The 72089-nt window shown below is 40.5% G+C and overlaps 3 protein-coding genes, 1 long non-coding RNA gene and 3 pseudogenes across 5 annotated transcripts; all 7 read right to left on the reverse strand.

The window, feature by feature from the left end:
* Nucleotides 1–6728: 6728 nt before the first annotated feature.
* LOC120296366 (probable WRKY transcription factor 62) lies at nt 6729–8774 on the reverse strand. Of its 2 annotated transcripts, none has more exons than XM_039318268.1 (4): nt 8324–8774; nt 7878–8204; nt 7201–7308; nt 6729–6899 (listed from the first exon to the last, which is right to left on the reverse strand). In XM_039318268.1, exons 1-4 carry the CDS (start codon nt 8629–8631, stop codon nt 6764–6766), a joined length of 879 nt encoding a protein of 292 aa, XP_039174202.1. In that variant the 5' UTR covers nt 8632–8774; the 3' UTR covers nt 6729–6763. The 2 variants fall into 2 exon arrangements, with proteins under 2 accessions (XP_039174202.1, XP_039174203.1); XM_039318269.1 differs by having other exon boundaries at nt 6729–6887; nt 8324–8773.
* A 21378-nt stretch (nt 8775–30152) lies between these two features.
* On the reverse strand, nt 30153–31301 carry LOC120295366. Its single transcript, XR_005552719.1, has 2 exons — nt 31212–31301; nt 30153–30902 (listed from the first exon to the last, which is right to left on the reverse strand). It is a non-coding gene; the product is annotated as an uncharacterized LOC120295366 (long non-coding RNA).
* A 2824-nt stretch (nt 31302–34125) lies between these two features.
* LOC120295348 lies at nt 34126–36291 on the reverse strand (annotated as a pseudogene).
* A 3340-nt stretch (nt 36292–39631) lies between these two features.
* LOC120295347 (scarecrow-like protein 8) lies at nt 39632–41526 on the reverse strand. The gene has a single exon (XM_039316385.1). It carries the CDS (start codon nt 41472–41474, stop codon nt 40008–40010), a length of 1467 nt encoding a protein of 488 aa, XP_039172319.1. The 5' UTR covers nt 41475–41526; the 3' UTR covers nt 39632–40007.
* Nucleotides 41527–43140: 1614 nt separating this feature from the next.
* On the reverse strand, nt 43141–43740 carry LOC108957590. The gene is made up of 2 exons (XM_039316386.1): nt 43406–43740; nt 43141–43283 (listed from the first exon to the last, which is right to left on the reverse strand). The coding sequence occupies exons 1-2, from the start codon at nt 43666–43668 to the stop codon at nt 43169–43171; spliced, it is 378 nt and encodes a 125-aa protein (XP_039172320.1). The 5' UTR covers nt 43669–43740; the 3' UTR covers nt 43141–43168.
* Nucleotides 43741–49931: 6191 nt separating this feature from the next.
* Nucleotides 49932–53741, reverse strand: LOC120296124 (annotated as a pseudogene).
* A 344-nt stretch (nt 53742–54085) lies between these two features.
* On the reverse strand, nt 54086–55734 carry LOC120295271 (annotated as a pseudogene).
* Nucleotides 55735–72089: the final 16355 nt, after the last annotated feature.

Genomic DNA, 72089 nt, shown 5'->3' on the forward strand with positions numbered 1-72089 from the left:
CAAATCTATCATCTTCTGTTTGGCTCATCGTTTCAAGCTCACATTCGTGTCTGGTACTGTGGTCATCGAAACAAGTCGATCAAGGTTTGTTAATGCGATTGATGATTGAGATTCTCTTAGCATTTTGTTTTTCCTGAAATTTTCCCCCTTTTGATTTTTTTTTTTTTGGTTTTTCTTCAAAGAATATGAGAACATATAGATTGGAGTTGATGAGAGATAAATGAGAAAATCACACAATTGGTCCATAAACTTTGATCTAATATGTAATATGGCCCTTAAATTTATAATTTGTTTAATGCAATCAATGACATTTAATATAATTTGCAATGTAATCCCTAAACTTTTAAATCATTCAATTTGATTAATTAACTTTTCACGTGGTTTAAAAACCAAATTGAATTTCAACCAAAAAAACAGAAATCAAATCGAACATTTATCAAAAAATTAAATTTTCAATAATTTTGTATTTGGTCAAAATCTTGGCTAATTTGTCGAAGTGGGGTAGCTCGAGGAAACCATAGATCATGGGACAAAGAGTTTCTACCTCACTTTGAAAGTATTACGACTTTCAAAAAAAAAAAAATACAGGAAAATGTATCTTTGTTTCATTCAAAGATTTCAAAGTGCTGGTTTTCGAGTCTAGAGACTCCGAGGTTTCACATAGCATTTAACAATCAAACCAAAAATAAAAACACGCCTCATCTTCATCCGCGACTAATGGGGACGGGCATTCAAAATACTCCCCACTCCTTTCCTCGCGAGTTCTCTCCTTGGTCTCTCTCCGTTTTTTTTTTTTTTTTTTTTTTTTTCTGTTTTTGTTCTTCTGGCTTCCCACTAGTTCCCCGTCCACACTCAACTACTCCCTGTTTTCTTTTTTAATTCTTTTCATTTCCCACTGATGGTTTTATTAGTGATGGGCTTAAGGCCCGTCCGCCCAAGTTGGGCCCAAAAAGCCCGGCCCACGGGAATACGGCCCGTGTATGGAGGGACATATAAAAGGGGAGGAGAGAGAGAGAGAGAACGTACCTGTTGAAAATAGAAAACGTACGTACGCATCCCTCCTTTTTTTTTCTCTCTCTCTCTCTCTCTCTCTCACTTTCTCTCCCCAAAGGAAAACAGTGAAGCGCGAAGGCGAAGTTGCTTCACCGGATCAAACAGGACCAAGTTTCTCTTCCTCTATCGGCGTCGGTGTTTAATCTGTGGCTTAAAAGGTACGCTCGAATCCATGGTGTGCTTTAGGATTGGTGATACGTGTTGTTTTCCCGGGCTTGTCTTCCGCATTGATTTAGGGGTTCGATTTATTGTCGAATCCGCTTTTCGGGGATCCGTTATCCCCAACACCCACTTTTTCTTTTACCAATCCAATGTTCTCCTGATGCAAATGACATCACATGCAGAGAAACAGAGGAGAAACATCGCTTGGCAGGGGAAGGGGACAAGAATGCATAAAAAGCACACTCCACTTACTTGAGAATAACAAAATAATTGACTGGACAGCAATGAAATCATCTTTGTGATTAAAGAAATGAAATATTTGTATATTTAAATGGAAGTAGCCGGTCGCCTAGGTGGAAGGAAACTGAAGGGGAAAAGATGAGAGACTACGCGCACTTCAGCCGGCCAAAACTGGATGGAGACACTCTACTTGCTTCCAATTTATGGGTTAAGATGGGAAAAGTCCTCCAGTCCTAGCCTGAAGCAAGTATCTTTGCCAATGAACGACAAAAATATTCGGATGGTAGAGTTCTCTCAACAACAGGAACGAACACTAATCACCAAAATTGCTCATAACATTGCATTGGCAACAGCAAAGAGTAAGCGAGACAACAAAGTGAGCCTGACCGAGCATTAATGAGTGAGGACCCCGCTGAGCACATCGTAAAATTCCATATCAAGGCAGATGAAAAAGCCGAAGCAAGCGTATGCATGAGCAAGCAATAAAGTGAACCCAGTTTAGTATCCATGGCATGGGAACGCACTTGCCAGGCTAATGCGGTGATGAACCTAAACTCTGACACGAGCGAGAGCGTGGTAAATATCTTGACACGACACTTAAAAGTTCTCGGCCTAGTAAGGAAAAGTTCATTCCAAAACAAGAGGTTAGCCTCATTGAGCAAATATGTATAGCATCAAAGGCATACCAATCATTGTAATAGGCTTGAGTGAACCAATGAGCCAGAGTATCGAATTCACAAGGCTCGGAAGGGTGAGACAAACTTGTGAACTGCGACTTTAAACGCCAGCTCCATCCTCGGTTGCACAATGGAGGAGTAAAAAAAGTTGATAAATGAAGCACAAGTCCTATCCTTTTCTTTTTGTCACTATAAGTCCTATCTTGAATGAGGCAAAATTGTCCAAAAAGTCCTAAAGTTATTGCACTTTCGCTAATTGAATCATAAACTTTTTAATTTTGATAATTGAGTCATAAATCTTTTTACATTTTGCTAATTTAGTCATACGACCAATTTTGGCTAGAAATCACTCACATGAATGCTAGTCATCCTATATGACACTGCTAGTGATGACATTAAATTTTTTAATGTTATTTTAATTTTTGAAATTTTTATTATTTTTCTTTTCTTCTTTTTCCTTTTTCTCTCAACCATCGTCAGGCCTTGTCAATGGTCTGTGTAGGTCACCAGACTTAGGCGAGGGCAGCCCTTGCTTGGGTTGGCAAGGGTAGTCGGCAATGGCCAATGAAGGGGAAAAGGTAAAAAGGAAAAAAAAAAAAAAAAAGAAGAGAAAAGAATGAGAAAAAATTAAAATTAAAAATTAAAAAAACATTGTAATATTATTAAAAATTATCAAAGTCACTCCCGACAATGCCTGATGAAAGACTTCCCTTGAGCTCATCATAATATTATGAGCTGTTGAAGAAAGTGGGATTGTAGACCTGGGAGTGTAGAGGTCTTCCCTGCCGCCATGGAAGAAGAAGGCAATTGAACATGAGGTGAAGGCTTTGTTGAAGTAGAGTCGTGGATGGAAGCATCTATTGTGATTATTGGATTGCACAAACAAACCAAAGCTACAAAGAAGAAGAGCCCTAACTGACGCTTAGCTCTACATGATTCTCTCACTTCCATTTCCTTCTCCCTCTCTCTATTTATGAGCAAAAAGAACTTTGCAGGTGAACTAACCTCGAAATTGAGATGCTTCCATTTTCTATTTTAATTTCTAAAAAAATAGGGAATTTCTACTTTTCCAATAAGTGCCTTTATGTAGCCGGTCTACATTCTATGTTGGATTTTTGGATAACAATTAGGAAAAAAGCCACTAAAAATAATGAACTATACTTACAAGTAACATATTTACTTTGAAATTTTTTTGTGACATTAATAATCTCAAGTTATGCCCACAATGACACATTTATCTTATTTGTTTCTCGTGATATAAAATTCCAAACTTATATTTATGTGACACATTTACCTTTTATCGATGTTCCATCAGATGAAGTCAAAACAATGTTACTTTTGTTTCACTTAAGTCACGTGGACACCATGTCAACGTTGTTTGCTTTTCGACGTACATGTAGGCAAATTTTTAACGATTCTCATTGACAAAACCTTGATAGAGGGTAAATGTAACACACATGTATAAGTTTGGAATTTTTTATGTTATAGAAAAATTTATGATAGATATGTCGTGATGGGCATAGTTTGGGGTTTTTGATAATTTTTCCCTAAAAAAATGGTTATTAATTGAGGCAGATTACGAATTTTCATGGTAAATTACTCCTTCTAAAGAAAGTTGTAGAAGAATATTTTACAGCTAAATTTACTATTAATGAGATCAACTATGGGTGTCAAATGAAATTTACCATTGTTTAGATAATTTACTGGTAATAGGAAAAGAAAAATATTGTTAACTTCATTAGATGACTTTCTTATTATTATTTTTTTGTGGACTATTACGAATTATCGGGTCTATAGAACTTACGATGACAAAAAGAAAATTACGTTCTGATAAATAAAAGTTACAAAATGATATGTGATAGGTTAATTGATATTAATTTAAAAATCACAAAGTTCATGGAAAGCCTAGGCCACCATCAATTAGGAGGAGTCGTTACCCTTTTTCTCTTACCCAACTGTGCAGAAGTATCCTTCAAATGATATCTCTGATTCCGCATTTATGAAAGTAGATCTTTTGACAAAGCCTAATTTCGATAAGAAAAATATGAATTTAAAAAACACATCATTGTTCAGCTGACTTTTAATATAGAAAAAAACTTAATGTCTTACTATGATGAATATGAACTTGACATGGGTTTACGATTTGAAGTTGACACGTGAGAGTATATTTTAAGCCCAGTTAATATGATGCATTCAGCGATTTTCACCTATAATATGCGGAAATTTGTCACTCAACTAATGAGGGATTTACTAGAATGTGAAATCCTATTATTAATTCGATAATCGCATAATTGGGATTTTGGTACATCGATATAGACACTCTTGTCACCAACTACTTAGGTATCGCTAAACTTGCACATTCCTTCAATTTAACATTTGTGAGGTTGGAATTAGCACTATAATAGGAATTAGTTGTATGATTCTATCATGTTCGATTTAGTCAAATCTGAAGCAGCAACATTTGATTTTAGCATCTATGTTTGCACTGAGTTCGGTGAGAACATTCGCATTAATTTTTTACTGCAAAATCAACCTAGCTAGCGTGAGACATTGGAGACAGGGCAAGCATTGTGATTTCTGACCTTTCTTTCTACAGTGCAAATCCAACCATGTGCATTCTTCAGGTGAGTCGACCCACCAAAACCTGATCGGTCAAGCATTGTGATTCCAGGTATTTTTCGTCAAATTAAATGGACTGGAGCTGGAATCTTAGAAGCAGAAAGAACGATAAATTGCTTTGTAGGAGGTTGTTCATTTCCTGGCTTGCAGTTTTGTGATGATCATAGTGAATCCAAATCTCACCTATTTTAAAGTGCGGTTGTTCTCATTGGATTTGGTTTCGCATTTTGCAAATTCATTCATTCATTGAAGCATTGGTAATTGATATGTTGAACTATCTTGGTTGAAGCAGACCCCTAAGAGAAGGGATTTTCGTTGGTTTTTCTTGAAGCTACTTTGGAGGCATCGCATTAATCAGTGGAGGGCCAGAACTCCAAGCTACTTTCAGTCTCTGCCTCTCGTTGATGCTGTGATTCAAACTGCGAGATTCACAGTCAAAGGATGTTGGGACCATCAAAGGAGAATCACCTTTGAGTTGCATTTGAAATTACGTGCTATGGAGAAGTCACTTATGAACCTCTAGATCAATGTTGTCCATTATGCAGCAGCAATTGTTGATGATTTAGATTTTAAGAGGGTGTGCATTTGTTGGATATGTAACATTCTAGTATATTTTGATCATAGAATTTGAACTTTTTGCTTCTTGGTCCTTGATGTAATCAGTTCGTGTTGATCAATATAAAGTCAATTTACTACGGAATAAATTTTCATTTGCAGATAATTAGTGATGTTTACCATGTAAATCTGAGTTGATTGCAATGATACGTATTTGCACCTTCTTTTCTGGAAATGAAGTGTATTTGGTGTCCCTCAAATTGAGAGAATCTTTACAGGATATAAAAAAGCCCGTAATTACAAAATATTTTTCGACAAAAGAAGGCTGGCTCACAAGAATAGGAATCGTTTTCATTACACTAGCAATTATATGGCTCCTTTTGCTCCTAAATAAACCGCGGCAAAGGATTAGTAGTTTCAAGGAAATTCATTCTACCAAAACACCTCCCATTTTAATCAAGAAACCTCCACCAAATTCAACATAGAAATTCATAATCTAACAGATCATGAAACTCAGACCCCACAACCATATCAAAGCTATGAGACCCTAAGCATCACATCCCCTTGATCTGAGGACACAGTTTAGATCTCAACAGAAGCATAATAATTAGATGATGCGGAGCGTAATAATCCAATGATGTGGATTGATTGTTGTTCTTTCTACTGTCATCATGGCCATGGCCATGGCCGTGGGGATTCAGATCATGCCCACTGGGCAACTTTTGCTCATGATTCACTAATAGAAAGTTGAAGAAGGTAGGGTTGGTGTTGTCGTCGTCTTGTTCAATGAGGCTAGTGTTGAAACTTTGGGGGACGGAGGAGCCCCTAGGCTTGGTGAGTTCAGGATGAGTGAGGGGGATTTGAGGATGAAGTTCTCATAGATAGGGTAAACGGTTCCAGTTTTCGTATAAGTTCCATTCAGAATATGGAACTTACCCGTCGGAACAAGTTTATCATATTTTGGAACTTAGAATGTACCTTACATATCCTGTAACTTGGAATCTATCTTGTCACAGATTCCATGATTGGTCTAAGGTCTACTAGGTTCCATGTGTATTATCAATTAAATGATTGGAGTATTACTACTTGTTGCTACAATCAATTGACCACAAATTATATTTAGATAGATGAAAACTATAAAACATTAATAGAATAAAAGTCTCAGTTGTAAAATGAAAGCTCAAACTAGTGATTTTAGATTACACACTCATCATTGGATGCTATGAAATATGGTAGGATCGCGCAAAGACATTAATAAAGAAAAATACAAAAACTTATTCAAGGTTTCACTTATTTAGAATCTGGAACCTATCCATCGAAACAGGTTTTCCAAGTTCTCTAATTTTTAGAATTTGAAACCTACCGTACATACCTTAGAATCTAAAACAGGATAGGTTCCCACTGGTTCGATTTTTAGGTTCCAAGTTTCAAGTTCTACCCTAATACCATGTTTACCCCTACTTGCAAGTGTGGTGGCCTTGGCATATAGTTCTGTAGATGGGTGGGTCATCCTTTATCTTTTGGACCTGCTTGGTCGCTTGACACCCCTGGTCGAATTTGTGAGAGCATCCGTAGTAGTTCCTACAAACACAGCTTTAATCACAAGCAATAACACATTTTCCTTAATTGTTCATCATGAGAGAAGCATAAATAATTTAGCCAGGTCGATAGATGGATGTGTTTCTTATTGTGAGATTTTGTGGACCACTACTAACTATTTCAAAAGCTTAAGTTATTAAATGTATGATTGATTTGAAGCCATGATTTTTGTAAAGATTCCCACATATTATTTGTTTTAGACATCAAGCAATAATAGAGTTCTTTCTACTTCATAAATTATTTTTCTCCTATATATGAGAGACTAATGAAAATGGATAAATTATTTGTGAAGTACCTTGGGAACTCCGACTTGAGAATCGCTTCTTGAGCATATTTCCTCCATGAGTACCCGTCGTAGACAAATTCATGGTCATCCAATCTTGTCCATGTATTCGAAGTCCCTCTACGGAAAAAAATGGGTAATTCCCAATTCATGTTAGAATTATTAAGATTTATGTATAAATCTGAACAAAAAACAGAACAAATAAAATATATATGAAAAATTAATGAAAATGGATGCATCATTTGTAAGGTACCTAGGTAACTCGAACTTGAAAATCAAATTCTAGTCCAGTCTTGTCTATCTATCTAAAGTCAATCTGAGCAAAAATGAGTAATTTTACTTCTTTTTTTTTGTTAGAATTACTTAGACGAATATAGATAATTTAGCTCCATGTAAAACCTCTTTCATCCTATGCTCTGTGTAAAATTTATTTTATCTGGGTTATCCGTTTTATATCCAACTTTATTATATTTTAAGGAGACAGCAAACACAAAATAGGATAAATTTTGATTTTATCAAACTACTAAACGTTGAAGGGAGATCTTCACACTGTCATTTTCAAACATGCGATTTCTTCCCAAAAAGAAGCTTTATAATTATTTTTTTTTAATTGCGTGAAACACTAGTTAAATTGATAAATTACTTTCAGACAAAGTCAGAAGTAAAAAATAGAAAAAATATAAATAGACCTTAATTGCCTCGGGACCGGGGTACTAGTGCTCTCCTCATCAGAGTCCTCCAACCTGACACAGGATTTGGTTGGGACCTGCGAGACCTCGTCGGACTCGGCCATCCCCAATAAGGATAGGCTGTTGGCGAACGACTCCTTGAGGTCTTCGAGCAGATCTTCTGCAGACGAGGGCAGCTGTATGTTATTGCCAGCTTGGGACTGAGCGCTGAACAGATCTAGGAGCGTCGTTACGGACTTCTGGGCTCGGAGGATCTCCTCGATCATGCGCTTGCGGCTTGTGGAAAGGTTCTGAGGCCAAGCGAAACGCTCCATTGATGTAAATACACTTGCCAAAAAAGAAACTTACATATGTTATTATAATTGCGGGAAACTTCATTTAAATAGATAAATTACTTTTCAGACAAAGTCAAAAGTAAAAAGACGCGAATTTTGGCCCTTGCGTACCTTGGGATCGGAGGCTTGATGCTTTCACTTCCCTCCGAGATCTCGGACCTGACACAGGCGTTGGTCGGGAGCTGCAAGACCTCGTCGGACTCGGCGCTCATCGATTCAGATATGGAGTTGCCGAACGACCTGAGGACGTTGAAGAACAGATCTTCAGCGAACAGGGGCTGCCCTGTGTTATTGCCAGTTTGAGAGTGAGCGTCGAAAAGATCTCTGAGCTTCTTCGTGGGATTCTGGTCATGGAGGAGATCCTGGATCGCGTGCTTGCGGCTTGAGGAGAGGTTCTCAGGCCAAGCGAAACGCTCCATCGATGAGACAGGTGTTGGGCTTTGCTGGGCGACGAGGGAGAAAAACGAAGAGAGAGAGCGAGAGAGGCTTTTTGACGAGGACAAAAGTGCTCCGGGCCGTGCGGAAAAGAGGCAAGGAAAATTGGGGGGAGGGTTGTGCGAAAATTCCGTGTCTCCTGGGATCTAGAAAACAATGAATATCTTGTCTTATCAGTACTATCATATATCGATGGGAGCGGATGGTTTAATTTTCTCAAATGTCATTATGTATGTGACTCAAAATTATAATTATGAAGCCTAATGAGATCGTTACATAATATTTGTTACTTTGCTTTATTAATGTTGTTAGAAATAATTGCAAAATAATTAAGCGACTTCCCAATTTATTTGATCAAGTCCCAAATCTTCCTTAGAACGTGCAATCGAATCTTAAATTTCTAATTAACTCTTAATCTTTTATTGAAAAATTACAATTAAGTCCAAAAATTTAAATTGAAAGGTAAAAAATTCCTTAATGACACGTGGGCAATTTTGAGTATTTCATTTTAAGGACTTCGATGGCATTCTCGTGTGTGTGTGCGTGTGCGTGTGTAAATCACATAGAACCTAAGAAATCAAACGTGTTCACCATTTCAGCATAACTTCCCAGAAACCAACAAAGACGGTTCATCCATTGGGACACCAGCAAACTTCCAAGGCAACAAGACGAGACCACCAAAATCTCTTGGAGCTGAATCGCAGCCAGAGTAGAGAATGGAAAAATCCGTACCTGATGAAGGACTTCCCCTTGGGGCTGGTCGTGGAATTAGGAGCTATCAAAAGAAGGTGGGATCGCAGACCTCGGAGCACGGAGGCCTTCGCTGCCGGCATGGAAGAAGAAGGCGTTGGAGCGGGAGGTGAAAGCTTTGCTGAAGTAGTCGTGGACGGAAGAATCGACGGTGACGATTGAATCGCAGAAGCAAACTAGAGCTACCGAGAAAAAGGAGAAAAAGCCCTAACCGGCGCTCGGCTCTGCAGGATTCTCTCTCTCTCTCTCTCTCTCTCTCTCTCTCTATGTGAGCAAAATGCCTTGACAAGTGAACTAACCACGGAACTGAGATGCTTCGTTTTTCTTATTTTAATTTCTGAAAAAGAAGGGAGTTTCTACTTTCCCAATGAGTAAAGAATATTTTACTACTAGTAGCATAAAAATTTGTTATCTTAGGTAGATTTTTCATTTTCATGGAAAATTACGAACCATGTGATTGAAAAAACTTACGACTATCTAAGGAAAACTATGCCAATGTCAAATAAAAGTTACGATCCATTAGATAATTTATTAATTAATTGAAAAAGAGACATACTTCTAACTCAGGTAGCTTGTTAGTTTTTCTGGACAATTACAAATCATAGAATCTATATTATCTGCAACGACAAAAGAAAATTTATATTCTATAAAGAAGGTTACAAAATGATACATGACGGATAAGTTGCTGTTATGAACAAAAATTATGAATTTTAAAGGAAGATTACTATCAATTAGCCAAAAACATTCTCCTCAGTTTCTTATGTCACTATATAGTAGGACCTCGAAAACATATTTGTAGTTCTGCACTAAGATTAAAAATAATCATGTTAGGTTACAAAGTTATTGCTCCAAATGATATCAGTCTTTTCTAGCATGTTTATGCAAATAGATTTTAATGTTTTAATACAATATGAGTCTAAGAAACATTTTTTCTGGCTTGATTTAATGATAATTATAATTTTTGGAGATGATGATCCGACATGGATTTATAATTTGAATTTGACATAGGAAAGTAAATTCTAACCCTTGTTAATATGATGCTTTCAGATATTTTAACACTCATAATATGTCAAAACTAATGGGGAATACAAAGAATATGACATACTTCTTATTGGTTTGATAATTGCATAACAGGGACTTCTGTACATTGACATAGACACTCTTCTGATCTTGTTTTTACCTTTGCGTTGAATGGAAGCCCACGAGATGAGTCAACGATGGGCTTTGACTAGAGATCCACGTCCGACAAGCAAACATAGCTTAGCCCGTGGATTTTTAACTTCTAATCTTGATATTATAACTTCTAATTTTGGATGCTACTAAAAGAAGTTGCTAGGCCGAAATGCGCGCCCAAACCACCGTCCCAATTTGAAAGCAACCTTGGAGAGACAGCACAAGCTTGGTGGACAAATAGCACCAATTATGCAGATGTCATTATTTTCACAGTTCTTCACTTAGAGAACATTTCCTTTTTTTTCCCTTTCCCTTTTAATGAATCAGCCACTTAGTGATGATTCTTAAACCAAAATTATACTCGCACGCGAAAATCACCATACCATGATGGCTCAAAATCTGAGACAAATAACAAGTTTTCTCCTACTTAACAACTTAAAAACAACACAAAATCCACTTGGCAAAAAGTCAGAATGACACACAAAACCATATGCAAAATTATAAGCGAGAGAGAAAGCCAATTGGAATCCAAAAAAAGAAAAGAAAAAGAAGAAAACGCCAAATACCAATATCCGAATCCGCCGTCAAATTCGATCTCGAAGAAGAACTCTCGATCATCGTGCTGTCTCAAACTCACGATTCGCTCAGCTCGCTCAGGTCAGAGAGAATAAAAAATTTAAAAGAGATGAAAGTGGATTGGGGAGTAAACCCCATTAATTATTTCTAATTTAAGTTCGGTAAATATCGTATTTTAAGTACTTTCCTATTTTAACTTTTAAAAGAAAATCCCAGAAAATGTTGACATTGCATCAATTCCATGTCTTGTCACCACTTGCCACATCATCTTTAGAATAGTTCATATTAATTTTACTTGTCATTAAAATCAAGTCATCTCAAACTAAAATCAAGTCATCTCAAACGTCATTAATTCAATAATTCGTGCATATTAAACTTGGGTTAAAATTGCATATAGAAAAACATAAAAAATATTTAGTTTGAGATTGCATGATTATTTAGAACTTAATGTTTAGTTTAAGCTATGCATGCTACTCTTTTTTTTTTTTTTTTTTTCTTTTAATCAACATCTTTTGTATATTGGGAAATTCATCATAGTAAAGTTGTGCTTTGTTCTTGGCAATTTTTATTTGTTGCTTTGGTTTATCAAGTGCTAGATCCTTGATTGTGCACCCTAGTGGTTAGCCTTAAAATTAATCAAGATTGCCTACAAAATATTTTTGAAAATAACAGGATAAAGGTACTATACCAAAAATGGAGTTAGATTAATCTAATGTAATTAAGTTTCCCAAACCCATTGTATCTCTAGTTCATACATAGGGGTCTAATCAACCTACCAATAATTTATTAGTGCTGACTCCTAATTAAATTAATTCACATGTTAAATTGATTAAATTAAAACCCAAAAGTTTCCATATTACGTCCTTGCGCTTGGCAACCCATTAACTTTCCTATTGGTGACTTATCTCTTGGAAGGTCCTCCTAAGTCTAATATACATTGATAGTATGTTAAACGAATGTTGCCAAAATAAGAAAATAATATATTCCCCTTCTCTATAAGTCGAAACGACATTGTAACCTAGATAATCAGGATAATGCATCAATGACTCTTGATTATTCGTGTAGCATGTGCATTTAATCAATTATCAATAAAAACTTATTATCCACTATCATGCGTTTTTATTCTTTCAAGAGAAAGTTTGCCCATGAAATTTCATTTGTTACTCTTTAATACAGTTCGGCCCAAGCAATCATAGGAATCGTAGGTAATGCCAATTATACTAAAAATTAGTTTACAAAATTAGTTTAATACTCTAAGTGAGAGATTGGAGAGCAAAGTCTCTTTCTAAATGTCATTTCTCTATAATATAGTTACGGGTTTGGTGATTGTTAACGGAGGTTAAAAATAGATAACTACAGTAGAAATTGTGTGAAATGAGACTTAGATATATTTAACATGTATTATTTAATACATGGGTAATTTAGAAATACATCTATTTTCTTTCTTTATTAAAGTAATATTAGAATAAGTGGAGAAATAAATGTATAGATATGATTTTCTTTTCCTGTTTTCCTCCAAAAATTTCTGGAAAAAGAAAAATAGCGTTGTTTAAAATTTGAAAAATACATAATTATTGCACTTTTAAAGATTTTTTATCGACACTTTTAAAGGTTTCATGCATGTGATTTTAACTAAATAAAAAGTTTTCAATCTACAAATCTTAGGAAAAAGTAAAATACGTGTAACGAACAACATATGGGGGATGACTATTGGAGTCTTGATTTTTGGTAATATTAATAAAAGGAAAAAAAGAAAGAAGAAGAAAAAAAAAACTAGGGTTAATATCTTAAAAAACCCCAAACTGGTACACTTGTGACAAATTTACCCCAAACTATTTTTTTGACCATGAAAAACCCCAAACTGGTACACTTGTGACAAATTTACCCCGACTAACTATAAAAAAACCCTAAACTGGTACATTTATGACAAATTTACCCCAAATTAATTTATTCAACCACAAAAACCCAAAACTGGTAAATTTGTGACTAATATACCATCCGAAAAATTAGATTAATACCACAAAAAAATCACAAAAATTATAAACTATGACAAACAGAGTGTAAAATCTCAAATTGATATACCGGTCAATTGTCACGTGTTATTTAACTTTATAATTTAACAAGAAAATTTAACTAAAACTAATAGAGGGTAAATTGTCACAAGTGTACTAGTTTAGGATAAATTTGTCAAATGCATACCAGTTTGGGGTTTTTGGTGGTCAAAAAAATAGTTTGGGGTAAATTTGTCACAGATGTACCGGTTTAGGGTTTTTCAAGGTATTAACCCAAAAAACTAAAACACCCTTTTTACATGTATTTTGACTAAATTTGGTCCATGATATATTGTTTCCCCATTTGCAGCTCTGCGTCCCTCCAATGGACCGTGGCTGCGAGGAGCGATGGCAAGGGGGAAAGGCGGCGGCTTTCCTTGATGGGCCGGCACAGCCGCCTCCGTCGGTGGCCTCGCTGGATGGGAAAGTAATGGGGAATGTTGGGTTGAAGGACAATGGGGGGCACTAGAGGCGGTTTGGAGAGGCGGGTCGAAGCAGAGATGGACCGAAAGGACTGCTAGGAAGCTCGAAAACTGAGGTAAATTTGATAGATATGGTTGATTAACTTTATAACCATTTTCTAAGGCTTGGATATCAGTTGTGCTAGAATGGTTAGCTTTGTTGTGTTTGACCGAATGCAGCACCTTGTGTCCATAGTTGAGTTCAGAGGAAGGGAGGTAAGGAGGGAGGGTAGTAGTGTTTGAGGAATAGGATAAACATTTTTCAAGATAAATCGGGCATACTATGTTTTGACACCATGCTTATTCCTTAGAGTGTATATAGCTGTTCTAGGTTGGTTGTTGCTTCTTGCAATTGTATAATAATGTTCTACGCACCTGTTTGTAGGATGGAAATTTTGTCATGTGTAATTACCTACCCAAGTAAACACAGCATGAGATGTAGTTTGGAATAGGCAGGCTCATTTACTTGTGTAACTTCCGATTCATCGACCAGTCAAACCCTCTTAGGGGAGATATTATGCTCCTCTGTATGCAGCGAGACTTTCAAACGCTAATAGATGATGTGAAAAGTGTGAAAAGTGAGATGTCACGGGATCTCCTCTTTGTTTTGCTACAATTCAAGAAGCATCTTGTCCAATCGAGGTGTTTATTAGTCTTTTAAATGGACTTGGCAATTTAGCAATTATGAGACTTATCAAGCTACTTCAGGGAACACTATCCTCAAATCCTCTTATAGAAATTAGCAAGTTAGTAGGAATCCCAAAAGTATTTGAGGAGAATTATGGGGTTCTTTGGAATTTGTCAAAGTGTGGGGGCAAGATAAGCATCTCAAATGCAGCTCAAATGGCAACTACGATCCGTGGCTCAATCTGTTGAGATGAACATGCAATGTGTTGCTTAATACTCGACATTTCTCATTTGATTATTTATTATGATTTTTGTTTGCATTAATAGTTGGAAGAATCGTGTATGTTATTTTGGATGATGATGTTGTTTTAGGTGAGGTTCACAAAGTGGAAGTGTACTTTTTCCAACTTTTGGATGTGCAATTGCCACAAAATCTCATGTCTATCTATATATGTAGTGTTGTATTAGGTTAAGCATTTGACATTTAGGAATTAAATTCCCTGAAATTCTTATATACTGAGATCTAGCAATTGTTGTTAACCTAAATAGAAGTCTTTTGGTAGCTATTTGATCATCAATATAATGTGGGGCTGCTTCTGTTCGACAAAAAGCAGTGGAACCTGAAGTTTGAAGAGTTAGGTCAAGCATTATCAGAAGCACAACAGCTTATCCAACGAGAACAATCAGCACATCTGATTGCAATGTTTGAAGCTAAGAAGAAAGAGGAAAATCTGAGGAAAGCTTTGGCTTTTGAAAGGTAGTGCGTGGCAAAGGTATGTTACTTCTTGCCGATGTCGCGACCTCTCTTTTTTTTTCGGCGCCCGTAATCGGGTATAGGCGCCTAAGGAGGCTAATGGCTCGGCTAAAATTAGTTATGCCCGGACTCTCCCAAGTCCACCAATTCACGACTTTAATAGTCTAATTTTTTAACTTGTAAATCAATTTTTAAAATGGAGTCGCCACTAATCGATTTGGGTTGGGTTGATTAGAAACCCAAGTGAAGTATTGGGAGAAATACTCACTCTTGCGCAACCAGAGAAATTAGGATCGGTGACTTGATTACACTAGTTAATCACTAATGCCCTTTCGGTACCTAATCTTGTTTAAACCCTAAGGCTTTTTAGATTTTTGGGGAATTTTCCATGCATTTTGGGAGGAAAAACATTTAAGTCTTTTTCTTTTTTTTTTTTTACATAAAAGGGATTTTTTGGATTTTTTTGGTATTTTGGAAAAATACAAGTCTTTTTGGTTTTTTCTGGATTTTTTTGGATTTTTCATGAATTTTTGGCTTTTTTTGGATTTTTGCCATTTTTTGGAAAATATGGAATATTTTGATTTTTTTATTTTTTTTTTTCGAAAAATAGAAAATATTTTTTTGGAAAATAAAATATTTTTTACTGTTTTTTTTAATATTTTTCGAAAATAAAACATTTTTTGATTTTTTTTAATAAATTATTTATTTATTTATTTAAAATATTATTTAAAATAAAAATTAAAAAAAACCTACCAGGTCGGATCCGCGGATTGGGTCCGATTTGGGCAAGGCGACTCGAACGCGGACGCGGGCCCGACTTAGATTTTTTCCTTTTTTTTTTTTTAAAATTTGAAACGGCGTTGTGGCCGGGCGTTCGAGGACACCCGGCCCGGCCCGACGACCCGGCTCCACGACCCGGCTTCCCGGCGAAAACCCTACTCGGATCCGACCCGAATCGCAACCCGGCCTTCCGCCGCCCCCGCAATTTGCGGAATGCCTACCCGGTTCCCGATTCGGGTCCGACCCGACAACCCAGGGTCGCGACCCGGAAAATCGGGAACCCTAGGGTTTCCGAATCACGGCATCGAGGAGGGAGAGGACCGAGACGCAGCGGCGACGGCGGCGGCGGCGGCGACGATGGTAGCGATGACTGGACTATGGAGAGGGAGATGGCGATGACGACGACGATAGCACGATACCTGTTCGTGGCAACGGTGCGACGGGGGCGGCGACGACGGCGAGACCCACTCGAATCCCTTCCCCTCCAGCTTCTCTCTCTCTCTCTCTACTTCCCCCTCCGGCAAGGCTCGGATCCACGAATTGCGAGTCCTTGGATCCCCAGAAGTCTCTTAGTGGAGTGTCCAAGGATATAGCCCTAAATCCGGCTCTCTCTCTCTCCTTCCCCCTCCGGTGAGGCTCGAATCCACGGGTTGCGAGTCCTCGGACCCCCCTGAAGTCTCTCAGTGGGGTGCCCGAGGCCTGCGACTTCGAATTGTCCCCCTCTCTCTCTATCCTCTCCGGCGAGGCTCAGATCCGCAGGTTGCGAGTCCTCGGACCCCCCTGAAGTCTCTCAGTGGGGTGCCTGAGGCTTGGGACTTCGAATCGTCCCCCTCTCTCTCTACCCTCTCCTCCGGCGAGCCTCGAATCCTTGGCCGTTCGACCTCGGACCTCCCCTGAAGTCTCTCAGTGGGTTGTCTGAGGTTTGCAAGCCTTAGATCCGACTCTCCCTCTCTCTATGTGTCTTAGCTGCTTGGATCGACGGCTTATTTATAGGCCAAGGGGCGGCCGGTCGACGAGTTCGATCATTGGTCGCCACGGCCTTTGCCGGCCAAACCGGTGTCCCATCCGACGCCGCCGCCCCGCTCCACGTGCGTTGTCGCTGCTCCTCCCCTCTGCTTCGGCGTCGCGCCCCCTGTGCGTGCGCTGCAACTGTGCAAGGAAGAAGAAGACTCGGCTGGTCCGGGATGAGGCGGAAATGGGCCTCATGGGCCCATGCGAGGGCTTTTCTGCTTTTTGTTTTGTTTTTTCATATATTTTTTATCCGAAAAGATAAAAAATAAAAAAAATAAAGTAAAACCTAATTAATTAAAATGATATTTTAGGCGTCAACAGCTGCCCCTCTTTGAATGTGAGCTCGCAAAGGTTGCATTCAAAGACAAACTAATGCCTAAATTTTATCCATGCACGTGTAGCATATTATATTTTATTTGGGACTTATTATTTTATGCGGAAAAAAAAACAATATAACTTTACATATACTAAGACAGATAAGAAGATATCTGTAGTTACTTACCGGGAGTGAGTGAGATAGGGTGTGAACCCCGAGTTTTGGCAAGTATCAATGCGTCATCTTACTTGGTGACATGAGGAGGTTGCTTTTCCAAGACCCGAACCATTCTTTGATCACCTGTTAGAGTAATAAGTGATTTGTCTATAACCCGAACCTTTCTTCGGTCGCCTATTAGAGCAATAAGTTGGTTTGTCTAGGACCCGAACCTTTCCTCAGTCGCCTTTCCTCGGTTGCCTGTTAGAGCAATAAGTTGGTTTGTTTAGGACCCGAACCTTTCTTCGGTCGCCTGTTAGAGCAATAAGTTGGTTTGTCTAGGACCCGAACCTTTCTTCGATCGCCTATTAGAGCAATAAGTTGTTTTGTCTAGGACCCGAACCTTTCTTCGGTCACCTTGACGGAGAATTGCTTTTCCAGGACCTGAACCTTTTTTCGGTCGCCTGTTAGAGCAATAAGTTGTTTTGCCTAGGACCCGAACCTTTCTTCGATTGCCTGTTAGAGCAATAAGTTGTTTGTCTAGGACCCGAACCTTTCTTTGGTCGCCTTGACGAGAGATGCGCCGACCTTTCTGAGGGCATCTATTTGTGGTTGCCTGATTTGTATCAAGGACACCAGTTGGTACCAAACCTTTCTCGGGAGATGCGCCGACCTTTCTCAGGATATCATATTTATTGGGGTGTTTGACTTCGTCAAAGACACCATAGGAACCCGACCTTTCTCGGGAGGATGCGCCACCTTTCTTAGGGCATCAATTTGCGGGCGTCGACTTCGTCGAAGACACCAATTGGAACCCGGCCTTTCTCGGGAGGATGCGCCGACCTTTCTCAGGGCATCGATTCTGGAAGATACCTGGACATTCACAGGCATATCAAAGAGTACCTGGATATTCACAAGTGCTAACCTGAAGGATATTTGGGCCTTTGCAGGCGTCAAAAGGGGCATTTGGCTAATCATAGGCATTGGAGGGGCACTTGGATGATCACAAGCACGAATTCTTGGAGGATACCTCCTGGTAAAGGGGAATATCGAGGGCGTGCCTCTCATGTTCGTGAAGGTCTCTCACCTCCTGGTAGTTAGAATATCGAGGACATGCCTTGGATATTCATGAAAGTCTCTCACCTCCTGGTAATTGGGAATATTGAGGACGTGCCTCGCATATTCATGAAGGTCTCTCACCTCCTGGTAAAGGGAATATCGAGGACGTACCTAGGATATTCATGAAGGTCTCTCACCTTCTGGTAAAAGGGAATATCGAGGACGTACCTGGGATATTCGTAAAGGTTACTCACTTTCTGGTAATTGGGAATATCGAGGGCGTACTTGAGATATTCGTGAAGGTCTCTCACCTCCTGGTAATTGGGAATATTGAGGGCGTACCTGAGATATTCGTGAAGGTCTTTCACCTCCTGGTAATAGGAATATCGAGGGCGTGCCTCGTATATTCGTGAAGGTCTCTCACCTCCTGGTAATGGGAATATCGAGGACGTACCTTGGATATTCATGAAGGTCTCTCACCTCCTGGTAATTGGGAATATCGAAGACGTACCTTGGATATTCGTGAAGGTCTCTCATCTCTTGGTAATTGGGAATATCGAGAGCGTGCCCCGCATATTCGTGAAGGTCTCTCACCTCCTAGTAATGGGAATATCGAGGGCGTGCCCCGCATATTCATAAACGTCTCTCACCTCCTGGTATTATAAACTTGAATGTAGTATGAGGCTTACATGGATTGCCGCAGGCACTTAAAAGGGGTGGAACACCTGGATAGCCACAGGTGTACAAAATACTGGAATACTTGGATGAACACAAGTATTTAATGATACAACTTAGGACCACTCAGTTGGTCCAAGTGTAAGAAAGCATACTTGGGTAGGCGCAGGCACACAAAGCAGTGGAATGCTTGAACAACTGCTATTATTTGGGGACAACTCGGGCAAGTTGAGTGTCATGAAAAGGAAATACCTGGACAACGGTGAGTACTTGACGATATGGGGATACCTAGACAGCAATAGGTACTCCAAGAGATACTTGGTCAGTCACAAGTATCAATACTTTGAGGACAACTCGAACATGTCAAGTGTCAAGAAAAGGGAGTATCCGAATGGTGGCCGGTATTCAAAGGCAATAGGGATACCTAGATAGCAGCAGGTATTCAATGATAAAGGGATACTTGGTCAGTCACAAGTATCAATACTCTGGGGACAACTCGAACAGGTCGAGTGTCAAGAAAAGGGAGTATCCGAATAGTGGCTGGTACTCAAAGACAAGAGGGATACCTAGATAGCAGCAGGTATTCAACGATAAAGGGATACTTGGTCAGTCACAAGTATCAATACTTTGGGGACAACTCGAGCAGGTCAAGTGTCAGGGAAAAGGGAGTATCTGAACGATGGCCGGTATTCAAAGACAGTAGGGATACCTAGACAGCAGCAGGTATTCAACAATAAAAGGATATTTGGTCAGTCACAAGTATCAATATTTTGGGGACAACTCGAACAGGTCGAGTGTCGATAAGAGGGAGTACTCGGCAAGTGGTGGGTACTTAAAGACAAGGGGATACTTAGACAGTTGCAAGCACCCAAACTCAAGGGACGACTCGAATAGGTCGAGTGTCAAGAAGAGAGTACCTGGACAGTGGTAGGTACTTTAAGACAAATGGGGATTAGGATGTGCTTACATGGCAATATCTCTGATCTCTGAGAGTATGTTTGCTATTTGCACAATATGCACACATGATTGTATATTCATGAATTTAAATGAGATTCATGCATGATAATTTTGTCAATTTTGCATCATCTGATTTCTACTGGGGAAGATTTTGAAAAGACAACCTTTATTCGGAATATAGATGTCTTGAGCATGCTAGATGAGGGACTTTCAGTCTGAAAGGACTTTCCGCTCACTCTCATGGAAAAGGCTATCCTGACCATTGATGCAGGATTTATAAGGACCACACTATCTCACTATCATCATGTCAATAGGGATCTGAGTATTCTCGCAAACGGTACGACTTTACCAGTGTGAGAGGTTTTTGTTGAAATTGTGATGAAGACTTGATCATTGGCTCATCAAAGGGGACCATCAAGGTCGAAGCCGATGGACGAAATGTTGCACGATCATCTCCGGTTTATCACCAAGAATCCCCGAAAAGAGATAGAATAATCTTGCTTGTACTTCTTCGAGCGATGCTTTTAAACATATGAAATCCTACGTTAATTGAAGTGCCATAGTCTGAAGAGACTTTTATAATGGGACGCAACATAGGCTTGGCTCATGTGTAAAAGGGTGAGAGCTGGCGATTGCTTTGGCATTTGTCACTGGTCTTTCTTCTCACTGTTAGATGGAGGCTCTATCAATTGAACCACAACAATAACTTTTTCTTGGCTGTATTTTTTACTAGAGGGCATTGGCCTTGCTTTTACCAGGCACACTGCTTTTTTATGCCCCTATTTTTTATTCCAGTTCTTCATTTATGGGCATTGACCTTGCTTTTACCAAGTACACTGCTTTTTTATGCCCCTGTTTTTTCATTCTTGTCGTTAGAGGAACTAGCCTAAGCTAGTTCAATCACGACACTGTTGTTAGACTCTTGAGTCTTTGTCTTCAACTAGCGCTCCGAGCTATGCTGCTTAAATGGTAGTAACTTCTGTTTTGCCTCCACGTGAGGGTGAAATTACAGATTCAATTGGGTTGTACAATGAATACAAGTGCGTAGAGAAAGAATTGCTCTTCATCATTCTAGGGCACTTAAATTAATGCGATTGTTCATATGCAATAAAGATACTCGAATATTGATGCAAGTGTGAGCAAGAAAATTTCTATCCCTCTTCTCACCTTGTGATGCTACTTGGCCTCTAATCTGCCCCAGTGTGGGGGTGGTTCTTGATGAGGATATGAGAGAAGCTTCACCAGTGTAAGGAGCTCAAAGGGGCGAGCAATGAAATGCCTCTCACTATTTTGGTTATCGTACCATTCGCGAGAGAACTCTTTACCCCGCAGCCATGGAAATCTTCTGCACTCATCTCACAAGTGTATAGATTGGGGGGGATTGTGTGTAAGATATGGCTTGCCTTTCATCATTCTGATGCGCCTCATCTAGCATGCTCGATTAATATTGTATTCTTCATTTAGTTGTCTATTCTAATAATTCTCAATGGAATCAGTGATTTAGATAGACAAAATTATCATGCAAAATCCATTTGGAAAATGCATGCAACATTTTAAACATGAGAGAGTTTGTACTCTTAAAACAAATGAATGGTTTTTGCTCAAAAAAAACTTTGTTGGCAATTTTAAGGGTTAGCAGAATGGTGTTTCCAAATATGTTAAATCTTGGATATCAAAAGGGCTATTCACAAAGGGGTGTCGATGATTGTCTCTATTGATTAGGAATATGACACATGAATGATCAGGCTGGGGTTGGGAATCGATCATCGATCCGATGAGTGTTTCGCTTTTGCCCTTGTAGAAGAGAAGATGTATAAGTAGATCAATTAGTCTAGCCAAAATCAAATGTGAGTTGAGGCTTGAAGATTTTCTATAATTTTCTTTGGCGATACTTGAGACGCCATTTTGCTTGGGAGAGTTTATCATGTCTCTCATTGATTTGTTATCTGTGTTTTTGATAGTCAGGTGATCTTGCAACAGACAAGAGGAAATGTGTTAGTCATGAACTCTTTCAAGAGTTGAATAACTGGAAGCGATACAACTTTACCCTTCACTAGTTTGCAGATGATTGGGTGAACCTGAAGTGAGATGGGGACACGAAATCCTATGTCCCTTGCTTCGTTAGGTCAATTATTCTCTAAATTGGCTCTTGGATGACACGTCATTTTACACGAAGCCAGGTGAATTTGATGCGGGTCATTTCCAGGTACTAGCTTGGCCAATATTGATTTGCCAAACCTAACCGTCAAGTTCGGCTCTTGAATCCAGATGCTTCCTACCAATAGGGGGAATATGTCAAAAGTGAATTTAGAGGGGGGGGGGGAGTATTGGAAACGATACCAAATTACTCTTCTCCAAAGTTTGTATTTGCTGACTCCTAGGGATATTTGAATGTTGATGATAGCCTTTTCGTCTTGGCACAGTTTGGCATTTCTTTCGATTGGCCTTCCTCACTCATGGCCATGTATGCATGATTGATGGTTGTTGATTTATCTTTAACGCCTTCCTTCTGTGGAATTTTTATGTATTTGACTATATAACCATTAGCAGCATTGAGCAAAGTCATGTACTTTAAGCTTCTATGGAATCTAAGATGGACAATCAAAACCTCAAATTCTCTGATGGCAATTACTTCTTGCGAGAGCATGTGTTTGAATAGGAAGTTAGGTTTCTAGGTCCTCATTTTGAATAGGGGCTAGAGATCGCTTCAACTGTCTGGATTTCTTCCCTGTTGAGAGTAGACAATTCAAAGAAAGAGAAAAGATCCCTTCCTTATGCTTATGGGCTTGTTGAAGCTAGAAGTCCTGTTGATGAAACCACAACATCTGGTTGCTTAGGCACGTTGCGGGGAAAGGATATTGCTCTAGCTTGTAAAGGAGTTGGGCAGGAGCGAGGTGGAGTGCACAGAACTCCTAGGGACGGCTTGATTTTCAACCGTATGCATGTACCTATTACATCTTATCTTTCGTTTCCTGTAAATAGAAGAGAAATGACATCATTTCCAAATTATATTCAGAGAATAAGACTTACCCTTTTTTGGTGTGGGATGATTCTTTCTATTTGCCCCTGTTTTCTTGGTGTCTTTGAATTTGGTGAGTTCACCTGATGCTCTTGTTTCAAATGCCCCCTGTCACACTAAGTCAAAGGGGACGGGAATGATCTTCTGAGACACAAAGTGAGTGAGTTAGAAAGACAAACATGATTTAATCATCTTGTTTTGACGAAAGATTTTGAAATATTTTTTTTTTTGTTTTCAAAAGTATATATCTTTGGGGGAAAGAAAGCATGAGGAAGCCCAGCCCTCAGTATTCTTCTTGGATGATAATTTTTTCATGGTTGGATAGTATCACCGGGCTGGTTTGGGATACCGCCTCATGCTCTCAAAATATTTTCAACTTTATTTAATAGGTGGATTTACATTTTGGAAAAGTATTTTCAAAAGTTAGTTCCTCAAGCGGAACTGATGTTGAAAATAAAAACAAGCCAAACTTAAGAAAGATGTACAAGTTCCCACGTAGGGAATATGAAAGGAAATTAAAAAGAGTTCTACTCGGCGGGCCGCACCCATTTCCCCTTACGGTCCTTTATTGATGGTGTCCATGAAAATGTCTCCAAACATGGTGGTCATGTCATCTAGCCCTTCTTTCTCTATTACTAAGGGTGGCACTTCATTGCTCGAATAATACCTGGCCTTCATCGGCCCTTGATAAATGTCGAGTGGTATGTGCTTTGACATTTCTACTCGACTGTTCTTAACTGAATACCACATTTACTTTGTCGGTGTGATCGGGAGCGAATTGCTCGGAATGAGAAAACTTTAGTGTCTAACAGGTTTTGGATTCAACTCTTGAGGGTGAAGCACTCATCAGTCGAGTGCCCCACTTCTCCCATGTGATAGTCGCATTTTTTGGATGGGTCATAGCTAGAGAAGCTTTCGGCATTTGGTCGCTTTGGCTCAGTCGAAAGGAGGTTCTTATTCCGGGAAGTGAAGTGAATTGTCTCCTGTTGTTGTAGTGCTGGGGCGGTTGACGGCTGGTAGTCTGTTGCTGCCTTGCACTTGTTTGAATTGTTGAAGAATGATTGTAGGTTGTATTGACATCTACTAGTGGTTCTTTATCTTTCTTCATGCTGAACCTGCCCGTGGGTGCAGGTTCAGTGAACCAACCATCCTTCAACCCTATCTCGATTTGTTCCCCTACTGGAATGAGTTGATTAAATGATTCGGCGATCGTGGTTACCATTTGATTGCGGTACTCGTAAGGGAGGGTTTTGATAAACATTTTTCTCAGTTCGAAATCGGTTGGTTCAGGACTGATTTGGGTGGCCAGATTCCTCCATCTAATAGTATATTCTTTGAATGATTCATGCTTTTTCTTTTCGGTATGCTCAAGATCCTCACGAGAAGAGGTAATGTCCATTATGAACTTATACTGTTTGAGGAATGCCTCACTCACTTCGCTCCATGTTTCAAGGAGGTTCATGTTCTTCGTGATGTACCACCTTAGGGCCAGGCCTACTAGACTTTTTTTTTTTTTTTTTGCATTATTAACGTATTGGGTCATTCAAACCAAGTACATTTGCAAATGAGCCCTCGGGCAAGTCGTGCCATCATACTTCTCAAACTTAGGCATTTTGAATTTTTCCGGCATTTTGACGTTGGAATAAATGGTGAGGTCCATCAAAGTAGGATCTTGGAGGCCTTGCAGTTGTTCCAGTCTGTCCTCAAGCTTTTCGAGACGTTTGTCATGCTCAGTTTTAGACAAACTGTCTGGCTTAGCTTTCTCAATTGCGGTTGGGTGTGGATCATCCTCCAATTCGGGCATGTTATCGTCGGCATTTCCACCTTGATCACCCCTAGTAGATGATTGTGGCAACAATACCTCGATTGAGGCCGGGGCGGGAATGAGTTTGCCTTGGATGGAGTCTATCTGCTTTGAAAGTTGTTGAAGCACATTGAAGACTTGTTTCATTTCGCTTTCTACGACCGCAATACGGCTTGGTACATTTTCTTCAGCCATTCTTGCTCTTGCTTTTGAGCAAGTCTGGACTAATGAACGTTGACGTTCCGTGATTACCTGGCCATGAATAAACAAGCATGTGTGAAGACAAGGCGTAGATAGAGAGTCAGTCCATGATGACGACTTAATCCTACTATTTTTGTTTATTCATGAAAAGGTAGAGGATTTCCTAAACATGGATTGAAAAATGGCACGTGACATGTTAACATGAGCTAAAAAGATATTCAATTTGAAAGGCGAAGAAAGCATGAGTTGCAACAAATTTTGAAAAGATTCTATCCCCCTTTTTTTGAGGCAAATGAAAATTCTTGCGGAAAAGAATTTTATAACATGCTTGAGAATAAAAACATCAACTGAAAGTAGTTTTTTGCAATTTTTTTTAACTTTAAAAAAAAAATTTATGACAATTACTTCCAAATTTAGATGACCGTGATATTAAATCCTACACTAATCATGGACTACTCAATATATATAGGAAGGTAAGTAAATTACAAAGTACACGAAATAAAGAATTACTTCACACGAGAAAATTGATGGCAATCACATAGACATGCCCATGATATGTGCGGCTCGATTTCTAACTGAGAAGGTTTGTTGAAATTAAAAGGATCCGCCCGTCGCAGTCTCACGTCAGCAGTATACCCTCTAACCTCGGCTAAGAAATTCGGGGAAAAGAAAGGCAACCTCTACATCCCAGTCTCGTGTTCGAGGTCATATCTTTCTTAACACCATCCTATATATCCTATGGCGGCCCAAATCCGGCGGCCGGGTTGTGTGTGCTATGTGTAATGTTAAAATAGTAAAGCATGCACAATAGTTTATAATAACAAAACAATCTATTTTAACCAAAATTAAAATAAACATTTAAGCTACTAACCTGCATAAAGAAAAAAAAAACAAGTCAGTAAAATATTTAAATAAGATATAATGGCCTAAGTCCTCAAATAGTCCCCAGCGGAGTCGCCAAGCTGTCGCGACCTCTCTTTTTTTCGGCACCCGCAATCGGGTACAAGCGCCTATGGAAGCTAATGGCTTGGCTAAAATTAGTTATGCCCAGACTCTCCCAAGTCCACCAATTCACGACTTTAATAGTATGAGTTTTTAACCTGTAAATAAATTTTTAAAATGGAGTCGCCACTAATCGATTTGGGGTGGGTTGATTAGAAACCCAAGCAAAGTATCGGGAGAAATACTCACTCCTGTGCAATCGAGAAATTAGGATCGGGGACTTGATTACACTAGTTAATCATTAATGCCCTTTCGGTACCTAATCTTGTTTAAACCCTAAGGCTTTTTAGATTTTTGGGGAATTTTCCATGCATTTTTGGGAGGGAAAACATTTTTGAGTCTTTTTTTTTTTTTACATAAAAGGGATTTTTTTTTTTGGATTTTTTTGGTATTTTGGAAAAATACAAGTCTATTTGGCTTTTCCATGAATTTTTGGCTTTTTTGGATTTTTGCCATTTTTGGAAAATATGGAATATTTTTGATTTTTTTGATTTTTTTTTCGGAAAATAGATATTTTTGGAAAATAAAATATTTTTTACTGTTTTTAAATATTTTCGAAAATAAAACATTTTTTGATTTTTTTAAATAAATTATTTATTATTTATTATTTATTTAAAATATTATTTAAAATAAAAATTTTAAAAAACCTACCCGGGTCGGATCCGCGGATTGGGTCCCGACCCGGGCCGGTGACCCGATGGGCGGGCCCACATTGTGGGCCCGACTCAGATTTTTTTCCTTTTTTTTTTATTTGAAGCGGTGTCGTGGCCGGGCGTTCGGGGACACCCGGCCCGGCCCGACGACCCGGCTCCACAACCCGGCTTCCCGGCGAAAACCCTACTCGGGTTCGACCCAAATCGTGACTCGGCCTTCTGCCGCCCTCGCAATTTGTGGAATCCCTACTCGGTTCCCGATCCGGGTCCGACCCGACAACCCAGGGTCGCGACCCGGAAAATCGGGAACCCTAGGGTTTCCGAATCACGGCGCCAAGGAGGGAGAGGACCGAGACGCAACGGCGACGGCGACGACGGTAGCGGTGACTGGACTATGGAGAGGGAGATGGCGACGACGACGGTGACAGCACGATACCTGTTCGTGGCAACGGCGCGACGGGGGCGGCGACGACGGCGAGACCCACGCGAATCCCTTCCCCTCCAGCTTCTCTCTCTCTCTCTCTACTTCCCCTTCCGGCAAGGCTCAGATTCACGGATTGCGAGTCCTCGGACCCCTTGAAGTCTCTCAGTAGGGTGTCCAAGGATGCAGCCCTAAATCCGGCTCTCTCTCTCTCTTCCCCCCCTCCCGGTGAGGCTCGGATCCGCGGGTTGCGAGTCCTTGGACCCCCCTCGTCTCTCGGTGGGGTGCCCGAGGCTGCGACTTTGAATAGTCCCCCCCTCTCTCTACCCTCTCCGGCGAGGCTCGGATCCGCGGGTTGCGAGTCCTCGAACCCCCCTGAAGTCTCTCAGTGGGGTGCTCGAGGCCTGCGACTTTGAATCGTCCCCCTCTCTCTCTACCCTCTCCTCCGGCGAGCCTCGAATCCTTGGCCATTCGACCTCATACCTCCCCTGAAGTCTCTCAGTGGGTTGTCCGAGGTTTGCAAGCCCTAGATCCGACTCTCCCTCTCTCTGTGTGTCTTGGCTACTGGGATCGACGGCCTATTTATAGGCCAAGGGGCGGCTGGTCGACGGAGTTCGACCGTCGGTCGCCACGGCCTTTGCCGGCCGAATCGGCGTCCCATCCGATGCCAGCTGCCCCCTGCTCCACGTGCGTCGTCGCTGCTCCTCCCCTCCGCTCCGGCGTCGCGCCCCCTGCGCGTGCGCTGCAACTGCGCGAGGAAGAAGAAGACCCGGCTGGGCCGGGCTGAGGCGGAAATGGGCCTCACGGGCCCATGCGAGGGCTTTTCAGCTTTTTTCTGTTTTTTCATATATTTTTTATTCGAAAAAGATAAAAAAATAAATAAATAAAGTAAAACCTAATTAATTAAAAGGAAATTTTAGGCGTCAACAGCTGATAGTCTTGCAATTTGAATGCTCTAGATTTTGCATTGCATTTTAACTATCTTATATTTTAGAAAAACAGTCAACTAATGACAAGCTGTCTACTAAATTTGTGTTGCCAAAATTTCGTTCATGGGCACTAGGGATTGCTAAATCGGATAGTTTAAAGGTAAAACAAACTCAATTGCTAGATGATTTTTCTATGATCTGGCATAACGACCGTACTCCCGATGGAGAACTCTTTCTGGAGCATCAGTTTGATTCCGTTTGCCAAATTATGTGTTGCTAATCATATTAGATTAGCCACTCTTGTTAATTGTGTTAATCTGGTGGTTGATGAATCTGAGAGTGCTCTACCGATTCTTAAAAAAGTTCAAGATCTTTGTCTGTATATTTTCATGAATTATTGATGAAAATATTCTTGTGCCAAAAAAGGTTAATGAGAGTGCTGTTTTAGCTTTGGTTTTGTGGGGTTATGGCATAATTTGGGAAGAACTTGCTCCTTTCATTCAATTGAATTTTCAGTTTTGTGGCAACAAGTCACCATCTTCTTAAAAGTAAGTTTTCTAACTCCTCTGTAAAAGCGAACCGTGAGAAGGAAAATAAGTATTGCTTGTGTAAGCTCGTTTCACTCGCTCGGGATTTATGCCATTATGGATCTTATTTGCTAGCCTCCCTTTCCCTACAATCTGACCCTTCTCAGACATGAAGTATGTGATTGCACTGCACACACATAGAGATGCAGGACATGCAAAGGCATGTTTTAGACAAATTTATGTCTAGGGAAAATAGTAGATTGTCGACGTTGGTTTAATATGTGGCAATGTGGGGCCATATTTTCCTATTTTAGTATAAAAAGTTGAGCTTTATCCTTGTTTCTTCCTTTGCCTGAGTTGCACTGCAAATGGGAAGATATGACGAGAGCCATTCCTCAACTTGATTTTTTTTAATATATCTTCTCTCATGTGAGTGCTGGAAGTGAATGTGATTAGCATTTGAAGTCTTACATATTTTTGTTACATAGATGAACTTCATTAATGCAGCTTGAGAAGGCTCTGCACGAAATAAATAATGAGCAGGACCGAATAAAGCTTGATTCTGAGAAGAAGTTGTCTCAAGCGAGTGCTTTGAATATTGGAATGGAGGATAGGTCATTGGAGGTGAATGAGACACTGCACGACATTGATGCCAAACTTCATAGGTCAGCAGAAAAAGTTCACAATTGGACTTGAAGATGCAAGAGATGGAGGCACGTGAAAGTGTACTTTGAAGGGAGCATTTTTCTTTGAAAACTGAGTATGCTCTTTTCAACCTGTGCATCTTTATGCATCATGCATGATAACGTTGGTTACATTGCTATAGCTGTAAGAAATACTCAGCAAGTGATGTTGCAAATCTGGCCTTTTTTGGCAGGCAGGAAGCACACGGGGCTGCATCTTATAAACAGAGAGAAAATTTACAAGAGTGGGATCAAAAGTTGCAGGAAAGGGAAAAAAAGCTGTGTGAGGATAGGAGAATCTTTAACGTGAAGGAGGGAAAGGTCAATGAAATTGACCAACTTCTTATGCAGAAGGAGATGGATCTCGAAGAAGCTTACAGAAACATGATGTCTTCCAAATCAATGTTGTATGAGAAAGAGAAAGATATACATCAAAGTTTAGCGGACTTGGCTGCAAAGGAAAAGGTAAGTTCACTGTTCAGTGCTGCTGGTTCTCCTGTCGGTCTTTGCAATCAAACTACATCATATTTTTCCAATAGTTGCTTAGTTCACTATTCAATTTGGTTTCAGGAAGTACAGTAAGAAGAAAGCATTATAAGATCAAAAGAGGAAAACCTACTTGCATTGGAGAACAAGCTGAATCTGGGAGAGAATATGAATTGGATGCATAATCTATCTCTAGAAATTACTGATTTATTACATACTGAACAAAGTTTTTTAAGATGGACTTGGATTTGATGGTTTTTCTACTTACGATCATTATTTTGTAATTCATCTTCTTGTAGGTGTTGGATCAGTTCTTTTTGGACAGAATAGCTTTATTATTTTGGCAAGTATAGTCCAACTAATTTATAAAATTGCCGTGCCTCATGCTTCTTGTCCTTGTCAATGGCACTGCTTATGATTCAACACAAATATGATTAGCTCAAAAGGCATTTTCTTCGTGGAAAAGGGGAGATAATGATAGGTTGGCGATTCATATTCCAAAAGATCATCACAATCAGACTCCACAATCATGTCAAAACCATGAGAGCTAGACATCACATCACATCCCCTTAATCACGACTGATCTCCTCAGCGGATTTTACAGCGTAGCAATCAGCTGATGTGGATTGATCGTTGTTGTTGCTATTGTCGCCATGGCCATGGCTGTGGCCGCAGGGGTTCAGATCATCCTCATTGGGCAACTATTGCTCATGATTCACTGATAGAAAGTCGAAGAAGACGGGTGTTGATGCAATTGCCTTGTTCGGCAGTGCGGCTAGTGTTGAAACTTAGGAGGATGGAATCGTCCCTAGGGCTTGGTGAGTCCAGGATGAATAGTTGGGGTGGATTTGAGGATGATCCCGCAAGTGTGGCGGCCTCACCTTCATATTTCTGAATGGTGAGCCACGACTTTAATGGCCTCCTCTCTCGTACATCTCTTCTTTCTTGCCCATCGTCATGTTGCTGATGTTGCTGTTGTCCCTCTCTCCACCACCACCTCCTCTTTCACGCGCGAGGTCGACAGAGTTGGAGATGGCCAAATTGAAGTCGGCTCTTTGGGCTCTTGCGCCCTCCAGATTCGCAGGATTGCTCCCATCAAGCGAGGCTCTCTTTTGTTGTTCCTCTGTAATTGCCTTCAGTTACTTCTCGTTGGCCTCTATTCTCTCCTGCAGCTTCCTCTGTACCTGTTTTTTGTTTTGGATTTGAGTGATTAGCATGAAATGGTTTGGCTTTCTCCAAGGCTTTTAATCCTCCTAAACATTAAGAACGTACTTCTCTTAATTAAATACTATCTTAGTAAAGCTTATCGTTGGATATATCTCTAATTAACACATCTTGTTGTGACTTTGAATCAAAGATTGCATCATATTAACAGTGATAAGACTTTTAACCGACTGTATGATTGCCATGTTTCGTGTTCCCATATTCTACAATGCACTTTTATGAATATTCCTTTTTAAAGAAATAAATTGCCAAAACGAAATTATTCATACCTCAAGTTGAATTCTCCTTTGAGCTTCCTTTTGAAGCTCTGAAGCCTCTGTAGGTAGGATTTCTCTACTGGGATGCATGATTTATTAGCCAAGTTGATAGATGGATGTGTTTCTTATTAAGTTTGAAGCCATGACTTACTGTAAAGATCCCAAACATTGTTTTAGACATCAAGCAAGAATTGATTTCTCTCTACTTTATACAATATTTTTCTTAGTAATGCATATATATGAGAGATTTAGGAAAAGATATATCATTTGTGAAGTATGTGGAGAATTCGTTATTGAGAATCAAGATATATCAATTGTGAAGTATGAGGAGAATTCGTTGTTGAGAATCAATCTCTTACCATATTTCCTCCATTGGTGCCCATTGATTCAATCAGGGCAGAATATTTTTTTTGGGTAAAGGTAAGCATAATATAGATTTTATCAAACGAATATACAAAGAGAGGAAGCCCGGCACCAACAAAACAAACACTCTAAAAGACAAAGGAATCAAGAGAGTGTAGGGGTGCCAATCAGGGCAGAACATTGTCCTTCTATAAAATGAGTAATTCTTAGTTCATGTTAGAAGTATCAAGATCCATGTGTATATCTTAACTGATAACAAATAAAATAAATATGAGAAATTAATGAAATGGATGTATCATTTGTTAAAGTATCCAGGTAACTCAAAGTTGATAATCATTTCTTGATAAAATGTCCTCCATTGCTGCTTGATGTTGATCATATTCTGGTCTAGTCTTGTCTGTATATTTGAAGTATTTCTGCGCAAAAATGAGTAATTTTACATTTCATGTTAGAATTACTTAGATCCATATATATAATTTAGGTCCATCTAAACCTCTTTCATTCTCTGCCAAATAACAAGATAAATGAAATAACAAAAAAAAATTAACTCCTATTCTTAGCAAGTTAGACAAGCTAGTTATAATCCAATTAATGTCTATCAAGTCGTGTCTCGAAATCATATGAACAACGGAACCATCTTTTCATGTCTTCTCTTTTCCTAAATTCTAAGAGATCTTCATGCGATGCTTACGGTATATGCAATCGTTCTTCCCAAAAAGAAAGTTGACTTAATTTTTGAATTATGCGGAACATCACTTAAATAGATAAATTACTTTTCAGACAAAGTCAGAAGCAAAAGATCAAGAATTTTGGCCATTAATTACCTCGGAAGCGAGGTGTCGACGCTCTCACTTCCCTCGGAGACCTCGGACCTGACACTGGCATTGGTCGGGACCTGCAAGACCTCGTTGGACTCGCCGCTGCTTGATAGGGATAGGGTGTTGCTGGACGACCTGAGGACATTGACGACCAGATGTTCTGCGAACAGAGGCTGCCCTATGTTGTTGCCAGTTTCAGAGTGAGCGTCGAAGAGATCTGCGAGCTTCTTCGTGGGATTCTGGGCATGGAGGAGGTCCTGGATCGCGCGCTTGCGGCTTGAGGGTAGGTTCTTAGGCTAAGCGAAACGCTCCATTGGTGAGAGACGTCTTGTGCTTTACTTTGTGATGAGGAGTGAGAGTCGAGAGAGAGAGAGAGAGAGAGAGAGATGAGGACAAAAGAGCTCAGGGTCATGAGCACGAAGCAAGGAAGATGAACAAGAGGTGGCGCGAAAATTCCTCATCCTGCGGGGTCTAGATAAAAATGAATATCTGGTCTTATTAGTATCATTAAATAAAATTGTCATAATTGTGTATTAGTATGTTTGGACCAATTTGTGAATTTCTGAGAGAAAGACCACATCTTTAACGAGGGATGGTTAGCTTGTTCTCTATTGAAGATGGAGGTTTCTAAGGAACAACCGGTAAAATCAAGATGCTGCACGCTCATGAAATACTCAGGGAATTGTTCCCCGGCAAAGAGAATGCACAGAAGTATCCCTTGATCTTCCTCTTATGTGAGGTGATCCTAGTACAGGAGGAGAGATGAACATACATTTAAACATTGGATGAATATGATAATTCCAAACATGACCATCATAACAAGTAGACACTGCAAGTTATATAGACATCAAAAACAAAATTTAAAGATAAAAATAAAATGGAGAATCCACTAATCCATGAATCAAAATTGCCAGGTTCAACCTTAAAATGCATGTTGAAATTCACATAAATTACGTATAACAAAAAACAACCTATGGGGATGAAAATTGGAGTCTTGTTTTTCGGTAATATTAGTAAAAGGAAAAAAGAAAGAAGAAAAGAAAAAAATTAAAAACACCCCTTTTTTATATATTTTGAGTAAATTTGGCCCCTACTCCTTGTATATTGTTTCCCTCATTTGCCGCTCTGCGTCTACTCAACGGACCATGGCCGCAAAGAGCGGTGGCAAGGGAAAAGGTGGTGGCTTTCCTTGATGGGCCGCTGCAACCACCCACCTCTGCCAGTGGTTTGGAGGACAATGGAGGGGGGGGGAGGTGGTTTGGAGGGGAGGGTCAAAGCGGAAATGGACAGGAAGGACCGCCAGGTGCTCGCTGAGAAGGTCATCAAGCTCGAAAGCTGAGGTGAATTCGATAGATATTGTTGGTTATGGCTTATTGCCTTTTTAACCATTTTATAAGGCTTGGAGTAGTTAGTTTACCTCAGCTGAATGGGTTCTTAGATATCAGTTGTGCTAGAATGGTTAGCTTTTGTTGTATTTGACCGAATTTAGCACCTTGTGTCCATAGTTGAGAGAGAGGGAGGGAGGGAGGGAGGGAGTGTTTAAGGAATAGGATAAATATTTTTCGTGATAAATTGGACATATTATGTTTTGACGCCATGCTTGATCTAGAGTGTATGAGCTGTTCTAGTTTGGTAGTTGCTTCTTGCAATAGTATTATAATGTTCTATGCACCTGTTTGCTGGATGGAAATTTTGTCATGTGTAATTTACCTACCCAAGTAAACAGAGCACGAGTACCTGAAGCTGCTACAGAGTTTTGGATAATGATGAAAAGATCCATAATATAAAGCAAGCATCCAGCAATGTAACGGGCAAGACCAGAAACAATGCTGTCTTTCCAGAGAAGTCATTGATATTCCAAGATGTTCAACGAGTTCATAAGACTCGGATGCAACTAGATATGCTCCACCAAAAAGAAGCACTCTTGAGGTTATGCCCCCAAGGGTAGGTCTCACCACTCCATAACCCATTGACACTACCAATAAGATAAGTCTCGAGAGTGTTTTCTCTACTGCAGTAAAAGTGACCGCCCACGTCGTGATAACCATCGGTCTTCTTCCAGTGGAGTTTAAGTTGGAATATTCAAAGTAGCAGAGAGCCGATTCACACATTCCAAGAGCAATAACTGCAGTTATGTGGTAATGCAACTGTATGACATCCTTCCAGTGTTGAACGAACTTCAAAAACCATATAAGTCCAAGTACAAGGTAAGCCAATGACATTAAACCAAACACTACCATCATAGGAGCCATTTTTCCAGGCAAATAACCACTTGGATTTCTCCATACTTTCTTCCCTTTAATTATGGTACCCTTGAGATGTGGATCGCAAAACATAAAATACAAGTAGTACATCCCTGTCTTATCGATCTTGACCGTCACACTCTCCATCTTTGCTTCTTGATTTCTCCCAGCAAAGGAAGTTGTCATGCATCTAGGCCATTCAGGGTTATCCGGGTTTCTCTGAATAATAACTTGATTTAATTTGCAGGCTTTCTCTTCAGCCAACTGTGGAGTGCAACATATCATATCAGAATTCAAATAAGCACTTCCGATCTTTTATATCAAGTATGATAGCCTCCACCGAGCCACTATTCTCTTGCATTCCATTTTGTGCATCAGCAGACTCCTTTCTCCTTATGAAGGTGACATCATCAGGCCTAACTTGGGGAATCAAGATAAAGAAATCAAATCAATATCAATAATCGTAGGGAAAACCTTCAAACCGAGATTGATGAGGGTTTGCAGGAAAGAGATGTATAAACAGAGACTATAATACCGTCTGTCTCCAATCCAGTAACAATATGCACAAAGTTCAAGCAATTGTGCAAACACATGGGTTCGTGTCTATAGAGCAGGTAGCTAGCACATCAAAAAAAAAAAAAAAAAGGGAAAGTAGGCACACCAAGAGGTCCAAATATGATGCTTACATTACATGAACCATCAAATAGAAAGGACATCAACATAATTTAGAGGCAGCAAAGCACTTAAAAGTCACTCGTTACTCAGATTTCAATAGAGAAAAAGCTTTTTTGCTTAGACAACCTGACATACAATCGACCTACAAAACAGTTCTTCCACAGCAAGCAACAATCCCCGGGGGGGGGGCGGCGCGGGCGAAGCTCTACTCGGTCAATGACGCAGAGTAAAACAAAGAAATTCCAGCACCCCATCTACGATAAAAAGAGAACGAGTAACCCGCACCTTAAGTCCTAAACCTTATGTAACGAACGCAATCTAGCCCCGCACTTCGACTACAAAGTGCAATCGAGTCCTAAAATTCCCAATTAAGTCCTAAAACTCAAATCAAAACGTAGGAAATCCTCTAGCGAACCCGCGGCCGACTCCAGACGTTTCATCCAAAGTACTCCGATTGCGTTCTTCCGCGGATATACGTACAAACCGCATAGAATCTAAGTGAGTTCAAACGATCGCGCGGCTGCAGCACGACGTTCCGGAAACCAAAACGAAGACGGAGCATCCATTCGGGACGTCAGCAAACCACCGAAACGAAGGAATCCGTACCTGATGACGGACTTCCCCTTGGGGCCGGTCGTGATGTTGGGAGACGACGTCGTGGAGGAGGAGGAAGGCGGGATCGCAGACCGGGGAGCGCGGAGGCCCTCGCTGCCGCCGTGGAAGAAGAAGGCATTGGAGCGGGAGGTGAAGGCCTCGTTGAAGTAGTCGTGGACGGAAGCGTCGACGGCGGCAATCGAAACCAGAGCCGCGACGACGAAGAAGAACCCTAACCGACGCTGAGCTCTGCACGATTCTCTCACTTCCATCTCCTTCCTCCTTCACCCTCTCTCTCTCTCTCTTCTCTCTCTGTTTCTCTCTCTTCCTGAGCAGAATGAGCTTTGACAAGGGAACCAACCTCGGAGCTGAACTGAGATGCTTTCCATCTTCCCTACCTATTTTAATTTCTGAAAAAATAAGGGGAATTTTCCCTACTTTCCCCATAAGTAAATTTGGATTATCTGGATAAAATAATGATTAAACTTCCGATATCCATTTTCTTATTTTAACTAAAGTTTTTTTTTTTTTTGGTAAAGTATTTTAACTAAAGTTAGGATGAGTAAAGAATATTTTACTACTTATAACAAAAAAAATTGTTATCAACTTGGGTAAGTTCTTAATTTTCGTGGAAAATTACGAATTATATGATCGAAAGAATTTATAACTATCAAAAGAAAAATTACGCCCACGTTAAATAAAAGTTACGACTAATTATGTAATTTATTAATAATAGAAAAGAGGATGTACTATTAACTTAGGCAGCTGGCTATTTCTTGTGGACAATTAGAACTCATGGGATCTATATTACTTGTGAAGACAAAAAGGGACATTATGTTTCGTAAAGAATGTTACAAAAATGATATGTGATGGATAAGTTGTTATTATTGGCAAAAATTGTGAATTTCAAAGGAAGAGTGCTATCAATTTGCCAATGTCCACTCTTTTTTTTTTTTTTTTGTAAATCATCATACTAGACGATCTTGAAAAGATTCTTTTGTAGTTCACATTGAAATTGAAAATAATTAAGTTATATTTCCAAATGATACTGATCCTTTTTGGTACGTTTATGAAAGTAGATATAAACAAAACCCTAATTTCAATACGATATGATCTAAAAAAATACCTTTGGTAATTGTAATTTTCGGAGATGATGACCTAGCATGGGCTTACAGTCTTAATTTGATTCATGCAAGTAAATGCTAACCCTTGTTAATATGATGCATTCAGAGATTTTTTTTTTTTTTTTTTTTTTTGGTGACCAGCATTCAGAGATTTTAATATTCATAATATGTTGAAATTTGTTATCAAACTAATGGGGAATACATGGAAAAAAAAACTGTTTTTTTATTGGTTTGATAATTGCATAATTGTGACTTCTGCACATTGACATTGACACTCTTCTAATCTTGTTCTCTACTTTGCGTTGACTGGAAGTCCACGAGCTGAGTTACGATGGACTTTGACTAGAGATAACTTAGCCCTTGTTGGATTTTTAACTTCTAATTTTGATATTTTAGTCATAACAGGTCAGCGACTACTTAGCTATCACTAAACTTGCACATTCTTTCAAATTAATGTTTGCAAGGCCGGAACTAGCACACCAATATAAATATGAGGAAAATTATCAAAATAGTCCTACTTTTTTTTTTTTTTTTTTACCAATTCCGTCCTAGACATTTTACAATTATGTCAATTCAATTCATCTAATTAATTTTATGTGATGAGCACTAACGTGAAGGCCAGCCGGTGTTGGCCATCTGGGTGACGCTAATGCAAATAATTTTAAACAATATTTTATTTTTTATTAAATTTTCCTTTTTTCTCTTTTTTTATTTGCCAGACTAAATTAGCACAAATGCAAAAATTCTAGAACTAAATTGACAAAAAAAAAGGTTTAGGATTGAATAGGAAAAATTACAATAGCTTTAGGATGATTTTGGTTTTCCTTATGAATCAGTTAGATGCTAAAAAAGTTTTGAATACATTATTTTAACTTGTCGGCATAAAAAATGAAAAATTGTGCGATTCTATCATGTTTGATTTAGTTGAATCTAATTGACAATATTCATTAGCCTCTATATTTACATGAGGTTGGTGAAATTTTTTTTCATTTATTTGCTGAATACAAAGTCAACCTACCTAGCGTGAAACATTGGAGACAAGTCAAACATGTGATGGGTCAAGCATTGTGATTCTAGGTATTTTTCGTCAAATAAGGACTAGAGCTAACATTGTTAGAAGCAGAAGGAAGGATAAATTGCTTCGGAGTAGGTTGTTCATTTCCCGGCTTGCTGTTTTGCGATGATCATAGTGACTCCAGACCTCACTTATTCTTCGAGTGCGGGTATGCTCATCGGATTTGGCTTCGCATTTTGCAAATGTGTTTCATTCGTCGAAGCATTGGCAATTGCAATGTTGGACTATCTTGGTTGAAGCAAGACCCACTAAAAGAAGTAAATTTCGCAAGTGTTTGTTGCGTTCATCAATGGAGAGCTAGGAACTCCAAGCTGCATTCAATCTTTTCCTCTACCTCTTGTTGATGCTGTGATTCAAATGGCTGAGATTCACGGTCAAACACAGCTTCGATGTATATAGGGACTCTCGAGGTTACAATCACCTCTGAGCTGCTTTTGAGATTACGTGCTGTGGAGGAAAGCTCCCTCATTTATGGACCTCTAGAGTAGTTACATCCATTATGTAGCAACTATCATCGATGGTTTAGATTTAAGAAGGTTGTGGTGTATATGTTGAATATATAATGGTTTTGGTGTATCTTGATCATAGAATTTGAAGCTTTTAGTTTCTTGGCCTTGATGGAATCGGTTCATGCTAATTAATATAAAGTCAGGGAAAAGAAAATAGCCAGTGGATACTTCTTTCAATAATGAGAAGGATCCCTCTCCTGATGCTGACTATTGAGGGGCCAGTCCATCTTTGGTGTACTCAGCGACAATTTTGTTCTTTTTTTCTTCTTTTTTTCTGTAGTGCAGTTTTTGCCAGTAGCGAATAAAGCTTGATTTTGAGAAGAAGTTGGCTCAAGCGAGTGCTTTGACTATTGGAATTGAGGATAGGTCATTGGAGGTGAAAGAGAAGCTGCGCAACGTTGATGCCAAGCTTTGGAGGTCAGAAGAAAAAGTTCACAATTGGACTTGAAGATGCAAGAGATGGAGACATGCAAAAGCATACTTTGAAGGGAGCGTTTGTCTTTGAAAACTGAGTATGCTCTTTTCAACCTGTGCATCTTTATGCATCGTGATGCATGGGATAACGTTGTTTACATTGCTATAGCTGTAAGAAATAACAAGTGATGTTGCAAATCTGCCCCTTTTTGGCAGGCAGGAAGCACACAAGGCCACATGTTATAAACAGAGAGAAGACTTACAAAAGAGTGGGATCAAAAGTTGCAGGAAAGGGAAAAGAAGCTGTGTGAGGATAGGAGAATCCTTAAAGTGGAGGAGGAAAAGGCCAATGAAATTTACCAACTTCTTATGTAGAAGGACATGGATCTTGAAGAAGCCTACAGAAACATGATCCAAATCAATGTTCTATGAGAAAGAGAAACATATGAATCCAAGTTTAGCAGACTTGGCTGCAAAAGAAAAGGTAAGTTCCCTGTTCAGTGCTGCTGGTTCTCCTCTCGGTCTTTGCAAATCAACCTACATTATATTTTTCCAATAGTCATTTAGTTCACTTTTCAATTTGGTTGCAGGAAGTACAGTAAGAAGAAAGCATTATGAGATCAGAAGAGGAAAAGCTACTTGCATTGGAGAACAAGCTGAATCTGGAAGAGAGTGTGAGTAGGATGCATAAGCTGCAAACTACTACGAACCTCCATAAATGATGTAACAGGTGGAGCCCTGAAGTAGCTATGGACAGAGAAGAAAGAGTGCGAACAAGAATCCAATACACACCGAACGAAACAAATCGAATAACGAGAAATGAATGCGACGCATTAGAATGTTTTTTTCACCCTCAAATCCAAAAGTGGGGGTGGGGAAATGGGATTCTCAGGAAATGCACCTTGAAAGCAATACATTCAAGATATCACATCCCCATCACCATCGCCTTCACCACCCATAGCACATGACATATACGTACGTATATCAATTTGGTTAATGCCAAGCAGATGCGACGGTGAGAGTTCGGCCGAGCCAGCCGAAGCAAACCACACCGTTCTCTTCTTTCACCGTGAATCCCTTCTGAAGGGGAAAAGCGAACCCCGCCTCCAAAAATTTGGCCACGAGTCGACCCAGTGACTTCAACTCGAACCCAGCCATCCCCATGCGGGCCCTCCACTCCCCGAACACCTCGCATCTTTCAACCCGGTCCCTACCTTCGCAGGAAATCAAGTTCCCCAATTTCCGACCCAGCCCCTTCTCCGCCCTCTCTTGCTTCAACTTGTCCCTCGGCACTGTAGACTGGATCGACTCGAGCAGCGCCCCGTAGTACGCCAGCGCCTCCTCCACACGCATCGGGAATGGCACCGTGTTCCCGTTCATCTCCTGCTCCGCCAGCGTCATCACCTGCGGCGCCAGCCCCTTCACGCGCCGGAGGAGCTCGTTGCGCGTGTTCTCCGCGGACACGCTCTCGTCCGGCATTCTGTAGAGTTTGAACGCCAAGTTCACCGCCAGCACCTCCTCTGGCTCGCAGCCCAGCGAGTCGCGGCTCAACTCGCTCAGCTTCTGGCTCACGATGTTGAATACTAACCTAACTTTCACCTGGGCCGCGTGTAAACTCAGTCGGTCCCCAAGCATCCTGAGCCTCTTCTCACCGTAGAAGCTGTCTGCGAGCGCCGTGATTTTGAGGGTGAATTGATTGCCCTCCTGACGCATGGACAGATCGTCAAGGAGATCGTAGTACTGTCCTTCCCAACCAATATCGAAGTCAATCACATGGAGCTTGTTAGTGGAGGGTTGCTCCGATGCAGCCTCCAAAATCGGGTTATTGGCAGCCATGAAACCGAGCTTAAAACAAGGAGACAGATCGTAAAGTGACCGAACCGACAACACATGATCCTCGGTGAACAACTCCGCCACGGGAGGGGGGTAATCGATGGGGCTCACGCGCGATTTAAGCGCAGACAACATGTATCCCATCAATTTCTGCTTTGAAGTACTCATGGGGTTCAGCAAGGAAGACAAGCGCCTCAAGATCTTTGAAGCCACGTCTACTCTGCCCTCGTATATCGCCGTCGCAGCCTCCACAAGCGGCTGTTCCCACAAGATGGATACCGGAGACCTCTGGACGGGGGGCTTGACGCTCTCTAGCGGAGACCTCTGGACCGGAGACTTGACGCTCTCACTTCCTTTGGAGACCTCGGAACTGACAAAGGCGTTGCTGGGGACCTGGAAGACCTTATAGGACTCAGCCCCGCTCGATAGGGATTGGGTGTTGGTGCTGAACGAACCGAGGACGCTGACCATCAGATCTCCCGCAAACAAGGGCTGCCGTGGGTGATCGCCAGTTTGAGAGTGAGCGTCGAAGGCATCTCTCAGCTTCTTGGGATTTTGGCCACAGAGCTCCTGGATCTCGCGCTTGCGGCTGGAGGAGAGGCTCTTAGGCCAAGCGGAACGCTCCATTGATGAGAGAAGGCTTGTCCCTTGCTTCGTAATGATGAGGGAGTGAATGAAAGTGAAGAGAGAGAGAGAGAGAGAGAGAGAAGGAGGGGGAATAAAAGAGCGCGTTGACGTGAGAAAATATTAAGTTTTCCTTTTTTGGGGGGTTTGGATAAAATAGCGCGATGACGTGAGAGCATATTAGGTGGGCGGCCACAGCATGCGCTCGCATTGACATTTTCCATTTTTCTTTTATTTTCAAATTTTCTTACGTCGCGCTTTACGAGTATCATGGCCATCCCCTCGGAATGGAGAGCGGGGCATTTGTTACGACGATGGCTCGCCAAGCGAGAACTTCCGCTGCCTCGTGCAAGATTCTGCTAACACTCAACGCGGACTTTTTCAAGCTCCACCGATCCGCAAAATTTGATTAACTCGATTGATTATGAATATTTTTATTCCTTTTTAAAAATCAATACTAACCTATTCTAAGCTAATTTTGAGCCAATTAAGACTCGAGAAGTCATTTCATCTTCCGTGAGCTAGAGATTTTATTGACTTAGTTACGTAAAGTCTAATTAGCACCATTTTTATATATTCTCTCGTCATTTTGAAAATGTTTGATCACGCAATCTTGTCCATTTTTATTAAAGCTAAGTCACTAATAGTGCGTACAAAACCCAAAGCCGTTAAGGATAAAAATTAAACAAGTCTTATTATTACCCCTCGGGACAGGACCCCATGAGGGGTATTAGGAAAGTCTAGAAGGCCTCTTACCAATTTCTTAAGAGAGACTAATGCGGAAAAGGAAATGGTATTTTGTTGTTATGCCTCAAGACAAGACCCCTGAGCGGTAATAGAAAAGTCTAGAAGTGCTCTCACCAATTTCTCAAGAGAGACTAACGCATAAAAGGCAAGGGTATTATGCAAATGTGATATTTTATATTAAAGCAGTCCTCACTCTCTCAAAATGAGTTACTTTAACGGGTAATGAAACATTACCCATTTAAAAAAAAAATCATAAAACAAACCATGCCCAAAATGGAATTCAATCTATACTAAGGTGATGCTAGTAAAGCATGAATACAGCTTGGGGGACGAAATTTAACGTTAGACTAAAAAAACAAAATTTCAATATAAATTGATTTTCCTGCCCCACTTTAAATGTATTCCGAGATTAAAAGATAAATAGAAAGAAATGCATCTTTATTTCGTTCAAAGATTATAAGATGCTGGGCTCCATTTAATGTCTAAGATTCCGAGGTTTCACATGGTGTTTAACTATCAAAACAAAAGAAGAACACGAAATGGTGCAAATGCCGTTTCTCAATTTTTCTTATTTTATTATTGTCGTGCCCCACTCTTTCTTTTACCAACCCGATGCTCTTTTGGGGCAAATGCCGGCACATGACTGAGAAAAAGAAGAGAAAAGTCACTTGACAAGAGGAAAATTAAAAAAAAAAAAATCTTAAATCTATTGTGATTTTTTCAATTCAATTCTATTTTTGTTTTATCAATTCAATTCTCAATTTTTTTATAATTATGTCAATTTAGTCCATTTGGCCAAATTTGACTAACCATGCTAAGATAGATCGCTAGTGAACAATTTTTTAATAATTTTTTTTGTGATTTTTTATTTTTTCCTCTTTCTTTTCTTTTCTCATTTTTTTTCCTCCTCCCTCATTCCTCTTGCTCCAGCGACCAGCCAAAGGGGAGGACTAGTTGCTGGCCAGTGGTGAGCTCACCTCACCAATGGATGGCGAACCCGCGGCCGACTCCAAACATTTCATCCAAAGGACTTCGATTGCATTCTTTCGTGGATATACGTACAAACTGCACAGATCTAAGCGAGTTCAAACGATCGCGCGGCTGCAGCACAACGTTCTGGAAACCAAGAAGAAGACAGAGCATCCATTCGGGACGCCAGCAAACCACCAAAATGAAGGAATCCGTACCTGATGAAGGACTTCCCCTTGGGGCCGGTCGTGATATTGGGAAATGTCATGGAGGAGGAAGGCGGGATCACGGAGCGGGGGGCGTGGAGGCCCTCGTTGCCGCCGTGGAAGAAGAAGGCGTTGGAGCGGGAGGTGAAGGCCTCGTTGAAGTAGTCATGGACGGAAGCGTCAATGGCAGAGATCGAAACCAGAGCCGCGACGACGAAGAAGGAGGAGAAGAACCCTAACCGACGCTGAGCTCTGCACGATTCTCTCACTTCCATCTCCTTCCTCCTTCACCCTCTCTCTCTCTCTCTCTCTCTTTCTCTCTTCCTGAGCATAATGAGCTTTGACAAGGGAACTAACCTCGGAGCTGAACCGAGATGCTTTCCATCTTCCTCATTTTGATTTCTGAGAAAACAAGGGGAATTTTCCCTACTTTCCCAATAAGTAAATTTGGATTATTTGGATAAAAAATGATCAAACTTCCAATTTCCATTTTCTTATTTTAACTAAAGTTAGGATGAGTAAAGAATATTTCACTACTCATGGCATAAAAAGTTTGTTATCGACTTGAGTAGGTTCTTAATCTTCGTGGAAAATTACGAGTCATATGATCAAAAGAACTTGTGACCATCAAAAAGAAAATTATGCCCATATTAAATGAAAGTTATGACCCATTATGTAATTTATTAATAATAGAAAAAGAGATGTACTATTAACTTAGGCAGCTTGCTATTTTTTTTGTGGACAAATAGAAATCATGGATCCATATTACTTGCGACAACAAAAAGGGAAATTATGTTCCCTAAAGAATGTTACAAAATGATATTTGATGGGTAAGTTGCTATTATCGACAAAAATTGTGAATTTCAAAGGAAGACTACTATCGATTAGCCAATATTTGTTCTCATTTTTTTTTTAAATCATCGTATAGGAGGATCTTGAAAAGATTCTTTTGTAGTTCACATCGATATTGATATTTATTTCTCCAAATGATACTAGTCTTTTTTAGTATTTTTTTTTTTGGTGACCGAGAATCGGTCGAAGCCTACCATTGTCAGCTTACGCCGATTAATTGCTAACAACACAGGGTTTCGAACCCTTGACCTCCTTCGCTACAGGAGAGATCTCAACTAACTGCGCTGCCCACGGGTGGATGTCTTTTCTGGTATGTTTATGAAAGTAGATGTAAATAAAAACCCTAATTTCAATACAATATGAATCTAAAAAAAAACCTTTGGTAATTATAATTTTTGGAGACGATGATTGACATGGATTTACTATCTTAATTTGATACAAGTGAGTAAATTCTAAGCCTTGTTAATATGATTCATTTAGAGATTTTGATATTCATGATATGTTAAATTTGTAATCAAACTAATGGGGAATACATGGATATAAAATACTATTTTTTATTGGTTTGATACATAACTGGGACTTGTGCACATTGACATTGACACTCTTCTAATCTTGTTCTCCACTTTGCGTTGAATGGAAAGTCCAGGAGCAGAGTTACGATGGACTTTGACTAGAGATAACTTAGCCGTTGTTGGATTTTTAACTTTTAATTTTGATATTTTAGTCATAACAAGTCAACGACTACTTAGCTATCACTACACTTGCACATTCTTTCAATTTAATGTCACTACACTTGCACATTCTTTCAATTTAATGTTTGCGAGGCCGGAACTAGCGCACCAATATAAATTAGAGGGAAATTACCAAAAACAGTCCTATTTTTTTTTTTTTTTTTTTTTGCACCAATTCTGTCATAGACATTTTACAATTGTGTCAATTCAATCCATAGACATTTTTGTGTGGTGAGCACTAACGTGAAGGCCAGTCGGTGCTAGCCGTCTGGGTGACGCTAATGTAAATAATTTTAAATAACATTTTATTTTTATTACATTTTCCTTTTTTTTTTTTTTTTTCTGTTTTTTTTTTTTTTGCCAAACTAAATTAGCGCAAATGCAAAATTTTTAGAACTAAATTGACAAAAAAAAAGGTTTAGGACTGAATAAGAAAAATTGCAATAGCTTTAGGACGTTTTTGGTAATTTTTTTTCTGAATTGGTTAGATGCTCAAGGAGCTCTCAATACATTATTTTAACTTGTCGGCATAAAAAATGAAAAATTGTATGATTCTATCATGTTCAATTTAGTCAAATCTAATCAGCAACATTCATTAGCCTCTATATTTGCATGAGGTCGGTGAAAATATTTACATTTATTTGGTGAATACAAAGTCAACCTACCTAGCGTGAAACATTGGAGATAGGTCAAATATGTGATAGGTCAAGCATTGTGATTCTAGGTATTTTTTGTCACGTTGATGGTTTAGATTTTAAAAGGGTGTGGTGTACATGTTGAATATGTAACAGTTTTGGTATATCTTGATCATAGAATTTGAAGCTTTTTGTTTCTTGGTCCTTGATGGAATCGGTTCATGTTAATTAATATAAAGTCAGTTAGGGGGAGAAAAAAACAGCCAATGGATACTTCATTCAATAACGAGAAAGATCCCTCTCCTGATGCTGACTAATGAGGGCCGGTCCATCTTTGGTGTACTCAGTGACAATTTTGTTTTTTCTTTTTTTGTTTTTTGTTTTTCCATCTAGTAGATTCATCCTCTTACTCTTTTGTTAATCAGAGAGGTCTCTAATTTTGGAGATTTTGCCTGAACAAATCATGTACTCATTATGGTGATCTTTATGGAATCATGTCCTTGTCTGCATGACTAGGAGAGTATTGTGTAAGCTCACCGCGTCATCTTTCTTTTGACTAGCAAAGCATGACGTCTTTCGGTCACAGAATTAAGTAAATGCTTAATAGCAATATGGTTTTATTGCCCAGATTGCTGCACATTGAAATCTGCATGCTCTTTGGTAGTTGATGTGTAACATACTACAATTTAAGAATTAAAAGAAAATATCTCATGCAACTCCTCACTTGTTTTCTGCACAGAAAGTTTACCGATTTCCCGGGGGCAAACAAATATCACAACCTGGATTTAGGCCTAGCTATTATCCGAGCACATAGTGTAGTTAAGAACAGCTCTCATCCCCAGACGGCTATGATCTTCACTTGCTTGTTTGAAAAGTTTAAACATGTCGAGCTCAAACCTAATTAATTCCACCTGCCCCAACCCCGATTGACATTTGCAAAGCATTCGATGAAGCCAAAGTGAAATTGAATACATTCATCGCCGGAGACTTCTGACGAAACTTGCAAAGATTAAACACATGCAGGGAAGATCGGGTGACTCGTATTCTTGCGCTGAGTTGTTGTGTTGATCACTTGCTAGTGGGCACAGAAACCATCAGCACCATAGAGCTTTAACCTTTCCTATACAGATCAAAGGAAATTAACAAAGATGGTTTAAAGGATATGGGTAAAAGATGAACAAAACAAAGCCACACCTGCGACAACTTACATAAAACAGAAGTAAACTCACGAAGCTTTTGCATAAAGATGCGTGCCCACCAGCGGCAGACATAGAGTGAGAAGACAAATTCTCATCAGTCTTTGCCAAAGATGAAATGGTTTTGCTATGTGATTTCTGACAGAAATCAAAAGAATCATATACATAATTAGGTCATCTAACTTCAAGGAGAAAAGTGTTTTCTTCATACATCAGGCCAAATAATGGATTGCCTCTATTGAGAAGACAATGGATCTGATTAAACATTATTGGAAGAAAAGGGAACAAAACAAAACACATTACCTCCAGACTCCTAGCATAATCGCACAAAGCTTTCATAGCAAGCTCAGCTCACTGTGGAAGCGACCTAAAATCCAACGCCTGCCCAACAACCATCGCCCCTTCTATGCTTGGAGGAGGAGGGCCAACTGCCCCGATGCTTGGTGCAAGACCATAAGCCACTGCAGGAGGTGTATAAAACTTTTGTGGCTGCTGCACATTAAGCAGGAATGGTACTACCGTTACCGGTAATAAATACTTACCTCGTAGTTCCATCATCCATTCTCTTCCCTAATCCCTTCCTAAATTGCTCCTCCTCCCCTATCTTATCTTCATCGTCCTCAAGCTCAGTCTGTTTTCTCAACGGCACATCCACTGCCCTGTCGTCAAAACTCTCGAAAACACCTTTCTTTCCACCCTTAATCTTACCTTTGAACATGGCGATTCGCCCCTGAAGCTCCGGCTCCTCATCGCTCAAGCCCTCAACCGTGCCATGATTACACCCTCCATCCAGCGAAGTGTAGTTCGGCGCAGCTGCCTGCGATTGCCTCAGTTGTTCTCTCTCCGCCCTTATTGCATTTATCATTGCCTGTTTGGGAAACAACAACCTGGATGAATCCTACCCCTTCGTAATTCTGATCGCAGCCAACTCTCTTTGCATCATCTCTATACGAGCCTTCCGTTTTCTCCTCATATGCCTTTCCCTTTTCACCCTCTTCCTCGTTAGAGCTCAATTCATCCACTTGCCTCAGTGTTTGTTCGATCGTGGCATTGCGTTTCATGAGACCCTTCAAAACAACGAAGAATTCGTGTTTGGGGACGGGCTTGGACTTTGATCCCACAGCATAACGAGAGTTGCTCGATGAAGCAAGGGTCCTCTTGTTTTTTTGGAGCTTGCGTGGGGCTTCTTTGGTGTAAGTGCGAGCTTGAGGAAGGACATTCAAAGGCGAAGCATTGGCGGACGAATAATATTGCTCCTATATTAAACCAGGAAAGAAGATATCACCATCATGGACAGAAATTAAAGCACAAATATGAGCATCTTACGACGTTAAGGGCGCGTTTGGTAACGATTCTGTTCCCCTGAGCTGATTCCGATCGAACGATTCTTTTGATTCTGTTCCTGAACCGATTCTAAGCATTTTAAATCGTTTGGTAACTGTCCAAAATTTCTGATTCTGGAATAGAATTGCGTTTGGTACCGTATTCATTAATTTTGTTCCAAATCAATTTCTTTTAATTTTTAAATATTTTTTTTTTACTTTTTTCCTTTGTTTTCTTTTCTTTTTTTCATTTTTTCATTTTTTTTTTTCATTTTCCTTTTTTTCTTTTTTTCCTTTTTCTTTTCTTTTTCTCACCTTCTTCTTCTTCTTCGGCCGACCTCACCGGAGCATCGCCGCCCTCGGCGAGGCCGGCCCTCGTCGGCCGAGCCTCGCCGCAGCCCTCGCGGCCGACGGCGAGGCTCGCCTAGCCCCGCCGAGGCTCGACCGAGCCGGATCTGGGCGAGGCCGAGCCCGCCGGTGGCCGGCCGACCTCGTCGGGGTTGGGCGAGGCTCACAAGCCACCGGCGGGCCGGGCGAGCCTCGCCCGGCCACCGGTGGGGCCGGGCGTCGCGAGGCTCGCCTAGCCCCCGCCCGGGCCCCCCGCAAGGCTTGGCCTCGCCCGGATCCGGCAAGGCCGAGCCTCGCCGGTGGCCGGGCGGGCCTCGCCCCGCCCGGCGAGGCCTCGCCTAGCCCCCGGCGAGGCCCGCCCGGCCACCGGTGAGGCTCGGCCTCGCCGATCTGGGAGGCCGAGCCTCGCCGTGGCTGGGCAAGCCTCCGGCGAGCTCGCCGGACCTCGCCCGGTCCGGTGAGCCTCCGGCGAGCTCGCCGGACCGGGCGGGCGGTCGCGGCCGGCGGTGGACGGCGGATGGCGGACGGTGGCGGGCGGCAAGTGGCGGCGGTCGTGAGATGGCCGAAGGGAAGAAGAAAATTTATTGATTTTGATTCTCAAATTCGTTCCTAGGAACAAGAATCAATTTTTTTATTCTTGATTACTTTCCCAACTGTTCGGAACAAATTTGTTCCCTAACAAAAATTTTACCAAACGCGATTCTAGGCCGAAACCCGATTCCGAGAACAAAGAATCAGAATTTGGCACTATTTGGATGGTTACCAAACAAGCCCTAAGTGTCACTCATGTCGAAAACTAATTTTGGCTTTCAGTTTCATAAAAAAGACAAATCACTCATAAAACTACTCAATCTCAAAATGGAGAGAAAATGTGGGAATGAACTTAAAATATTATATCAGCTATTGAAAATGAAGGCTCAATCCTTAAAGAAATGGAGGTACAAATAGCAGCTAAAACAATTCTCATCCTATCCCGGATGTGAATCACCCAGGAGGGGTTAAAACTAGAGTTGCACAATGATGATATGCGCGACATTCTCTCCCCCCCGGTCCCAAAAGACTGAGCGGAATTGGAGCTCGAGCTAAGCTGCAAACTACTACGAAACCTCCAGAAACGATGTAATAGGTGGAACCCCACAACGGCTATCGACAGAGAAGAAAGAGTGCACAAGAATTCAATGCACACTAAACGAAACAAATCAAATAACGCAAATGAATGCAACTCATTTGCGTGGGTAGGGAAATGAAATTCTCTTCTTCTTTTCCATTTTCTCAGGAAATACATTTTGAAAAAAATTCATTATGGATATCACATCCACATCGCCATTGCCATCGCCATCGCCATCCATAGCACATAACATACACATATGTATATCAATTTGGTTAATGCCAAGCAGATGCGACGGTGAGACTTCGGCCGCACCAGCCGAAGCAAACCACACCATTCTCTTCGGTTAATGCCAAGCAGATGTGACGGTGAGAGTTCGGCTGCACCAGCCGAAGCAAACCACACCATTCTCTTCTGTCACCGTGAATCTCGGGTCCCAGGCCCACTCCAAACGGGGGAACGACGCCGTCAATGAGTCGGCCACGTGTCGACCTAGTGGCTTCAACTGGAACCCAGCCATCCCCATGCGGGCCCTCCACTCCCCGAACACCTCGCATCTTTCAACCCTGTCCCTACCTTCGCAAGCAACCGAGTTCCCCAATTTTCGCCTTAGCCCCTCCTCTGCCCACACTCGCTCCAGCGGGCGACGCACCACCCCAGACTCGATCGACTCGAGCAGCGCCCTGTAGTACGCCAGCGCCTCCCCCACGCGCGTCGTGAATGGCACCGTGTTCCCGTTCATCTCCTGCTCCACCAGCGTCACCACCCGCGGCGCCAGACCCTTCACACGCTGGAGGAGCTCGTCGCCCGTGTTCTCCACGGACACGCTCTCGTCCGGCATTCTGTACAGCTTGAACGCCAAGTTCATCGCCAGCACCTCGTCAGGCTCGCAGCCCAGCGAGTCGCGGCTCAACTCGCTCAGCTTCTGCCTCACGATGTTAAATACTAACCTAAATCCCCTACGGGCCTCGAGATCGCTCAGTCCATCCCGAAGCATCCTCAGCCTCTTCTCACGGTAGAGGCTGTCTGCGAGCGTCGTGATCTTGAGGGTGAATTGATTGCCCGCCTGACTCATGGACAGCCTGTCAAGGAGATTGTTGTACTGTCCTTCCCAACCAATATCGAAATCAATTACATGGAGCCTGTTAGTGGAGGGTTGCTCCGATGCAGCTTCCAAAATCGCGTTATTGGCAGCCATGAAACCGAGCCAGAAACAAGGAGACAGTTCGTAAAGTGACCGAGCCGAGCATACATGTTCCTCGGTGAACAACTCCGCCACGGGAGGGGGTAATCGACTGGGCTCACGCGCGATTTAAGCGCAGACAACATGTATCCCATCAATTTCTGCTTTGAATTACTCATGGGGTTCGGCACGGCAGACAAGCGTCTCATGATCTCCGAAGCCACGTCTACTCTGCCCTCGTATATCGCCGTCGCAGCCTCCAGTAGCGACTGCTCACACAAGATGGATAACGGTGACCTCTGGACGGGGGGCTTGACGATCTCCACCGGAGACCTCTGGAGTCTCCGGACGCGGGTCTTGGCGCTCTTTACCGGAGGCCTCTGGACCGAAGACTTGACGCTCTCACTTCCTTTGGAGACCTCGGAACTGACAAAGGCGTTGCTCGGGACCTGGAAGACCTCATAGGACTCAGCCCCGCTCGATAGGGATTGGCTGTTGCTGCTGAACGACCCGAGGACGTTGACGACCAGATCTCCCGCAAAAAAGGGCTGCCGTGGGTCATGCCAGTTTGAGAGTGAGCGTCGAAGGCATCTCTGAGCTTCTTGGGATTTTGGCCACAGAGTTCCTGGATCGCGCGCTTGCTGCTGGAGGAGAGTTTCTTAGGCCATGCGGAACGCTCCATTGATGAGAGAGGTCTTGTGCTTTGCTTTTGTGATGAGGGAGGAAAGTTAAGAAAGAGAGTGAGAGAGAGTGGCTTTTTGACAGACAAAAGAGCTCAGGGTCATGTGTGAAAGAGGGAAGGAAGAAGCGCATGGAGGTGGTGCGAAGGTTCCATGTCTTGCGGGATCTAGGCAAGTTACGAGCAGCTAGGTCGATCGCAAATGATGTTATGATACATAGTAAATTCCTTTTTTAGAAAAAAATGAACATCTTGTTTTATTAGTATTGTTATTGGGCCAAATTTTAGAGAAGAATTTAAAGTGAAAGCATCTCTCAAGAAAAAAAAAGGAAAGATTTGAAATTGACCTTATCTCAAATAATAATTTAGAGTGACAAATTTAATCTCAAACAAAGTACCAAATTTACTGGTGAAATCTTAATGTAACTAACGGCATTTTCGTTCAAAATCCTTTTTTTTTTTTATTTCTTTTTCTTTCTCAAGAATAACTGTATTACACGGGTATCAATATGGGGTTTTTGGCGATGTCCAAAATTTAATTTGAAGTAAAATTGTCATAACTGTATTACGTGTGCATTCGTATGTTTGGACCAATTTGTGAATTTCCGAGAGAGAGACCACATCTTTAATAAGGGGTGGTTAGCTCATTCTCTTTTGAAGATGGAGGTTTCTAAGGAACAACCGGTAAAATCAAGATGCTCCATGCTCATGAAATACTCGGGGAATTGTCCTCCGGCAAAGAGAATGCACAGAAATATCCCTTGATCTTCCTCTTGTGTGAGGTGATCCTAGTACATGAGGAGAGATGAACATACATTCAAACATTGGCTGAATATGATAATTCCAAACATCACCATCATAACAAGTAGACACTGCAAGTTATATAGACATAGCAAGATTTAAAGATAAAAATAAAATGAAGAATCTATTAATCCATGAATCATAATTGCTAGGTTCAACCTTAAAATGCATGTTGAAATTCGCATAAATTACGTGTAACAAAAACAACATATGGTGATGAAAATTGGAGTCTTGTTTTTGGGTAATATTAGCAAAAGGAAAAAAGAAAGAAGAAAAGACAAAAACTAAAAAACACCCCTTTTATATATTTTGAGTAAATTTGGCCCTGCATATATTGTTTCCCTCATTTGCGGCTTTGCGTCTACCCAACAGACTGTGGCTGCAAGGAGCGGTGGCAAGGGAAAAGGTGGTTGCTTTCCTTGATGAGCCGCCGTAGCCACCTCCGCCAGTGGCCTCGCTGGATGGGAATATAATGGGGAATGTTGGGTTGGAAGACAATGGAGGGGGGAGGGTCGAAGCGGAGATGGACGGGAAGGATTGCCGGGTGCTCACTGAGAAGGTTATCGAGCTCGAAAGCTTAGGTGAATTCGATAGATATTGTTGCTTATGACTTATTGTCTTTTTAACCATTTTCGAAGGCTTGGAGTAGTTAGTTTACCTCAGCTGAATGGGTTCTTGGATATCAGTTGTGCTAGAATGGTTAGCTTTTGTTGCATTTGACCGAATGCAGCACCTTGTGTCCATAGTTGAGAGAGAGGGAGGGAGGGAGGGAGTGTTTGTTTAAGGAATAGGATAAATATTTTTCGAGATAAAACGGGCATACTGTGTTTTGACGCCATGCTTGTTCCTTAGAGTGTATGAGCTGTTATGGGTTGGTAGTTGCTTCTTGCAGTAGCATTATAATGTTCCATGCACCTGTTTGCTGGATGGAAATTTTGTCATGTGTAATTTACCAACCCAAGTAAACAGAGCACGAGTACCTGAAGCTGCTCCAGAGTTTTGGATAATGATTAAAAGATCCATAATATAAAGCAAGCATCCAGCAATGTAACGGGTAAGACCAGAAACAATGCTGTCTTTCCAGAGAAGTCATTGATATTCCCAAGATGTTCAACGAGTTCATACGACTCGGATGCAACTACATATGCTCCACCAAAAAGAAGCACTCTTGAGGTTATGCCCCCAAGGATAGGTCTCACCACTCCATAACCATTGACACTACCAATAAGAGAAGTCTCGAGAGTGTTTTCTTTACTGCAGTAAAAGTGAGCCCACATCGTTATGCCCATCGGTCTTCTTCCAGTGGAGTTTTAGTTGGAATATTCGAAGTACCAGAGAGACGATTCACACATTCCAAGAGCAATAACTGCAGTTATGTGGTAATGCAACTGTATGACATCCTTCCAGTGTTGAACGAACTTCAAAAACCATATAAGTCCAAGTCCAAGGTAAGCCAATGACATTAAACCAAACACTACCATCAAAGGACCCATTTTTCGTCTCTTTCTTTGTCAACTTCAATTTGTTAAAGATGGCTAATCAATGCTTGAAAACCATCTTGGACTTTTCTTTTCTTTCTTTTTGACCAACGTGTGCCCTCCTTCTTGAAGACTCCACCATCTACTTGCAGGCTCATCTTTCTCTAGAGCTCTGTATTCTTCTTGCAGCTTCTTCACGCTTGCGGCATATTAGGTGTTGACTCCAACACACTCCCCCCCCCCCCCCAACAACAGAAAGAGTGCCCACAAGAATTCGATAGACACCAAACGAAACAAATAGAATAACGCAGGAAATGAATGCAACGCACCGGAATGTTTTTCCCTCAACTCCAGACATTCTCTTTTTATTACTCGATTGCTTGGGTAGGAGGAATGGGATTATCTTCTTCTTTTCCCATCTTTTCAGGAAATACACCTTAAAAACAATGCATTATAGATATCACATCGCCATCACCATCGCCATCGCCATCCCCATTCGTAGCACATAACATACACATTCGTATATCAATTTGACAAACGCCAAGCAGATGTAACGGTGAGAGTTCGGCCGCGCCAGCCGAAGCGAACCACCCCATTCTCTCCTTCATCGTAAATCCCGGGTTATAGGGCCAACGGAGCCATACCTTCAATGATTCGGCCACGTGTCCACCCAGTGGCTTCAACTGGAACCCAGCCATCCCCATGCGGGCCCTCCACTTCCTGAAAACCTCGCATCTTTCAACCCTGTCCCTACCTTCGCAAGCAATCGAGTTCCCCAATTTCCGACTCAGCCCCTCCTCCACCCTCGCTTGCTTCAAGTCGTCCCTCGGCACTGTAGATTCGATCGACTCGAGCAGCGCCCCGTAGTACGCCAGCGCCTCCCCCACGCGCGTTGTGAATGGTGCTGCGTTCCCGTTCATCTCCTGCTCCACCAGCGTCACCACCCGCGGTGCCAGAGCCTTCACGCGCCGAAGGAGCTTGTCAGGCGTGTTATCCACGGACACGCCCGTGTCCGGCATTCTGTACAGCTTGAACGCCAAGTTCACCGCCAGCACCTCGTCGGGCTCGCAGCCCAGTGAGTCGCGGCTCAACTCGCTCAGCTTCTGGCTCACGATGTTGAATACTAACCTAACTCCCTTTTTCGTCGCGAGTTCGCTCAGTCGGTCCCCAATCATCCTGAGCCTCTCCTCACCGTTGATGCTATCTGCGAGCGTCGTGATCTTGAGGGTGGATTGATTGCCCGCCTGACGCATGGACAACGGGTAAAGGAGATCGATGTACTGTCCGTCCCCACCAATATCAAAATCAATAACATGGAGCTTGTTAGTGGAGGGTTGCTCCGATGCAGCTGCCACAATCGCGAAATTGGCAGCGATGAAACTGAGCTTGAAACAAAGAGACAGTTCGTAAAGTGACTGAGCCGACAACACATGGTCCATGGTGAACAACTCAGCCACGGGAGGGGGGTTATCGATGGGGCTCATGCGCGATTTAAGCGCAGACAACATGTATCCCATCAATTTCTGCTTTGAATTACTCATGGGGTTCGGCACCGCAGACAAGCGCCTCAGGATCTCCGAAGCCACGTCTACTCTGCCCTCGTATATCGCCGTCGCAGCCTCCACTAGGGACTGCTCCCACAAGATGGATGCCGGAGACATCTGGATGTGGTTCTTGATGCTCTCGCTTTTCTCAGAGACCTCGGACATGACACAGGCGTTGCTCGGGACCTGCAAGACCTCATAGGACTCAGCCCCGCTCGATAAGGATTGGGTGTTGCTGAACGACCCGAGGACGCTGACGTTCAGATCTTCGGCAAACAAGGGCTGCCGTGGGTTATCGCCAGTTTGAGAGTGAGCGTCGAAGAAATCTCTGAGCTTCTTGGGATTTTGGCCACAGAGTTCCTGGATCGCGCGCTTGCGGCTGGAGGAGAGGTTCTTAGGCCAAGCGGAACGCTCCATTGATGAGAGAGGTCTTGTGCTGTGAATGAAAGTGAAGAGAGAGAGGGACAGACATGAATTGAAGAGGCTGAGTGTGTGTGTGAGAGAGAGACAGAGAGAGAGAGAGAGAGAGGCTCATTATCCATTGTCATTGGTAGGAGGCAAGGAAGATGAGTGGCAGAGGGTGCGAAAATTCCATGTCTTGCGGACCCAGCCATGCCCACGCGCGGCGCGTACGAGTTATAGTCGATATCATGATACGTAGCAAATTCTTTTCTAGAAAAAAAATGAATATCTTGTGTTATTAGTATTATTATTGTTGTAATTGTCATCATATATCGATGGGAGTGATAATTGTTTTTTTTTTTTTTTGGTATTCTCTCAAATGTCATATTATGCATGTGACTCAAAATTATAGTCGCGAAGCCTAAGGAAATTATTATTTCATATTTATTATTCTGTTATATTAATATTATTAATATTATTAGAAACGGCTGAAATATAACTAAGCAATTTCCCATAATCTTCATGATTCCTCATATCTTTTAAAATTGTACATTATCTCCATTTGGTTTGATTGTGCCTATTTTTTTTTTTTTTATCTTGATTAATTGTAATTGATGTTACAATATCATATTAGTTTAAATAGTCATCTTGTAAGGGTTATAAAGAGGCTAATGAAACGAACCCAAGTACATATTCTCATTTGAGGGTAATAATCTCACCCAAACCAGCCCCTTTCCTTGGAACACTAGCTAAGCAGCTCGACTGATCTACTTCTCCAACAAACTCCCTCCAGTCAAAACCATCTCAGCCTTTCTTATCATCAACTCACGCCAAACCAAATGATTCCCTAGAAGATCGTTCACTAGAGATGCTTGGGTTTGTTAAGGGAACCTCTGCAGCCATCGTGTAACGAGAAAAAAAGAAATGGGCTAGCAGAGAGTCAACTCGGAAATATTGTCGAAAAGTTGACAGGGGCAGCGTGTGGTGGAGGGGAACCTAAGGCGATGAAACAATGCCAAGTAGACTTGTTAACTAAAACTAAAAGCAGATGGAAATAACTAACAATAATAGAGAAGGATTACGGATGATCGAGAAGAATGGAGGGACGACGATCACGGAGGTAGCTGAAAGAAAACATCATTGTGATGCTGGGAAAGCTCCCAACCAAGAGGGAAGCTCTCACAGAGGAGAAAGAACCATATCTATGCTTACCTTCCTGAGCAAAAAAAAAACTTGATATCTCATTCTTTTTAGAATATAAACACTAGCTAGAAATCTGATATATAAAGAAGTCCTGAACCTTAAAAATATATATAATTAAGTTTTAAAACTTCTTAATTGATGTAATCAAGTGTTTTGTGAACTCTGTCCACTTTAGTTAACAAAAAATACCTTTTTATTACTTCAACAAGATAGATGCCACTTGGAAAAAAAGAAAAAGGAAAAAAAAGGATAAGAATTAAATAAAAAAGGCTAAAAATCTAAAATTACTCTTCTCGGCCACCGGCCACCACCGCTTGGGGCCATGACCACTCTAGTTTCATGAAGCTCATAGCCACGGCCAACATGGGGTGCTTGAGTCATCAAGCTCGGCTATGACTGCTCGAGATTGATCGAACTTATCGCTATTAATCTCCGACCTAAGCATCTATAGGTCTGCGTTTGAACTTTCAACAACCTCACTTCACCATCTTTTTTTTTAACTCTTCACATTGAAGCAATACAAACAAAATGCACAAAAAAGATCGATGGAAGAAGATGAACCAAGTAAGGATGTGATATGCTTTCGGTACGAGACAAATGGACACATCATGCCAAATTGTCCTTTGTTGAAAAAGAAGAAAGAAAAGTATGAGAAGTACAAGATCTAAAAGTAGAAACTGAGGCTACACAAAATGTGAAGAGAGTGACAAGAAGTATGCAAACATCTGTTTGATGGCTTACTCAGACTGAGACTCAAAATCTGACTCAAATATAGACTTTGAATCAGACAAAAAAATTGAGGTGAGTCATTTTGAAATTCCTATTAAAGTGTCCAAATACATCAATGAGCTTTGTTTGAACCTTAAATCCTTTCTTAAAAGGATCTCCGAACTGAAGAAGGAGAATTCTAAACTTAGACAAAAGGGTAGCTCTTGGAAAGAAAAGTTTGAAAGTTTACAAAATGATTCCCATAATTTGAAGGACGGTCGTGATTCTCTTTCCAAAGAAAATGAGAATCTCAAAAAGGAATTTTCAAACATTACTACAAAGTTTTCAAAAGGTTCGGAAACTTTAGAACACATTCTTTTCATTCAAATCCTTTATCACAATAAATCCGGTTTGAGTTTTAATAAAAAAAAAAAGTGATCTTTTGATTGATTTTCCAAAAGTCAATGAGAGACTTAGATAGAAACCTCCTAGACTCACTTAAAAGAATCATTTCTAAAGAGTTTTTACAAAATCCATTGGTCAAAGTGCTCTTAAATTTTCTAAGTATGGAGACTCATAACATTTTAAGAATAAATGTCTTACAGTTTGGAGACCTATTAAGAAGAATTGGGCAAAAAGAGTTTTTTACCTCTAACTCTTCAAGACCTAGGAAAATTTGGGTACTAAAGAAAGTTTAAGACTATTCTTTGATTGTAGATTACCATAAAAGGGATGAGCAAATGGTACTTGGATTGTGGATACCCTAGGCATGTGACAGGAGACTCAGGCAGTTTCATCAAACTTGAAAAACAAAAAGGAGGAAGTGTTTCCTTTGGAGAAAATAGCAAAGGAAGAATTGTTGGACAGGGAACAATGAAGATTGGCAGCTTGATCATCAACAATGTTTCCCTAGTAAAAGGTCTTTATTTCAACTTTCTAAGTGTTAGTCAACTATACGATATAGGGTTTAGAATCAACATTCAAGAGAATATTTGTTCTAGAATCAACCACATCTTCTCTCGATCTTTTACTGGTGAAAGGCATGGCAACATATACCTTCTGGACATAAATATAGAAAGCTCTTAATGCCCAATCTCAATTCAAGATGAAGCAAACCTATGGCATCGCAAGTTAGGGCACATAAGCATGAAGCAAATTGCCAAGCTATCTTCCAAGAAGCTATTTCGCATTCTTCCAAGAGTGGTTTACCAAAAGACTGAGCTATGCACCGCATGCATTTTAGGAAAATAGGTTAGGAATTCATTTAAATCTATAAACTATGTTTCCACTAATCGTGCTTTATAGCTCCTTCATATGGATCTCTTTGGACATACTAGAACTCAAAGCATTGGAGATAAGAAATATGATTTGGTGATTGTGGATGATTACTCAAGGTTTACATAAGTTTTCTTTTTGGCAAATAAAGTAGAAGTTTTGTCTTATTTTTCAAAATTTACTAAAAAGATTTAGAATGAGAAGGGCTATGCAATTTCAAGTATCAAAATAGACCATGGGGAGAATTTGAAAATCAAGATTTATGAGCTTTTGTGATGAAAATGATTTTCAACATATTTTCTCATCTCCTTACATTGTAGAACAAAATGTAATTGTAGAAAAGGAAAAATCGGTTTTTACAGGAAATAGCTAGAACTCGTTAATTGAAAACAAAGTCTCTTATCGCTTTTGGTCGAAGTAGTGTCAACCGCTTGCTACATAATTAACGAGTATTTACGAGGCCCATTTTAGAGAAAACCCCTATGAGATTTACAAAGGTAGAAAACCAAATATTTCTTATTTTCATATTTTTCGCTGTAAATGTTTTATCTTAAAAAATGCAAATGATCATTTAGGTAAGTTTGAAGAAAAGTCAGATGAAGGGATATCCCTTGGATACTCTACAACAAGTAAGGCATACACAGGGTGCATTTAAGAAGGCTTTCGGGGAAAGTCTTTGAGAAAATGCAAAGACCCTTGAGTTAAAGGAGTTTTCAGAATGCAAATTGTATTTGGTAAATCGTATTTGTGAAAGTCCATTGTGAAGTATTTTTGAGTAAAATAATGTTTGGACAAATTAAATTTGCAAAAGACTTTTGTTATTAAAACAAGAAAAAAAAAAGTTGGCCAACCAAGGGTTTGGCCGGCGACTGCCAGTGAAGAGCTAACAGTTTTTGGTGAAGGGTAGGCGGTCCGACGAGGGGCAAGCAATGCGGTGAAGGGGAGGCGTCCGGCTAGGGTCGTCGTGTGAAGGACGCGGCATAGCGAGGGTCGCTGAGACCCCAATCGCGCGATCTGGTCGCGATTTGGGTTGCAAGATCCGGGTTGTGGCGACCCTCACCAGATAGTCGTGCGACCCACCATGTTGCGACCTCCATGTGGAGGTCGCCGGGGCCGCACGATCTGGTCGCCATGACCCAGATCGTGCGACTAGATTTGGGTTGCCATGACCCTCGCCTTGCCACGTCCTCCGCTCAGCAACCCTCGTCGGAAGGTCACGGGACCCTAGTCGAACCACCTTCCCTTCACACACTGCCTGCCTTTCACCAACGACCATGTGTAGATACTGGTCGTGTTCAGTAGAGAGAAGGGAAGAAGATGAAGATGATGAATAGTTATTGGGAGTAAAACCGGAAAAATAAAATATTAGTGAGGACAATTTTGAGAGAATATTTTCACTAGCCTTGAAGGCCGAATGCCGAAAAGCCCAAGGCAACCTTTAACCAGCTTTGGGCTTTTAGCCTTTTGAAGGCTTGCATTTGGCAAAGGCAAGTCAAAAAAAATTTGCCAAACACCAAGTATTTGGCTCAAAGGCCTTTACACACCCAAGGGGCTTTGGGAAGATAGTTCCCAAACGCACCCATAATCTTCAATGAGAACATTTAGATTGTTAAAGAATCAACGAACATTAGATTTCAAGAAGTTTACTAGAATCAATAAGATCAGACTCAGCTTGAAGAATCTGAGTTAGTTTTGAACTTAATAATGTCTTAACCTTCCAAACAAAACCTGCATTCTATTGAACAAGATCTAATTGAAGAAAAGTAGGAAGAATTAGCTAAGATTGAGACTCAAGAGTCTCTTGCAAGAAAGGACAAATTCAACAAAAATTGGAAACATAAGTCAAGTCATTCTCAAGATCTCATTATTGGCAATATAAAAGAAGGAATTTGCACCAATTCCAAAGGTAAGGAATACTCAAATGCTGTAAGGAATACTCAAATGCTCTAGCACTTATTTCTAAAGTAGAGCCGAAGGGAGTAGAAAAAGCTTTGTCTAATGAAAGTTGGACAAAAATAATGCAAGAAGAACTTTGGCAATTCAAGATCAATGGTGTTTGGGAATTGGTTCCCAAACCAAGAGGAAAGTCTATAATTGGAATTAAGTGGGTATTTAGAAACAAGATGGATGAAAATGGTAAGGTAACCAGAAATAAGCAAGGTTCGTGGCAAAAGGATATAAACAAAAAGAAAGAATAGACTATGATGAAACCCAAGCACCGATAGCCAAGTTAGAAACCATAAGGCTATTACTTGCTTATGCTTGTTTTCATAACCTTAAGCTATTCCAAATGGATGTCAAAAGTGTCTTCCTCAATGAATTCATCCAAGAAGAAATCTTTGTGGAACAATCACAAGAATTTGAAGATCCTAGAAAGACAGACTTTGTCTACAAACTAAATAAAGGTTGATACAGTTTAAAGCAAGTATCTTGTGCTTGATACGAAAGACTAAGTAAGTTTTTGATGAGTAATGAATTAAAAAAAGAACAAGGTATGGTCGACACTACTTTATTTATCAATAAAGACGGTAAAGACTTCTTACTTGTCCAAATATATGTAGATGATATCATCTTTGATTCTTCTAATGAATTTCTATGCAAGAAATTATCCAAGTCTATGCATAAAGAATTCAAAATGCGCATGATGGGAGAATTGACTTTCTTTCTGTGTCTACAAATCAAGCAATTCAAAGAAGGAACCTTCGTCTATTAAGAGAAATATGCCTAAGACATTGACAAGAAGTTTGGAATGAAAAATTACAAGAAGACTAAGACTCCTATGTTGAGTTTCTCCAAACTTGATAAAGATGAAGGTGGTAAGAAAGTGGACCAAAAGACCTACAAAAGTATGATTGGTTTTGTTCTCTATCTTACTACTTCTCATCCTAATATTCTATTTAGTGTGTGCATGTGTGTTAGATTTCAAGCTAATCATAGAAAATCACATTTCAGTGTTGTTAAACGTATTATCAAATAAATTGTCACTAATCCTAAGTTAGATTTGTGGTATCCAAAATGAGAAGACTTTACTTTACTTGGATACTAAGACGCTGATGGCCGGTTATAGAGTTGATAGGAAAAGTACCTCAGGGATATGCTAACTTTTGGGATGGATGTTAATATCTTGGTTTTCAAAGAAATAGAACATTGTAGTTCTCTCAACCACAGAAGTAGAATATGTTGTTCTTGAAAATTGTTGTTCTCAAATTCTATGGATTAGACGACAACTAAGAGGCTTTGGAGAAGAAGAGTCCTGTACCGAAATCATATGCGACAATACAAGCACAATCAATCTCATTAAGAATCCCATTCTCCATTCAAGAGTGAAGCACATTGAAATTCCACATCATTTCATAAGAAATCATGTGCAAAATGCTGAAATTATTATTTATTCTATTGATTCAAAGAATCAAACAATATATATTTTCACCAAGTCCCTGGAGAATGGTACGTTTGAATTATTTGTGAAAAATTGCATATTACGTATACATTTGGTTAAAGTTTATACAAGCCAATATCAAGAGTATAATTTTCTAGAAGGAACATCATTCTAGAAGCATGCTCAAACTCATGTACATGTATTACTATAATTTAAATTTTGGCATGTAACTTTCTTTCCTTAACAAATAGATATGAATTTTTTTATTTATTAAAATTTTTATTTGCATTTTAGAGTTATTCGAAATTTTTGTTTATTTTCCATTATTTCCTAATTTTTATTATTAGCTCAAAAATTTCCAAAGTTTCGTTATTTGCCAAATTTATATTTAATCTCTTTCTTGCGCCCTTTCATTTGCCCCTTTTTTATTTCCTTTACTAATCTTCTCTCTCTATTTTCACAACTTCATTCCTCTACCAACCCTAAACTTTGAGCAATTAGTCTCACTTTCTTCGATCAATCCTTCTCTCGATCACTTTCAAAAACACTCTGGCCATCGTGTTGTCGAAGTCCTCCAAGTTCGTCTTGGTCTCCTTTCAACGAAAATCCTCTCCATCACTAGTAGAGGGCCTCAATCCGTAAGAGACAAGCAAACCCATTTCGATCTCACTAGTGATGAATCTCTAAGAAGTTCAACCACCCTCAGCAGAAGAAGAAGTGACTCAAGCAGCAAAAACTCCTCTTTTGATAAGAAAACCCAATGTTCTTCTTAAGCATTATGAAATTCTAAAGAAGGGAGGGACTACTCTAGAGTTTATCACCGATTTCCTAAAAGAAACAATTATGGGAATGAGATGATATTTCTATGAGCAATGGAAAATATGGGTTTAGTGAAACTTGGAAGGGTGATGGAGGAATTTATAGCTTAAACCCTAATTTGAGGACTAGGTTGGAAAGTCAGGTAGAGGGTAAGAAAGAAGATGATGGTGAGCATTTTTTTAAAAAATTTCAACCTAAGTTTGGAATCGCTACTGGTGTGAAAGTTCGAAGGGGAAATTATTTCGGTCTAAGGAGTATAATGAGATTTATGCACAAATGCTGAACGGGGAAATTATTAATCATAGAACGGTCAACTTTGATTTTCTGAAAACCATTAGAATCCCTCTCCGAGAGAAGTTTGCTAGATTGCAAATGGAGAACTTTTGCCTAGTATCGCCTGATGCATACCTATAACTCACTACATAATTCTAGTCGAATTTATCTATTCTATCTCTCACACACATTCAGTTTACTTTGCTTGAAAATGCATTTGATGTGGATGTATATTTGCTGGCTAACATTTTGGGTGTAAAAAGTTGTGAATTTATGCTCATTAATGTTTCCTTTGCAGACATTACTAAGTTTCTGGTCAAGAACAAGTTTTCAAGGGCAACATAACTTACTCAAGGCTGTGCAACTTTCAACATTCTACTTCACAAGATAGTGATAAATTGCATCAAACCCAAGGCTGCATCAAAAATAGATGTTTCCAACTTTGAAGCCAAGATTATGTGGGCCATTGAGAATGGAGTTGCCTTTTCTCTGCCACACACTATTCTGTTACATATATATAGAACAGTGATGAAAGAGAAAGGCCAACTTTTTTATGGAGCCTTAGTGACCAGATTGTTCCAACATTTCCAGATTCAACTCCTTTCAAGTCTCTATTCCAAAATTCTTTCTTCTATGTAGATTGGTTCAAAATGATCTCTGAAATGAGATTGAAGGAAATCCATATGTTTGGGAGCACATGAAGAAAGAGTTAGTTAGTTCTCCCAAGACTAGCACAACAACTGAGAAAAAGAGAAAGGAAAGGATGTAGACTCAAGGACTCCGAAAAGAAGGAGACCTGTCCTCTTGTTGAGAGATGAAGTCGAGGATGAAGATGAAGAGGAGACTCTTTTTGACACAGCAGCAAATATTACTATGACAGACCCAGTTACACGCGTGGCTGAATTTAAGGAAGAGGCTAAAGATAGTACGAAGGAAGATGAAAGTGAAGAAGAGGAAGTAGATGAAAAAGAAAGAGAAGAGGAAGACAAAGAAAGTGATGAGGACGAAGAGGAGAATGAGAAAGCAGGAGAAGATGTTGCTGAAGATGATACTACAAGAGATGATGATGGAGAAAATGAAGAGGGAAATGACCAACACAAAGATGCTAGGGATGCACAGATAGGTTAAACAAGAAGGTGGAGACCCTAACATTTAGGGTGAAGGCACATATGCAGGGAGTCTCTGAGAAAACTCCTCCACAGATGCACGTTGAAGGGCAAAATTTTAGTGAGACTTAAGTCAGTTGATCATCACTTAATGTAGAGAACATTTATGCACCTTATTTCCCTAAAGATTTTGTTCGAGATTAGGAAAGACATGCTGATGTTTAGGGGAGCAACGCACTTTAAAGGTACAATTTAATATTCCTCCCATATAGTGTGCATAAGTTAGTGCTCAGACAGAACCGGATGCCAACTATCCTCGGATTGTTCGGCTCCTTATGGAGATTAAAGCATAGTAGTATGGCATAAAGGTTAAAATCCAAAAGTTGCATGCTTCTCTTGATGAAAATGTACAAACCATCAACCAGCAAGCTATCTAGAACATGGCTAAGTTTGAGAATGCTTTTGGCAAATGCATGGTAAAGCTTGAGGAGACTATGCAGAACATGGAGTATTTCCATCTTGTCCACATTCCTAGAAACCCTTGACTTTTGATAATCTTTATCTCATCATTTTTTTATTTTTTTTGGTCGTATAAACTTTTGGTGTGTTTTTATATTGGCTTGAAGTTTTTGGTTTGATATGTAGATATTTTAAGACCCTATTGTTACTGACAGAAACAGGGAGACTTATGCAAATCAAATGGGTATATTATGAGCCTAAACATTGCGCAGGTTCTGGACATTAAAAACTGGTAAATCAAATGGATATGTTCTGAGTCTAGGTGAACTAGTACATTCTAGTCATAAAGTCTGAACGATTAAAAGGGTAAATTTCTGGCTTGATAATAGCTCATAGAACAAAAGAACATATCCGATAATGAACGGACTTACAAATATACAGATTTAGTAATGGACAAAATCAACAGATGAGCGGATTCAATGAGAGTTAGATTCGAATTTAGTAAAGTTTGCCTAAACCAACAAATAGACTTATGAATGAACAAATTCACAAGTTGGTAGATTCAACAAGTGAACAGACTCATTAATGAACAAATTCGAGTAGACTCACAAATAAACAGATTCCATCTTAAAAAATTTCAGCAGAAACAAGTGAAACAAATAGATTTTAATTGGTAGAATTCCAACAGAACGAAGCGGAATGAACATGTAATGAGTTATCGAGAGAAAGATGGCAGAATGGCCAGATTCTAACTACGCAGAATGGAGTAGAAAGAAGCAGAACAAACATGCGATAAGTCATCAAGATAAATAAGATAGAATGGTCATATTCTAACTACCTATAATAAGGTAGAAAGAAGCAGAACAAATATGCAATAAGTCATCAAGACAAAAATGGTAGAATGGCCAAATTCTAAGGCTGCGCATGACAACACTTCTTGGCTAGGGAGTAGTTCTTTTTTTTTTAAGAAATACTTCTTTTCTATTTCTATTATGGGGAACAATTTCTGTGTAAAAAAAACTCGTTTGATAACTACACAAAATTTTTACTCTAGAAATTGAAAAAGAATAGAAATCCATTTGGTAAAAAACAGTTTCTTTTTTATACTTATTTGTTTTTTTATTATTTTTGCCGGCCGATCGCCGCCGGATGCCGTCGCCGGCCGATTGCTGCCCGCCGCTACACGTCGCTGTTGGCCGACCGCTGGCCGCCGATGCCGCCACCGATCGCCGCTGCACAGTCCATCGGCCACCGGCCGCCATTCCATCTTTTAAAATTTTCTCTTATTTAATGAAACCTAATATATATGCAATGCAACGATGTACAAAAATGTATCCATAATATCATGACATGCAATGTGTAACCTAATATGTAAACTATATGTTATGCGATGTTACTTATGTGACCTAATCTAATGACGGATAGATATTACTGCAACTATCCTGATATGTCACATGTTCAAATGATCCTAAGCATGTAGTGACTAAATGATGTGCAATGAATGACCTAATTCTACATGACAAACATGATATTTTTTCTTTTTCTTTTCTTTTCAATTAAAATTCGAAATTAAAATCACCCACTAATTAAACATGCAATTTAATTAGGGAAAAAAATCTAAGATCCTAAAGCAATGTTTTTGGTATTTTTTATTTTAAAAATTCGGAATAATAAAGAACCAAATCTAAACGTACAATCTAGCCTAAAACAAGTAATATTCTATCAAGAACCAAATCTAATTCAAAGATATTTTTTGGGTTTTCTTTCTTAAGGAAAGCAATCAAATAATGGATAGATATTTAATTAAATAATATAATCCACAATCTTATGTTATCTACCTCAATGAGGACACGAAATAAACTAACGATCATATTCAAGTAGCTATGGATAGTGATGTAAGGTTGATCCATTCAAATTTGGAAACAAGTAAATTAACGATTGTATCCAAATGATTGTGGATAGGATTTAAGATTTTATGAACCCCAAGCATTGTATCTGATAGTTAGAGATTGAACGGTCATCCAAGTACATTGTTGAGTTAGGAAAGTTTCTTAACTTGAGGTATTTTAGGATTTTGTGGATACTATATTATTGAAGTAAATGTCTGTTGACACCTAAATTTTGGTGACCCTTTTAATTATTAGTTGCATTAAAAAATTAGGGATTAATTTTAACCCCAAAAAAATAATAGTTAATTAATTAATTGCATAGCATATAGTTTTAGGTGCATTTTATTTTAATTTGCATTTTTTATTTATTGGAGCATTGATGGATGGGTTCGAATTAATGTTTCTGAGCTTAAATTGACAAGTCGGACTAAGCCCGTGAAATGAGCAAATTAGCCCAAGCCCATTGTTTTTTTAAATCAATTATCTTGTGAAAAATTGAAATTTGATGCAATATTCTGATGATTTTTTTGAAGATTGAGAAAACCGCATTGCAATCTCATCTTTATCAATAGGCAATAAAATCATTAGAGATATTCATGAGATAAGGAAAATAAGAAGATTTTGGGTGATCGGGAGGTTATAGATTATCTTCGTGTATATTGAAAAAACGAGATAAAATATTCTACGAAGATTACCTATTTTCACCTATAAAAAGCAATCGGGTATGTGGAGATAGGGGGGCTTCTCTAGAGAAAAAATTCAGAATAGAAAGGAGAAAGAGAAGAAAATTTTCCTGCAGAAAGTACACAAGGAAAAAGTAAAAGAGAGAAGTGAGTTTGAGGGGGAAGCTGCCGAAACAGTAAAGGTTGATTTGACCTTTACTGTTCATCATCTTCCCCAAATCGCTGCCCCACTTCTGCAATTTCGTTTTCAGCCGAGATCCGACGACACCGGAGCCCTCGCCGCTCACCCTCCTTTTGGAGTGTCCGTCCGCGAGCACCCACGCCGGCCCTGTCGCCGGCGCTTTTAGCCAGGTTTCTGCTGCTGCCTCGCCAATCCGCGTGCTCCGCCTCATCTCCAATCCGCGCTGGTTCGTGACGCCGGAGCCACTCCTCACCCGCCGCCGCTGCAACTCGCGGAGACCCCGACGCGCCGACCGTGCGTTGCACCGGCACCGTGACGCCAGCCTCCAACGCAACGCCGCCCCTGCTCAGCCCGCACTGACCCGCGACGACCAGGTGCCCCTGCAGCTGCTACCGCCTCGCCTTGGTTGCTCGCCAGCCCTTCGTTCGTGACGCCCAGTAGCTGCGCTCCACGTCCTCGCGTCGCCTGCAGCCGCCCTTGCCGGAGCCACTCGCCGGTGCCCTACTTCGCCGAGGTCCCTTGCCGGCGTCAATCTTCACTGCCCCGCGCCAGACGCCCACCTGCCTTGCCTCGCCGGAGTTCCCCTTGCCGGACCGACGACTTGCTGCCCCTGAAGATCCACGAGCAAGGTTTTAGGAAAAAAACAAAAGGAAGAAAAAGGAAAAGAAATTAGGTAGTTTTATTTCTATTTTTCTATTTGTTTTATTTATTTGTTTTATGTTTTGGGGTGATCTTTATTTTATTGATTTTGTAGGTATTATCCACATGATATTCCCTAGAATTATTGTAATTACTAATTTGATCCGTAAGAATTCGGATCATTTTTTTATTATAATAATTTCTGGGATTTGTCGATAGTATTTTAAGTGTTGAATCAATATAACTATTAATTTGATCCGTAAGAATTCGGATCAGATTTTAGTTATTTTGAACTCTTTGTTGTGATAATTAGGGTTAGGATAATCGTTAATTTAACCTTGTGAGACAACATGTTATTTTTTCGGTTATTTTGATCCTTTATTTGATTGCATATCTTGATTGTTTAGATTTACTGTTTAATTGATAATGGTTTGTTTTGGAGAATCACTAAAAAATCCAAAAAAATTGAATTAGGATTCAGTTTGTTTTAGAATATTTCTTGTTATCTTGCATAGCTAGGATAGGGATTTTAGTTCGAAAAACAATAAAAAATGCATTAATTTAAGATTTTAGTTGCGTGTTTAATTACGTGGTAATTTTAAATTTTGAATTTTAAATAAAAATAAAAGATAAAAAAATCATGCATATGTCATGTAGAATTAGGGCTTGCTCTGCACGTCATTGCATATTAGATCAATTACATGTTAGATTAAAATAATATCTTAGTTTAAATTAGGATTTAATGTGACTTGATCCTTAGTTTAAATTAAATAGAATTTTAATCTAGCTAGATCATTTTTGCATTTTTAAATAGAAATATCAAATGCATGTCATGTAGGTTCATTTAATTAGAACTTCCTCGTCATTAGACTAAATCATTTAATAAATGTCGCATGATATATAACTCGCGTGCTAAATTATATGCGGCATGTCATCTTAGTTTAAATAATTTTGTATGTCATTGCATCGCATTGCATGTCATTAGAATTAGGTCATTTAGATGGCATTTAATTATTGCATTTCTTCATGTCATATAGTTTAGGTCATGCTACCATGTCATCTTAGATGCATTGCATAAGTCATGATTTTCATTAAATAAAATGAAAACAAAAAATGAAATTGCGTGTTAATTAGAAATCATATCTAGGGTCAGCTCGATGTGAATTCGATTTAACAATGCAGATGCTTTCGTTGCTCCTAGGTATGTTTTGCAATATTTAATTGCTTTCTTGAGTGTTAAATTGGTGGTATGCGCACATGTATGATCACCTCACATGTTAGGAAGTTAGTTTAAAATCAATTCAATTGCCAAACATTTTTGAAAATGAAAAGAATGGTACCAAAAGGGCATTAGAGAAATCTAATGTAATCAAGTCCCCGTACCCTTAGTCTCTGATTCGTAGGAGTAACGTAATTCTCCCATTATTTTACTTAGGTGTCTAATCGACCTACCATAAACTGATTAGTGGCGACTCCTAAATAAAATCAATTTGCATGTTAAGAATTCAAACCTAAGTCGCGACTGGTATGGGCTTGGGAGAGCCCGAGTTAAGTTTAGACTTAACAATCCATTAGCCAAACTCTAGGTGGTTCATAACCGAAAAATTGGTCGCGACAATGTCCTAACAGAATAAACCTAGTATCCAACGATATATATATAAAATATCTAACCAAATATTGATCCATTCAAATAAGATAGTAAAATGATTCAAAATAGATAAAGATTAACACCTTTCCTAATTTGAGGATATTCTTGAAAAATTTATATGCGACACAATTGTACCGGGATTGCAACCGGCTCCTTAAGATGACATGGTGGTGAGCGGCAAACGGCAACAAGTGTTGTATAAAAAATTATGGACCAAAGTTAGCCCTAATAAAAATTATTTTTACATTACAAAGGCATTAGTATTATTTTCATCAACTAATTTTTATTTTTATTTTATTTTCCCTTGTTTTACTGCATTTCGGATAGATAAATAAAAAAGGAAAAGAAAGGCGCCGGAAAGGCTCGAGGGGGCCCGACCCCAGCCCCTTTTCTTTTCCACGGGACTATGCCCATCCTTTATTTCTTCGCCTGCCCGGCCTGGGCCGCCTTGCCCCAAAGACAACTCCCCCTGCCCGGCCTCCTCTCCTCTTCCTCTTCTCGCTCCCGCAAGCGAGGACCCAGAGCGCCGAGCGATGCAGAGCTGAGCCGGTGGAGGTGACGAGCGAAGTGCCACCGGTTCGGCGAAAGGTGAAGCCAGTCGGCGCGCCGAAGAACGGCGGCCGAAGTGCCTTCGCCGACCAGCCCCCTCGGCCTATAAATAGGGCCTCGGGCAAAAGGGGAGAGGGGGACCCGGGCAAGAGAGAGACAGCAACGGTGGAGGTCGAGAGAGTGTGTTTGGTGTCCATCGTGCCTCGACCGTGTTCGGCGACCCGCCGAAGGTCCTTTTCCCGCGCCAAGGCCACGGTAAGGTTCGTGCGGGTTTCTCCTTGATTTTCTTGATTTGGAGTCGGTTTCCCGAGGATCCCGGCTCGGAGACGCGCGTGGCGAACGGACGTAGCCCGATCTATCGAGCTCGTCCGCTGTCCGACGCTGCCAAGCCGGGTAGTGCGCGCGCTCCGACCGCCTCTGTTCTGCCCTCTTCTTTTTTTTGGTCTCGCGCCCTGTTTGGAGCTCGCCGGACCGAGCTGTTTTGTCCGTTCGTGCGAGTCTTTGACCCCGTTCGTGTGTGTGTTGTGATTGTTGGGCGTTGCTTTTTTGTTGCTTTGAATCCCGGCTCGAGCTTGGACTCGGTTGTACCCGTTTCTCACCCTTCTCTTTGCGTATATCAAGTGTTCGATCTAATGCCCGAATTAGATTTAAAAGATTGTGTTGAGAGTCTCCGTTCTTGAACTTTGAGTGATCGTCTACTCATCGTTTGGGCATTGCGCGAAGGGTCAAGACCAAGAAAGACGGCGTTGGGAAAGCCTCGGATCGAGCGGCTTCCGCCAGCCAAGTTCTGGCCGAGCCAGATCTCGGCCGAGTGTAGAGGAAGCCAAGCTGGGTCTCGGCTGGCGGCAGCGGCTGGCCAGGCGGAGGCCTAGCCCTTGACCTTGACTGGCCGAGGCGTCGCCGGAAGGGGGCGTAGCCAGCCCGAGACGAACGGCGTCGCTCGCTGCAGGCCGTCCCCGTCGTGGTGAGGTCGGCGACGCGGCGAACAGAGGAGCAAGCATGTGAGTTGGGTCGGAGTCCGGTCCACGGGGTCGAGCGTGAGGTCTGCTGGGTTTTAAGGGTTAGGTCCTTGGGCCGGACACATTTCCTTATTAACATGTAGGCTTGTTTAAATTTAGCTTAGTCTTTTTGTTGGGTCTCATTTTAGGCCAGGCGGACTGGGCCTACCGTTGGACCCGGTTCAGTCCCGACCCAAGTCCCTATTTTCGGATTAAATCAATTAAAAATATTTATTAATGAAAAATCAGAAAAAGCTTTGAAAAATATTAAGAGTGAGCATAGTCGATTGGGTAGCTCCACCTTTGAACCTGGAACTGCTTATTAACGGTTGGTTGCGAAAAATTAGAATTAGGATCAAGATCCACTTGTTAGTTTTATGGATCCACGAAAAATTAGAATCAAGATTCACTTGTTAGTTTCATGGATCCACTCGAGAACCGGACCGGTCGGGTTCCCCAACCATTGATTTTAATTAAGGATTGAAAATTATAAGGCAAAAAGAATTAGACAATACATGTTAAGTAAAAACTAAATTTTTTTGAAGGTTGTGATGTGATCTTCTTAAAGTTTATCAACATCGAAAACATTGGGAGAATTAGACTCCATA

The sequence above is a fragment of the Eucalyptus grandis genome, chromosome 7 (genome assembly GCF_016545825.1).
Source record: "Eucalyptus grandis isolate ANBG69807.140 chromosome 7, ASM1654582v1, whole genome shotgun sequence".
Lineage (NCBI taxonomy): Eukaryota > Viridiplantae > Streptophyta > Magnoliopsida > Myrtales > Myrtaceae > Eucalyptus > Eucalyptus grandis.

Excerpts from the sequence above, each read along its gene's own strand:
- LOC120295347 (XM_039316385.1), bottom strand. The coding sequence starts at position 41,474 with ATGGAGCGTTCCGCTTGGCCTAAGAGCCTCTCCTCCAGCCGCAAGCGC.
- LOC120296366 (XM_039318268.1), bottom strand. The coding sequence starts at position 8,631 with ATGGAGCGTTTCGCTTGGCCTGAGAACCTCTCCTCAAGCCGCAAGCAC. Across the intron at positions 8,205-8,323 it reads ATCAAGCCTCCGATCCCAAG|TGTATTTACATCAATGGAGC; the intron begins GTACGCAAGGGC and ends TTTTTTGGCAAG. Across the intron at positions 7,309-7,877 it reads CCGGTCCCGAGGCAATTAAG|AGGGACTTCGAATACATGGA; the intron begins GTCTATTTATAT and ends TTTTTTCCGTAG.
- LOC108957590 (XM_039316386.1), bottom strand. The coding sequence starts at position 43,668 with ATGGAAGTGAGAGAATCGTGCAGAGCTCAGCGTCGGTTAGGGTTCTTC. Across the intron at positions 43,284-43,405 it reads AAGGGGAAGTCCTTCATCAG|TTTGTACGTATATCCACGAA; the intron begins GTACGGATTCCT and ends AGATCTGTGCAG.